This window comes from Eubalaena glacialis, chromosome 6 (assembly GCF_028564815.1).
Source record: "Eubalaena glacialis isolate mEubGla1 chromosome 6, mEubGla1.1.hap2.+ XY, whole genome shotgun sequence".
Lineage (NCBI taxonomy): Eukaryota > Metazoa > Chordata > Mammalia > Artiodactyla > Balaenidae > Eubalaena > Eubalaena glacialis.
The window spans coordinates 66,641,946-66,700,236 of record NC_083721.1 but is presented as its reverse complement, the minus strand read 5'-3'; the positions used below and the strand labels follow the sequence as shown (position 1 = coordinate 66,700,236).

General features: G+C 40.1%; 2 protein-coding genes across 3 annotated transcripts; one reads left to right on the top strand and one right to left on the bottom strand.

Moving 5' to 3' along the window:
* Positions 1 to 998: 998 nt before the first annotated feature.
* POGLUT1 (protein O-glucosyltransferase 1) lies at positions 999 to 24,216 on the bottom strand. The gene is made up of 11 exons (XM_061193130.1): positions 24,016 to 24,216; positions 23,189 to 23,279; positions 21,938 to 22,081; positions 16,584 to 16,719; positions 14,231 to 14,352; positions 9,683 to 9,742; positions 8,151 to 8,250; positions 6,387 to 6,445; positions 5,158 to 5,325; positions 4,366 to 4,422; positions 999 to 3,921 (listed from the first exon to the last, which is right to left on the bottom strand). Exons 1-11 carry the CDS (start codon positions 24,098 to 24,100, stop codon positions 3,765 to 3,767), a joined length of 1,179 nt encoding a protein of 392 aa, XP_061049113.1. The 5' UTR covers positions 24,101 to 24,216; the 3' UTR covers positions 999 to 3,764.
* Positions 24,217 to 25,873: 1,657 nt separating this feature from the next.
* On the top strand, positions 25,874 to 55,681 carry TMEM39A (transmembrane protein 39A). Of its 2 annotated transcripts, none has more exons than XR_009701261.1 (9): positions 25,874 to 26,152; positions 27,287 to 27,473; positions 35,619 to 35,841; positions 40,597 to 40,680; positions 42,725 to 42,879; positions 49,238 to 49,586; positions 50,366 to 50,553; positions 51,500 to 51,680; positions 52,550 to 52,628. XR_009701261.1 is itself a non-coding variant. In XM_061193129.1 (9 exons), exons 2-9 carry the CDS (start codon positions 27,361 to 27,363, stop codon positions 55,502 to 55,504), a joined length of 1,467 nt encoding a protein of 488 aa, XP_061049112.1. In that variant the 5' UTR covers positions 25,874 to 26,152; positions 27,287 to 27,360; the 3' UTR covers positions 55,505 to 55,681. The 2 variants fall into 2 exon arrangements, 1 of the variants encoding a protein (XP_061049112.1); XM_061193129.1 differs by lacking the exon at positions 51,500 to 51,680 and adding an exon at positions 55,271 to 55,681 and having other exon boundaries at positions 52,550 to 52,670.
* Positions 55,682 to 58,291: the final 2,610 nt, after the last annotated feature.

The window sequence follows — 58,291 nt, the reverse complement described above, 5'->3', positions numbered from 1 at the left end:
GAGAACTCCAAGGACCACTTCATTTAACCATCCCTCAAAGTGTAACTCAGTTTTTACCTCCAGTCAGTTTCCATCTGCACCAGATAGAAATTTCTTCTCCCTCTAAACTTCAAATCCATTGTCTTTATGAATAATTGGCCTTATGATTAAGGCCTCATATCACCTTAATCACCTTCTGCCTATGAAGCCTCTCGTATTATTTTTACTTTATCATGTCACCTAGAGAGCTCCTTCATGCTAGGGAGCCTGTTGTAAACATTTTCTTACCTCCCACTGCTTGTGCACAGTAAATGCTCAAGAAGTACCTGATAAATATTAAATGAGTGATTTGTAATTGTACCCCTCTGCTTCACCCACAACATCTTACCTCGGGATTCAGTAGGATTACGTTAAGTGAAGGCATCTTTAGATGCATGAGAAGATGGTTTTTTAATGTATCTGTGTGTGCTCTTGTTCATAGTCAGTGCAGGGGTAAATGGTAGGGAACTATCCTCTTCAGAACGGACCCAAAGGAGCCCATTAAATTTTTTTCTCTTGGGAATTTTGGGCTGAGAGACAGAGCCTGGCAGTCTCTGGAACTGCACACAGCGGCACTCCAGAAACTATCCAAACCCTTGTTGATATTCCTGAAACTGCTCTGCTTTCTACCCTTCCAACTACTCGGAGATGCCCTCATATCCTTCTAAAAAGTTCTTTTGCTTAAACCAGCTAGAGGTGGTTTCTTTTCTTTTCTGTTAGCAAAACCTGATGTAACAGCAGAATAAGGTGGCACATTGACAACATCACACAGATGATACTCCCCAAATAAAGGAAAATCATTACTTGTGTTATCCAAGTATCCCACTTCACTCAAATAAATTCAATTATTTTCTTTCCTTGAAGAGAAGTGTGGCTTCTAGCTCTCTGAGGAAGAAAGGGTAAGTTTGAGACCCAGATAGTATTAACAACAAACAACTTCAAAAGTTATGGAGATAAAAATTATTTTCAAAACCATACATTTTACATGTCATTACACACCATCTTCATACCATCTACACAGAGGTAAACAAATAACTGTAAAATCTGAATAACATTTGCTGTACTTAAATACAAAGATGTTCTTATTAACTCTTCAAAGGGCAGGTGAGAATTTGCATTGATCCAATTCTTACAGTCTTGTCCAGTCCCCCTTGAAGTCAACGGCTGGGCAGTCTATAAATAGGATTTAGTTAAGCCTGCTGTCCCCATCCATCCATCCATCCATCCATCCATCCATCCTTCCAACATTCTTCTGTGCATCGTGCTGTGTGAGACACTGTGCTGGATAATGGAGAAATCAGGGTAAGTAAAACATGATTCCCACCCATGAAGAAGCTCACAGAACAGTAGGAGAAACAGTCAAATAACTACAGTGCAATGTGATACCATATAATACAGGCATGAGTAAAGTATTATGATAGCCTCTAACTGCCTAGAGGAATGAAAACAAGGATTCTGAAAGAAGATGATGCTTGAGCTGAATCTTGAAGCAAAGTAGGAAACACTCCCAGGGAAATGCACCTTCAACTCCTAATCCAAAGGACAGAAAATTTTGCTCCTAGTTTAGTGAGAAGAAAATTAAAACATAATGTCTACCAGGGCCTCCTATTGATAAGGCAAAACCACAGTACAACTCAGAAATCTGGACTGCTTATCGCCAGACTTATAGCACCTAAGGACACAGTCCCCATGAGTTTTTAATACTCAAAAAAAATACAACTTTAAACACCTGCCTTATTCTATGCAATGATCTTACCAGAAGGTCCTCTAAGAAGGTCCGTAGGCTTACGATTTTGTGAAAGGAGTCTAAAAGGCCAAACACGTTTCACAAGTGGAATAAAGTCCCTGATTTTATATAACTGAATCTCACATTTACTAATTTTGAAACCAGTTAATACCAAACAGTTCTTAAAAGGCAAAGGAAAAGAGTTGATTTCTCTGTGGAAAGTTTGGGCCTAAGGGACAAGGATGGTTCTGTGTCATCGGACTATATGGGTTTTTTTGTTTCTTTTTGTTTTATAAATTTATTGATTTTTTTTTGGCTGCATTGGGTCTTCATTGCTGCGCACAGGCTTCCTCTATTGTGGCGAGCGGGGGCTACTCTTCGTTGCGGTGCGCAGGCTTCTCATTGTGGTGGCTTCTCTTGTTGCGGAGCACAGGCTCTAGGTGTGCGGGCTTCAGTAGCTGTGGCACACGGGCTCAGTAGCTGTGGCTCACGGGCTCTAGAGCGCGGGCTCAGCAGTTGTGGCGCACAGGCTTAGTTACTCCGCAGCATGTGGGATCTTCCTGGACCAGGGCTTGAACCCGTGTCCCCTGCATTGGCAGGCGGATTCTTTTTTTTTATTTTATTTATTTATTTATTTATTTATTTTATTTATGGCTGTGTTGGGTCTTCGTTTCTGTGCGAGGGCTTTCTCTAGTTGTGGCAAGCGGGGGCCACTCTTCATCGTGGTGCGTGGGCCACTATCGCGGCCTCTCTTGTTGCGGAGCACAGGCTCCAAACGCGCAGGCTCAGTAATTGTGGCTCACGGGCCCAGCTGCTCCGCAGCATGTGGGATCTTCCCAGACCAGGGCTCGAACCCGTGTCCCCCGCATTGGCAGGCAGATTCTCAACCACTGCGCCACCAGGGAAGCCCCGGCAGGCGGATTCTTAACCACTGTGCCACCAGGGATGGACTATATGGGTTTTAATCTAAAATTTTTTATTCATTTTCAACTATGTTAGGGAGAACAGCCTGAGAGATTAAACTACTATCCAAATGTCTTTTTCAAAAAGGGAAAAGGAAGCACTCCAACATGGATGTGCACTAAAACAAACATCTCCTATATAAGTAAGTGCTAAAGTTGAATGCTCTAAACTCCCAACTTAACACCATTTCACACATGAAGACTCCTTGAGATCCCTGCAAGCATGGACTACTGCCAACTCAAGGAGGAAAAACATTAAGTGCGTGTGAAGAATGAGGAAGAGATGCTGTTTTATGCACAATTCCTCTAAAAAGTAAGGACCATTTCCTAAATTTATTAAGAGGTTATCTCTTTTTTTTGAAAGAGAGCATAAAGAAGGGTGTGACGTTACAAAAAGGGAACTTGAAATCCAATTGCAAAAATTGCTCATGCAATTGGCCCCCTTCTACGTGGCTTCTTAGAAATCTCCTGAGTACCAAAGAGTTTAGGCTTTTACAAAAGAGAGCTCCTACATCATGGCATGGCACACTACTGCTTCCTTAGACCTTTTAGGAAATAATCCCCAAGTATTTTTCACAAACCCTAAAGGGCTTTCTACATTAAAACGTAGTGACAGAAATCAAGTGTAGAATAACTGCAGAGCTGCGGTGATGGGTTGTACTAGTCCCAAATGATTGACTTTCTACTCCAAACAGTGAGACAAAGGGCATCACCCCGTGGGCACAGTCGGTTCCAAAGTGAGGGACATACACATGTGGATGATCTGAGGCACAAGCTGTGATTGGTCCTAAGAAAATGAAAGGCGGAATCGGGTTCAAAACCCACATCTCATGATTTCTGGTCCTTATTCAGCCAAAGCGTTGAGCTGCTTCATATCTATATTAAACACATTTTGGATCTTTCTCGAAAGTTGCTCTTGGTGCAGCATGATAAGGAAAACCAGATATTTGGCTTGGTAATAGTATCCAAGGTATAGGTGTCACACTCACAGTGAGCTTCTCACCACAGGATGTCTGAGATCTGCTGCCATAGAGAGGACTATGGCTCGATGATGACTACTAGAGTTCAGTTTTCAAAATTTTGGGAATAATCTGATCATAGCCTTTCCTTCTTGTTACATTATAGGACAGGAATTTAGAGTATTCAGTCAACAGGTTCTCCCAGTAACAGGTGACGTCATCCATCTGCAAGTGGTTCAGAATAAACTGGCTTCCCCTAGAGACGAGATCAACAAGAATATTTAAAGCACACCATTGAATAATACTAGTAGCTTACATTTGAATGTTTACCTGTGCCAAGCACTTTTCAGAGTGCTTTATATAAATTAACTCTGATCTTCAGAACCAACTCTATAGCCATCATATCCACACACACGCATTTGGAATTAGACATGATTTTTTTTTCTTAAAAACAAATATGTAAACAGCCAATCCTCAGAAACAGTACTTGAATGACTTCAAAGATTTCAGTCTAACTCTACAAAGGATGGGCTTGGGACATATGTGAATGTGTGTTTTCCCCCAAGACAGCTTTGATTCTGATCATCTCTGTATAATGAGGTTGAAATTCAGGTATCACCATGGTAACAGCATTCTTATGACATTAGCTCAGGCAAAATGGGGATGATAAAGTGGAAAAAGAAAAATGAACAGAACTTACCTTTCAGCAATTTCTTGAGCTACATCATCATTTGCTTTTACAAACTGCAACAGCTCCCTAAAATGGAAAGAATTATTAGGCTCTGAAATACAGACCAAGCTCATTAGTACTAAGTCAGAGAGATCATAGATTGAGGTCTATAGTTAATCTCTAGATATGTGGATGGTGAATTATGTCTTTTTTAAAGCAAAGATATCAGGTCCTCACAGGAACAAAATAACAACAACAGCAGCAACAAATATCTCACACATAGGCGAAAGACAATCTGTTGTAGTTCCGGAACATATTTGGAAAAATAGAGAAATGTTCAACGATACACATCAAAAATCAATAGTAAAGAAAAAAATTTCCCTCCTGTTTCTTGCTCTGGCCCCCAGAAGAGGGCACTAAGCTTACATTTCTGGCCCTTCTCCATTCCTCATCCTAGCCCCTCCCATCATGAGAGGAAATTTGCCTCAGTTTCACTGAGGTCAATTTTCATGCTGTATCTGAAAGTCCTTTTGACAATATAACACAACCAAATACCCATATCTCTAGTCTTTGAGAGATTAGAGCTTTTTCACTGCATACTGTCTGAATGTTACATTTTGAATCAGCATTAGAGAACTTTAAAAAATTAAATCCCACTCAGCCTAGTTGGATAATAATGCAATACTATCTTTGAGAACCAAATAAGAAAAAAAAAAGCTTTCAATGGAAAAAGTCATCAGGAGTAAATGTCTTAAATGGCTGGGGACTTAGAGGCAGATTGCGGGAGTCATCGGAAACTCTGCTTGGGGGAGAGCTGCTTACTGAACGTCGGAGAGATCTGTTTTGACTGGGATATAGTGAACCCACGGCTTCAGCTGTGGATAGAAGAATTCCAGCCACTCGTCACCGACATGGAAAACAAGTGAACCACACAGAAAGAGGTGTTTTAACCGGAAACTTGCAGCTACACCCCGAAAATTAAACAGATACCTGGAAAAGAAAGAGCAAAATATACTTGAAACTATATGCCTACTTCCACAAATATGACTTTTTTTCTTACTCCTTCTTCCCCTTCTTTCCTTTTATTACCCCCTCTCCTTTCTTTTTCCATTTTCAGTCTTCAAGGACACATCAGCATGTCCCTGTGAAGTTTCTATAAACTCCTTGTTGTTCCAGGGGTTAGAGGTTGTTCCTGGGAATATCAGGGTGAGGGGGAAAAGAGGGATACTTTCTCCAGGGAGAGACAGATAGGGCCAGCAGCTGGGTGCTGGGTATAGCGGATACAAGGCTCAGATGGAAACAGTACCTCACCCTTTGCTACAAGTTTTTCTAGGCCTAAAGTCTCGAACTCATCATGGCCTCCCAAAGCCTTGTATTTCCCATGGGGTACCCTACCTGGTCAAAGGCGTGCCCTGTTCCCTATTCCCTCTTATGAAATCTGGAGAAGACACCAGGCATACCTAATCAGTCTTCAAAGAAATGCCCCCTGGAAAAAAGCTAACTTAGAAAAGAACACTTTCTTTTCAGCATTTCTCATGCATGTACCCCTGTCTCCAACCAGAGCTGCTTCTACCCTACAGTTCCCACTGTGCAGTATAATCAGCATTCATCTCTCTGAATCCCCCCACTGCCCTCCTCCTGACCTGGTTTTACCGGTGCATATAATCCTTAGTCCTGGCATTTAAATATAATACATTAGTTACATACGCTTTATTCATGTTGGACCGTAAATTGTTTTTAATAACTTAATAAATACTTGATCTAACTTCAGCTCTTGGCTGGGCGGGGTGTGGAGAGAAGGAATCCCATCCCTTTGATTACAAGCACGCAAGCTCTTTGGAAGCAGGGACCACATTTCACGTCTCCACAGTTCCCACAGAACCTAGTTCAGAGCCTTGTGCACAGCAGACTCTGAGAAAATAATAGCTAAGTGAATTAATGTGACTTTCACAAACCCCGGCTGGACCCTAGTATTAAAACTCTCACCCAAAGTGAAGCTATTCCAAAAGCAATAGGGAAACTAGGAGAATCAGGAGTTCTGGAAGTCTTACTTGTATTTGCAGTGATCCACAAGATGGACATCCTTAGCAGCTGGCTTTCCCAAGGTATCCTTTCAGTGAAAAGGAAGTTATTAATACTAGGAGTAGGAGCATTTATTGAAGACCACTGTGCAGTAAGCATTGCTAAACATTTCATCAACATGACCTCATTTAAGTCTTATAATAAACAGACTCAGGAGGCATGATTATCGCACTTTATAGATGAAGCAGCCAAGGCTTTGAGAAGTTGGGAGGCTTGCTCAGGGTCGCATGGCCCTAAGTAGAAGAGCTCGGGTTTCAACCTGGTTCTGTCTGATTTTAGAGTTTAAGCTCCCCTGGAACCATGTGAATCCCCTGAACTCAGAGGTCTGCAGAGGCCTGCAGCACATTTCACTCTATGTAAATCATACTGCACAGGAGGTTACAAATGGTGGCTGGTGGGCTTAGAGGTGTAGCCCACACACAAATTTTGTTGAGCTCACAAAGTACTTAAAAATAAATATTCTAACCACTGCCAACATTTATAGGTGGTAGGATATTTCTTACAAAAACCCAGATTTCCAACTTTTCTTGGGGAAAAAAAAGGAAGATTTGGTAAAGCGAGCTCCTATTCCCCTGGGCAGCAATGACCGGACCTTCAGCACTCTCTTCTGCTCACTACTGCAGCCCCTGGGGGTATCGGAGTTTGAGACCCCCATCTGTATTCCAGCCACCTTAGCAGAGGGTAAACTCGATGAGGGGAACAAGTCTTGTTTGCTTTTGCAGCCTCCCATAGTAGATGCTGGGCTGAATGGCTACATTTTTCATATTTTTATTTTTTAACAAAGTTTCTTATACTGCATTTGCTCCTGTTTGAATTAAGCAGTCACATAATAAATACATGCAGCTTTACTTAGTATTTCTTAGTTTTTACTTAGTTTTTCTGACAAGAAGTTTAAACATTTTTCTCATATCATCCTCATATGGTATATGGAAATTTCAGATGAGGACATTTAGGGCTTAAAGTTCTTTGAATAAGGCAAGAAAGAGTTAAGAGGATAGAGATGGACTTCAAACCAAAGAAGCCAGTCATTGCTTTCACCTTAGAATCACTTGGGGAGTTTTAAACAAATGAAGATGCCTATATGCCATTTCCAGAGATTCTGATTCATTCTATTCATTTTTAAGTTCTCTGGTTGGATTGTATAGTCAGGGTTGAGAACCACTGGTTTAAACCAGGGGTTGGCAAACATACAGCCCACAGGCCAGATCCAGCCCACTGCTTATTTTTGTACACAACCCATAAACTAAGATTATTTTTACCTTGCAAATGGTTAGAAAAAAATCCAAAAGAATATTTTATGACACAGGAAAATTACATGAAATTCAAATTTCAGTGCCATAAATAAAGTTTCGTTGGAACACAGCCATGGTCATTCGTTTACATATTGTCTACGGCTGCTTTCACACTGCAATGGCAGAGCTGAGTAACTACAACCCAGACTCTAGAATCTGCAAAGCCTAAAACATTTACCATCTGGTCCTTTACATAAAAAGTTTGTGACCTCTGTTTAAACCTTCAAAATTGTATAAAATACAAGTCATAATATGGGCCAGAAAAGCAATGTGAGTTTGAAAAAGAATAATTTCCATATATGCTAATTTTAGTCCATGGAACTTTCTCTATATTCATCCCACCACTGAGAGGAAACCTAATCTGAAATTCTACCCAGGTGGCAATGTTCTTTGAGTGAGAATGTTCACTGCTGTAGTTCTAGTCAGATGATTGGTGATTACCTTCATAGATTTCCAGGCCTGGTTTTTGGTGTATTCTGCATCAACAAGTTTTGGACTTTTCCGAGATAGAAGAATGAGAGGATCTCGTTCTGGACTTGTCCTATAAAAGAAACACATGACATAAAACTATGTGTCCTACACCATAATACTGTTCCCAATCTCTGAAAGGTAAGCAGTAATCGGACCCAATGAAAAGACTGTACACACAGATGGACAATTCATTGGTTACTTTAATAGAAGAGGAGGGGGATACTAGATCCTACAGCAACTAGGAGGTCCTGGGCTGTTCTCCACTTTACCCTTCAGGGAAGGGGAGTATTTGGCCCTTCTTTGCTTGCATTCTAGTCTTTAGGATTATGTTGTTCTGGGCACTATAGCCACATCCCAGGGAATTATTTCCCCTTTAGAAGATTCATGTAACCTCTAATCACTGGTACTCATAGCTGTGTGACTAGGTAATCACCACTCACCAAAATAGCTACGTGACCTTTGTGGGGTGTGCTCTGTAAAATCCAGTATAATATTTAAATTAAAAAGAAAACTGAAGGGCTCAAACACCTGAACACTGCATGTAGAAGAAGTCCTAGTTATGGTCCTAGTAGCAGATGGTCTTGACATTTGAGGGGTCATGGACCCCCTGAGAATCTGATGAGAACTGTGGACCCCCTCTCTAGAAAAATGCACATATCCCCATATAATTTCAAGGAATCCCTAAAACCCCTGAAGTCCACACATGGGTCCCAAGTTAAGAATCTGTGATCTGAAGATCTGAGAACCAGAGAGGTTGATAAGGAAGCGTAAGCAGTTGTTGTTGGGCTGAAGTCCACTGCGAGTGAAGAGAGGCTGTGACCTCGGACAAGGATGCTCTGAGAAAACTGCAAAACTCTCTCCCTTCACATTCTCTTTTGTATTCATCTGTCCAACAGATACTCATTCTGCATCTATGTGGCGGGTACTGTTCTTAGCACCGGGGATATGGAGCTGAACAACATGGACAGGGTCCTTCTCCAACCTTTTCTCTTTCCCTCTTCCTCCCTTCCTTCCCTGCTTCCCTCTCCATTTTCACCAGTCTCAGTCTGCGCTTCCACCACTATTTGGCAGCCACATGGTCCGATGAAAAAGGCAGTCAGAAGAGCTGGTGATGGTTCCCGCTCTGCCATTAAGTGGCAGAGTGACTGTGGGCACGATCATAAGCTACTCCTAGGAAACTGTAATCTCTCAGGCAAGAGGACAACTCATTGTTCTGTTCAGCATTATATATAGTCAAAGCCCATCACACTTGTGGCACTTTGTAAATGTCTGTTGAATGACTGGACAGATGAACTTTACTTCTTTGAATTTCAGTTCAACTTAGAGTGATTTGGGCAAATAATTTGAGCTCTTCTCTAGTCTAAAATTCTGTGATTCTATGTTTATTTCTTAGTTATCGTAGCTTTCTCTTTAAACTAGGGTTCCTCACACCATCAAAATTACTTATATTTTGCACATTAACTGGAAGAATATTTTTGTAAAACGTCAGAAAGTATAATCACCTTGATCCTCGGAAATATGCTGTGGAATTTTTCTTTTTCCATGGCCACTGTGCTGCTGACCTAAAAATAGATTTCATTAGTTTCTATGTTTCTTCCTTAACTATATATGGATGTCTTTGAACCATTTCTGAAGATTAGTTGAGATCTTTACATTTTTAAGTCAGTCTGATCCAGGCTACTCAAAAGAAAAAGCTCTAAATAACATTATGTTCCCTTTTGTTATTACTTCATTCCTATGGAGATGCTAGCAAGCAATATCTGCAGATCTACGGTTTGGTAAATAAGTTAACAACATTGAAAGAAAAGTTCCCCAAACTAAGTGACATGTTTAGGGCTATTTAATTCAGTACAATGAGGATTTCTTCCCCACTTTAATTAGAGTCTATTGATAAAATTAACAGGCAAAGACAACTGCAGAAAATATCAGAAATTGAATTAAGGGCAAGGAAACAAATCACTTCCTGACTTCATGTTTTAGATGCACAGGAGTTATCATCAGATTTAGTCTGATTTTGCAAAGCACCTGGTATCCCCAAAACTGTACTTAGTGCTCCATAAAGACAAAGTCCCTGAAACTCAGGTCTCAGTGCCCATTACCACAGCCAGCCTTCCTTGCGGAAACTGCTCGTCCACAGATGCATCATTCTTAACTTACTTTGTAGGAACCCTTCACAGAAGTTTGCGTAGCGTCTTCCTCTGAAAAAGGAGGGGCTTGGACTGAACTGGAGTTAATGAGGGATTGGTGAGCTACTTGCTGTAATGGGGAGACTTAGGACATAAACTTTTCAGGCAGAGATACTTTTCAGATTCAAATAGTGTCCCATTACCCATTTTCTCTCAGGTGAGACCACTGCGCCCTATTTTCCTGGCTTATCTTCTAGTCCTTTCTTGCTGGATCATCTTTACCTGATTCTCCAGTCCAATTATTTCTCTGTCTCATATTCCCTCCCACCAAAATATAAACACTATAGCAATGGGGTTTTTTGTTTTATGATTTTTTCTGTTTTTTTATTTTTAATGAAAAAAATAGTATATACTCATTATATAAAATTCTAATAGTAAAAAAAATTCATCTGGAATCTCCCCACCCACAGATAGCTACTTTTAACAATTTAACGGTTCAGTGAAGAATTTCCTTCCAATCATCTCTCCACATCAGTGGTTCTCAGTTGGGAGCGATTTTGCCCCTCTACCCAAGGGGACATTTGGCCATGTATAAAGATATTTTTGATTGTCACTACTAGGGGATTGCTACTGACGTTAGTGAGCAAAGGCCAGGGATACTGCTAAACAACCTACAATGCACAGGACAGCCCCCTACAACAAAGAATGATCTAGCCCCAAACATCAAGAGTACCAAGACTGAAAAACCGTGCTCTATATAACAGAGATCATACCATGCATGCTGCTAGCTAACATTCTTATTAGGACATATTATAGATAATAATAAGAGCCAACACCTATATAGCACTTACCATGTTCCAGGCAGCGTTCTAAGTGCTATATATATAAACTCATTCTCATGAGCTTACAAGGTGGGTTTCATTAACCTACTTTATAGTTGAGGCCCTTGAGAGGTTAAGCAATTTGTCCAGAGTCACACAGCTAATAAGAGCCAGGGTTTGAACCCAGAGTCCCTACTTTTAAGTCCTATGCTACCTTTACTTTCCATTCATGCACAGTATTCCATTTTATAACCATGTCATAATTCACTTCATTCCTTATTGGTGGGCTTTCAGGTAGTTTTAAACTTTTTTCTTTAAGAAACAACACTGAAGTGAATATCCTTGTACACACATCTTTGCATGCTTGTCTAATTATCTTCTTAGGATAAATTCTTGAAGTAAAATTGCTGGGTCAAAGGATATACACATTTTACATTTTCATATATACTGCCAAACTACCCAACAAAAAATGCATCAATTTATACTGAAATTTTGAGTATAAATTTCCTTGGTCCCTGGGGAAAGCCGTAGACACAGACTTGAACCAAGTATCATCTCTGTTTTCTCTCTCCCTCATTCTTCTTACCCACCTACCCACCCCTCAAATGACCCATGTTAGGACCTTTGTCTCCTGGCAAGCACTAACAGTGCCCACCACAGCTTGGTGCTGCCCCAGCCCTCTTTTATAACCCCACCCCTCCGCTGACCATAGAGTGAATTCTTTAAATCCACAGGGACACTGAATTCTTCCACAGAGTGCAAAGTAAGTCAATGGGGACAAACTCCCAAAAGTTTATAAAAATAGGAAAATGCCAGGCAGACATCAGTGCAGATAAGCAAGCAGATTACTAAAGTTTCAAGGTGAGAAATGAAATCATGGGGCTAGAGATTCTGAATGGAGGGCTCTAAAAAATAAAATTGCAATTCTATAATCATGAATAGATTCAACTGAAGAATAAAAGGGGAAGGTATCAAAAGAAAAACAAATTCACTTAAGATTAGATTTTAAAACATATGCTATCTCCCTAAAAATTGCTATTAGTTTACAAGGGCGGTAACTACACAGTAGAGGAACCTGATATGACACCTTGACCAGGTGACCAAAATTAACATCTCTAATGAGAGGTGGATGCACACAAAATCACTTATGTAAGTATCTGAGCCAGCAATGCATAAACTGAATCTAATCATGAGGAAATAGACAAAACCAACCTGAAGAACATTCTATTAAAAATGTTCAGTGTCATTGTATCAAAAATGTTCAGTGGCCTGTATTCTTCAAAATGTCAGAGTCACGAAAGAGAAAGACAGACTGAAGAGCTACTGCAGATTGATGATTAAAGAGACGTGAGGACTAAATACAACACATGATGCCGGATTGGCTCCTGTACTGGAGGGGGAATGTGCCTTATGGGACATTATTGGGACAACTAAGTATTAAATTAATATTGTTTCCTGTAATTGACAATTGCAATGTGGCTATAAAAGAGAACACTCTTGCTCTTAGGAAATATGCACCAAGTATTAAGGGGTACAGGGTCATAAGGTATGCAACATATTCTCAAATAGTCCAGAAAACAAGAAATTATGCATGTATTACACATGCAGCCTACATGTCCATCAAAGGACACAATAAATTAAATTACTATCCGATGGAATACCATGCAACTGTTTAAAATAATGAGGTCATTTCATATGTACTGACATGGAAAGATTTCTAAGACACCAATAGGCGGGGAAAAAGTTGCCTAGGTTGGACACATTTATAAATTTTCATGAGCATGTAAATGTTTCATATTCAGAAAAAAATTGTTTTTAAAATGATTTTAAAAACAAAGTAGATGTACAGCAGGTGGGAAAAGAGCTACAAAAAGACAGAAGAGTGTGAAAAGGGTATTTGCAAGAACCTGAAAAAACAAAAAAAGATTAGAAAACTAAAGTCAGGAATAACTTGGAGAAAAAAATGTTAAAGACATTTTTATTTTTCCCTCTCTCGAAATTATGTTCAAAATGAAATGCTAAGTAAGAAATGATGGTCTCAATGTCTGGAGAACATAGGAAATATTAACTAGTCAAGTGGAGAGAAAAATGCACTTGGAAACGTAGACTTCAGGCCTAAATTGGTTCCTTGACCAAGTCACTTAACCTCTCTGAGCCTGAATTCCCTCATCCCTGAAATAAAGAGTTGGACAAGAACAATTTCCAGGTCCAGTTCTATGAAGTATGAGACCAAGTTATCTTAAAAAATAACTTCCTAATTATACCTACTGAATAATAAACTTGTTTCTTTACCCAGTGGCTCTAGCTGCCACTGAGGACTGTGGCCTTATATGCTTCTCCAGAGAAGGGACTTTCTCTTCATCTCATTTAAATCTCCAGCCACACTTAGTACAGGTGATAGATATTTGTGAAAATGAAGTTGAATTAAACTATTGCTTTCCCTACATCTGAGAGAATACCTAGAAAGGCTGTGTTTCTAGAAGTTTGCTCATTAGGTACCAATGTTGTTGGAATCATTCATGTAAAATGTAGCTAGGTAAGAAATACCTACAGCTTGATGACCTGGACAATCTAAATTCTGAAATAATGGCAGGATACAGTCAACAGGCCAAGGCAGGTTTCAATCGTGAATTAGAGAGTATTTGGAATAAGTTTGTACTTGAGATACCTATGGGACATTTATGCCCACACCATCCCTGCCTGAAGGACTTAGCTCTTAATTATAAAGTACATTTATGTGCTTCCAAGTAATTTTCTATCCTTCCCCACAGTATGGTCATTCATTTTTTCCTACTTATGAAAGTAACTCACTCTTATTTAGAGAACCTTAACAGTACAGAAAACTTTAAAGAAGAAGAGGCTTCTAGAATCCCTCCCACAGAAGCATTGCTGACACTTTAGGGTAGGTTCTTTTGCTCTTTTTCTATGGATATGTAAATATTTTTTATACACATACAAAGTTGCTTATGCTATAGTTTTTTGTCTTTCATTTTTAGCTTAAAAGTTAGTCCTTTTAAACAAAATTAATTGTTTATTATACTTTACTGTTTACTTCAAGACGACCCACAAAGAGGGATAAATAAAACCTCTCTAAAGGACCTACCTTACCAGGTCTTCTCTGAAGAGGTCCCACCGTCCAAGACCGGTAGGATATATTGGCCAAACAGCGGGTCCTCCTTCCCAAAATGTCCAAGCAGGATACATGATATCATGGTACTCTGATGTCTTCAACAGAAACAGAGAGGTTATTCTAAGTCAGTCTCAGAGCAGAAGAAGAAGCAGCAAACTGCATTCATGCCACGGGATCTGGAAAAGGCCTTGCCCCAGTGTTATATTGTCAAAGATATATTTTCCCTAGTCTGCGAAGTCTAGACTCTAGATGCTAAAAGGCAAAAGTGACCATGAGTTAAAATTCATGGGATGACTGAATCCCAGAATACGAAATCACACTAAAGGTCAACTTTTCCAGTTCTCCAAAGTTCTGTTTTTCTAGAGGACATACACTTGTTGGAGTTTTTAGTTTAAGGAAATAATATACCCAATTCTGAATGATCACATAGCTGTCTCATCTTTTAACTGATATTACACTTGGAGTGTATACTGTCTTACCAGTTCTTAGTTATTTCCTAGATAGGTCTTTTAGGAGCAAGAATCAGGAAATGTAGTGCAATGGTTGAGAGTGTGGGCTCCTGAGAAAGATCATCTGACTCCACCTCTTTCCAACTCTAGGCAAGTTACTTAATCTTTCTATGCTTCAGTTTCCTTACCTTTATAACTGGATAAATAATAATATCAATAATATTATCTATCTAATAGGCTTGTTTTGAATATTAAATGAGTTAGTACATGTAAAAAACTTACAACAGTGTCTGACACAAAGTGAATACTCAATAAGTGTTAGAATTACCTATTACTGTGGCACTGCTGAGCTCACATTGGTTGGTCAATAAATTCTGAGTTATTTTTTGGTTATTTTTCTTTTTTGATCAGGGTCAAAAGTAGTGATGGGCAGAATGGGGGGTAGGGGTGTTATCCCACATCTTTTGAAAAAAGTTTGAAACCATTTGTTCCCTTTACATGGTTACTTCTCTTAAAATTCTGGTCACTGATAAGCCTCTAATTCTACTGTTTCTTCCATTGGAACTACATATGCAATATGCTGTTTGCCTTCTTTCAAATATTTAAAAAATGGTACGTGATTTATCAAGCACCTCAGGCATAACAGCTGCTCAAAAGAAACTGCACATTTATTATAAAGCTGACAGACTAAAATCCCTCCCTTGCAAACTAAGAGTCACTGGTTCAAAAAAAAAAGGGAGGGAATTAAAGATGAAAGGAAAGTTAGTATACTGATGGTCATACTTATTATCCACAGAAAAAACAGATAAGTAATAAACACAAAGTCCTTACTGACTTACATGGGAGCCTCTATCTGTTCTTCTGAGAGGGCTTCATGAGAAATAACGGGACCAAGCACTTTTGAGAAATGAGGCTAAACCATGGGAAATGCAACACAAATGTGGCCTCAGCCCACTTGCAACACAGGAAATAAACAAGTCTAGAGAGAAAGTAAACTGTGATAAAGAAAAAGTGGGGATAAAAAGTTCCTCTGCTTTGGAGACACCAAATCAGAAATGGAGTTATTTTCTCAAAGTTCAGAGGGTTTTCCTAAACCCACTCTTCTCCCATAGAATCTCCCATCCACTCTCTTCTAGCCTGCCCCCATCCCTGCCCCCAAATGCTTTCATATTTAGTCTCAAGGGAATGAAGGCCCATTCCTGCTAATACACCATTTACAAGAACCTGAGCACTAAGATATTCACTGTCCCAAGTTCTCCAAGCCCAGAAGTGTGTCCTAGTACTACTATCTCTCCATAACTAGACCCAAAGATCACCCCTTCACATATCCTTCTTGGGTATTGCAGGCATACCCCCTCACTGCATTGCTTGGGTGCAAACTGTGTGAAGTTATCTAGCACCTTCAGTCTCACTGTTAGCCAGGCTGGGACCCTGGGATACAGTGGCCAGACAGACGATACCTAATACTATGGGTGATACATATATTGTAGAAGCTCAACAAATATTTTTTTTGAATGTAGATTTTCCCTAACTCCAAGCCCATGAGTTTTCTTGGGCCACTCTCTCCCATGCTCTGTAGGATCTCTGAATCCCACCTCCAATGTCCTAGAGGTTCCTCAGGCCTCTCTCATTCCCTACCCTCCATCCCTAGCCCTATAGATACAAGCAACCTTACTCACATCACTTATGGGTCCTCAACCCCATCTGCTCAGTCTTACCATTCAATGACTGTGCAGCTAACAGGGACACAGACCCACTTTTGGACCTCAGGCCTCATCCTCACCATTACCCATCAGACTCTGCCACAGACAGTCATCTCCTGCTTATATGCTAGAGGACCACCCTCCATCCCCTCATATGGCTCTTCCTATACTTACCTTACTGAAGGAGAAGACTGGAATGGCAGGCTCCATCCATTTAGGAACCTGAGGATAATCTCGTACATTGATCACCATCTCCATGTCAGGGAGGCGCCCAATAACTTCCAAAATAAAGTGTTCAACACCACTACACCTGTCAACCAGAAATACCACAACTTCACCAGAGCAGTGCCTGCTCTCGGACAAGGCAGGGTCCCGCTTACACTTTCAAAGCAAGACAAGCCAGTGTTCAGATCATCAGCCTCCTGCAAAGTGTCCTGAGAGCAATGCTCCTGAAGGGACTACTCCACTCTTCCATAGGGTGCCAGTTATTTTTTCCGGCTAAGCTGCTCCAGCTTACAATACTTAATAAAAATTTCCAACTAGATCATCCTAAGTTTGAAGGCAGTGTTATTGCTACTCCTACCATATCCTCTCCTCTTTTCATTCCCAGCATTTCTTTATTTCTCCTACATGGAATCGTTTAATTAGTAAGCAAGATACAAATTTTGATAGGAACTGGAAAAGCTGATTTTCTAATTGTGTCCCTTGGGCTTTGCATCTCACAAAGACATTATTTTTATTTCCACCATAACTAAGTCTCATAGTTTATGAGGAAGGATAGGAAACCTTTCATTACCTTCAACCTGAATACAGAACACTATCAAAATCAGTTTTGCAAGCCAGAAAGAGTGCCATGTATATAATCACAAAGACAGTAATATTGCTTTCAGAATAGACTTCCTGGGAATTCTCAGAGGATTTCTGGAAAAAAAGTGAGTATACACTGACAGCTAACTTTTCTGCCCCATCCTTTGAGGTCCTGACCAGCACTATACTGGGGGGCAACATTCCAAGGCCTGACCAAAATTTTCTGGCAGCATGAAAATGAGTGATTTAAAATATTGATTTATACACAGGGTGATAACTACAAAAAAATATCAATAGTTCATAAACATAAGAAAAGACGGTCAACTGTACTACTGTAAGGAAATGCCCCCAAAGCCAAACTTATAAAAACAGAGAAAGTGCTTAACAGAGGCTGGGGAATGGGGGGAAAGGACAGATGTTGTTTAAGGGTACAAACTTACAATGAGCAGTAAATAAGCCCTAGAGATCTAACACACAGTGTACTGAGTATAGACAACAAAATTGTATTATAATGACCAAACTTGCTAAGAGACTAGAACTTAATCATTCCCACTACTATAAAAGAATAATTATGTAACGTGATAGAGGTGCTAATTATCACAATAGCAATCATATGAAAATAAATGTATCAGATTAACATGTTGTACATCTTAAATTTACACAGTGTTATATGTCAAGTATATTTCAATAAAAAAATTTAGTATCACCATGACAAAAGAAAAAACCTAGTGAAGCTAGATGCCAGTTTTCATCAATCAGATTGTCAAAGATCAAAGAGTCCGGTAATACATAGTGAGAGTGTGAGGTCTATTCTGAGCACATGATACAAGGCTGGTGAAAGTGTAAACAGGCACAACCTTTTTGGAGGACAATTTGCTTCTATTTATCAAGATTTTAAAAACACAATAATTGGACAATTAATTTTACTTTTAGGAGCTTAGCCTGAAGATATATTTACATGAGTGTTCAAAGGTCTAAGTTCAAGGATGTTTACTGCATCATTGTTTACATTAGTCAAAAATTAAAGGGGAGGACCTCCCTGGTGGCGCAGCAGTTAAGAATCCACCTGCCAATGCAGGGAACACCGGTTCGAGCCCTGGTCCGGGAAGATCCCACATGCCATGGAGTAACTAAGCCCGTGCACCATGACTACTGAGCCTGCGCTCTAGAGCTCATGAGCCACAACTACTGAGCCTGCGCACCCCAACTACTGAGCCCAAGCACCACAACTACTGAAGCCCACGTGCTCTAGGGCCCGCATGTCGCAACCACTGAGCCTGTGTGCTGCAACTACCGAAGCCCGCGCACCTAGAGCCTGTGCTCCGCAACAAGAGAAGCCACAGCAGTGAGAAGCTCACGCACCGCAATGAAGGGTAGCCCCCGCTCACTGCAACTAGTGAAAGCCCGTGCACAGCAACGAAGACCCAACACAGCCAAAAAAAAAAAATTAAAGGGGAGCGGTGGGGAAAAATTTAAGTGTCCATTGATAGACGACTCAATAAAGAAATCCATACAATGGGTTTTTATGCAGCTAAGAAAGAGTTCTCCATGTACTCCTATGGAACAATTTCAAAATCTACTGTTACAAGGAAAGGAAAAGAAAGTGGCAGAACAGAAGATATAGCATGTTCTAGTTTGTTGATGAATCTAGATAATTGTATATGCAGAGATTATTTCCGGCAGGATGTAAAAGAAACTGGTAATTGTAGTTGTCCCTTGAGAGGAGGACTCAGGGAATAGTGGTCTGGTGGAGGGGGGTGTAAGGTGGTAGAGAAACTTCCTTTTCATTGTACTTACTTTTGAGTTATCCAAATATTTTACCATGTGCATGTAACACTCCTTTTTTTTCTTTTCTTTTGAACACTTTACTGGAAATACGAGCAAATGCAATAAAGCAAGAAGAATGTTAAAGATATATAATGGGAAGAGAAAATTTTAAACTGACTTTATTTGTAGATCCATGATCATCTATGTAGAAAATTTTAAGTAATCTAGCCAAAACCTATTACAACTAGTAAACGAATTTAGAAATGTAGCATATTTTATATACTAACAATGGCCACCTAGAAAATGAAATTAATAAAGTACTATTTACAATAACATCAAAAACATGTGATTATTTCGACAAGAGACATTCAAGACCTACATACTAAAATCTATGAAACAATGGAGAGAGTAATTAAAGATGTAAGTAAATGGAAAGATACACCCTATTCATATATCCAAAGACCCAATATTAATTTTTTTACTGAAGTATAGTTGATTTACAATGCTGTGCCAATCTCTACTGTGCAGCAGCAAAGTGACTCACTTACACACATATATAAACTCTTTTTTTATATTCATTTCTATTATGGTTCATCACAGGATATTGAATATAGTTCCCTGTGCTATACAGTAGGACCTTGTTGTTTATCCATGTAACACTCCTTTGATACTGAAAAAAATTACTTGTTAAAAAGTTTTTTAAAAAATGTATTACTGCAGTACATTTACATGTAACAGCTGAAACATTTATTTTCTTTCCCATTCAGCTTTTAAAATAGCACTCTCTCACATACTGTACAATTCTATTTATATAAAACTCTAGGAAATAATCTATAATGAAAGAAAGCAGATCAGTGGATGCTTGAGGACGGGGGTGGGAGGAAGGCATGGCGGGGAAAGGGGGAGAGAGGGATTGCAAAGAGGCACAAGGCAACTTTTGGTAGTGACAGATATGTTATTTTGGTTATATATATATATATATATATATATACTTATCAAATTGTACACTTTAAATATGTGCAGTTTATGTCAACCATACTTCACTATAGCTATTATTTAAATAATACCATTATTCTCTACCTTTGAAATGATGTGACTCCAGTGTTTTTGTTTATTTCTGGGTTTGTTTTTTTTTTGCCATGCCACATGGCTGGCGGGATCTCAGTTCCCCAACCAGGAATTGAACCCAGGCCCTGGCAGTGAAAGCCCAGAATCCTAACCACTAGGCCACCAGGGAACTCCCTCCAGTGTTAATTAGATGGTGCTCCAGTTCCTCAGCAAAATCTCTCAGCTCATCCTTGAAATGCTGAGTTTACATTTTCTTTTGCTCAGAACTGAATACTTTAAATGTCATAGATATTTCTCAAACTGGGTGAAGTAAAAGTATCTAGACCTAGAAAGATACTACTTTTGGCCAGATGAGAGTCTGAGATATTACACAACTGTGTCCATTTCATTAAGGACACTGGTTCTGAATATTTCATTTTATTTCTCTTTTGTTTAACTCTATTTTCCTTAGTTGTATATGTATTAATAGTTGGAATAGGGAACTTTCAACACATTAGGACCTTTCATTGTCAGTGAAAGGTCCTTTGCTCTCTTAATATTTCTAAGAGCTCATGATTCTGACCAAAAAGCTCTGGGGTCTGGAATAAGAGCCATGTGCCTTTCAGAAACTTTGAGAGTACTACTTAATTTGATCTGGAGATTGTTCAGCTAACTATTAAACATTGGAAAAGCTTTCAAAGTCCAACAATGTCTATATTCATATTTTCTTTCTCATTTGTAGAAATTACAAATTCCTCTATGCTCATAATTTGTAGTTAAAGTCTCTATTATTATTCCAAGTAATGAAACAAATGTCTATTTAAAATACCTCAGTGATTTTCCCCACTACCACCTTATTTGTCCCTGACACTTGATAACCAAAATTGTGATTACCTCAGAGTGTGGGATATTAAATGATCTTTATTTTGTTGTTGTTGTTATTGTTTTTACATATTTTACATTACAGTGAAAATATACTAATTTATAATAAAGTTGTTACTACGAACAAATATAAATCCTTATGACCAAATGGATGCATGTTTTTTACAATACTGCTCATTTATTTTACTTGTAATGACATAACATCATTTAGAAAAAAGATCTTAGTAAGGGAATATCCTGCCTTCTGGGTTTTGTACTTTGTAATTTTATAAAGAGTAGAGGTTTTGTGTTTTTTTTTTTAAAAGACTCCTGGGAATTCCCTGGTGGTCCAGTGGTTAGGACTCTGTGCTCTCACTGCCGAGGCCCCGGGTTTGATCCCTGGTCAGCCGAGCGGCGCGGCCGGAAAAAAAAAAAGATTCCTAAGAGGAAGGTTTATCACTTGTTGTACATAATGCTACCTAAGACCAACTTCCAGGCTTAGTCTGTGACCCTCCCTGCTCCCTGCCAGCCCTCAGCCCACTGATATGTAACTTCAGTTCTCACACCTAAAGTCCTGGCTAGTGGAGCCTGCGTAATCTGCAGCACCAGTTATTTCTCTTGCTTTTCCACCACCTTCCTTTGAATACTTGGTATCTAGAATAGTAGTTGGCCCCTGACAGACAATCAGTCAACGCTTCTCCTCCTCCTTCAGCCCAGCTCACTCATGCTAGGTCTCATCAGCTTGTGTTCTGCAGCTACTATATCTGGGGAAGGAGAAAGGGCAGAGTCACAGCCAGTACAATCAGTGATGTGCCCCAGCCTTACAAAGACAGAGGAGACAGGCTTTGATATAGGAGATAGGAGAAGAGAGGCTGGCAAGACAAATTCCCAGGCAAGCAGAAGAGTTTGTCACTATTTTGTAGTCCTTCTGAAATGTGAGGAAGGGTTTACCTGTAAGTCCCTTTCATTGGACTCTCTATAAGAGTAGTATCAAGTAAGCCCTTATGCAATAAGATCAGAAGATATATGTACCTCATAGCTCTTACCTTGAGGGGAACATGCAGTCATTTTCTCGGTATAATCTGTTGTTAATGATCTGATAGTGGGTCCCTAGCTTCCGTCTGACTACCTCCGCCATCATCTTCCTGGAGATACCTCCTCGGAAAGGGGTCAGATCCTCTTCTATGACACTGGGAAAGAATGGGAATCATCAAGGAAGGCAGGCCAAGAGAATCATACCATTCCACCTACATCCTATCTGTGGGTCTAGGCTTAGTATTAGAGAACACAGTAAGTTATGGGAAAGAATAGAGGGCAGGAATGAGCAACCTCTTTCCTGGAAGCACCTTAGGTGATCTAAAATACCAACAACAACAAAGCCACAAAAAGGAAAAAGCAAGTCAATATCTCTTCTACCTCCCTCCATCTGGATTGCCCCTCCTTGGCCTGATGCATATTCCTCCTTCACTACTCATGCCACACCCACGTCCTCCCAGTCACCGCAGTCCCACTGACCTCCCCTTCTTTGAATCCCACAGAATGTATGGTTTACGCCTTACAGCCTGACACTGTTTGAGTCCCATGTTCTAGTCTGTTTGGCCCCTACCACCCTGCATACTCTTGCAGTATGTATGACTGACAGGAGCAACCAGAAATTACACTATTTTGAATCCCCTTTCAAGTTCAGTACATAGCAAGTTTTCAGTTAAGTATCACACACATCAGGTGAATTTTTTGAGGAATCACAGAATAACATAATGAGGAGTTAAAGGACCCTGTTATTTAGCTGATGAGGAATCTGAAACCTAGAGAAGTGAAGTGTCTTGGATCTGGGACTAGAACCCAAGGCTGATTTCAAAGTAATCTTTCTACCATAACACACTCCAGCCCTAATTTGCATACATTAAAGATAACCAACAAGAAACTTATGATTCGATTCATTTAAATGTATGTTCATTCCTTCAACAGTATTTATTGAGTACTTACTGAGAGCCAGCACCAGGAATATGACAGTGAATATAAGACATAGGTCTTGACCTCAAGAAGCTTTCAGTCCAGGGGAGAAAGCAGACAAGTACATGTACTAATTCCCACAAGGAGTTAACAGGCACCTGGGCCTCTCCTCTCCCAGGGTATTTTTATCCCCCAGAAATAAGAAAACCACCTCAAGGACCCTGTCTGCTCTCAAAACATGCTTGGCTCTCTGACCACTGCAACCAAGGTCTCTTGGGGATTTTAGGGAATTTCCTCCTGACAAGATCTAAATTCTTAAAGACACATCAAAGAAAAGAACTCACCCATGGTAGCAGCTGCAGTTTTGACTTGAACATGGTTCATAAATCTCCAAAGCCCTGTTAATTTGGTCAATAAATACTTTCCATTTTGAACCTTCAAAAAGTGAAGTAAATGAAGGTTAACAAAATATCCCTGAACACTCTTATTCACTAGCAGCAGGCAGGCAGAACCAACAGAAGGTCAAAACTTTTAGACACCCTCTTCTCCTCCCACTGGTGGAAATGAACCTCCAGGAAGGATTCATTCTACAGTTCTCCTGCACTCAGATCAAGTCTGCCCCTTTACTAGGGCTGCCAGGTATCCAAGAAATGGGAAAAATTCCACGCTTACTGCCTGACACTCAGAAGGTTATGGATAAACTGGTGACACGGATTCTCTACTTGTACTAATCAAACTGAGCCCCACAAAGAGGATCGATTAAAAGCCCCAGGCATTATTAACCTTCCCTTCATCTCTTCTGGCAATGGACTAAGAACACTACACACACACACACGAATTATCCCCCAGTGTGTTAGGGAGGCGCAGGGTAGCCGAGCGTGGGCCATACCCTCTGTGGGTAAACAGGGGCATGGCCCTCCCCTCCCCTCTATCACTCAATTCCGGAGGATGGGTTACTCTCCAGGGTCCTGGGCAGGAGAAGCACCGCCAGACACCTAAACGCACTCTCCGCTCCGAGATGCCCCCGTGCCCCCTGCCCAGCTCTGCCCCGCAGCGACCACAGCACAAGCGTGGCGCCGGCCGCAACGGGGAGCGAGGGGCGCGGGAGAGCGCCTCGGGACCGGGCCAGACCCGAGCCCCAGCGGTGGGCTCGGCCCTGTCCGGAGCCCACCTGACTCCTTCTGGCGGCCCGGCACCGGGGTCAGGAGTAGCAACAGCAGCCACAACCGAAGCTGGGAGCGCAACCACCGCTCCATCGCCAGCCCACCCACTGCCGAGTCCCGGCTGCAGCGCGAGCGGGCGGAAGCTCAGCCCCGCACAAAGATGGCCGTGGAGCCGCACCACGTGGGCGGACGGCCGCCCCGCGCTGAGACTGTCCCGCGCAGCTCTGCCTCCGGATCCTGGTCCCGAGCCCGGCCAGCAGCACAGTGTCCCTGGGAAGGCGGCGCGGGGAAGCTGGGCACCCACCGCGCAGCTAACCACAGTGCGGTGCGGGCAGGCTGCAGCTGACCTGCTCGTTTGTTTAGATCCGAGCTATCCACATATCCACATATATAGCCACCTCTCTACCTCTGTCTCGCGCGCGCTCTCAGGTGAAACCGGATCCCAGGAGAGAATGAATAAATGGCGTCCCCAGGGAAAAATATGTGTAATATTTGTCTCTTACATTCTATAACATCTTGAAAACATCTTATTCTCTGCAGCCAGAAAACTGAAGGCCAGAGAGGATATGTTTTTCGCCCACAGATTGACAGTTACTGGCACAACCTAGGCTAGTAGTTCTTTCCACAACCTCGAACTGCTTCTTACTAAATAGCATAGATTTGTTGAGCACCTGAATGTGTACAGTACTCTTAGACCCCAAAGGGTTGCAAATAGTATATAGCACACATCTCTTTGTAATAGCAGTTTATAACAGTTGGGGTGACTCAGGAAAAAATACAGTGGGCAACATTTTGCTGTTCAGTATAGGTATACAGCTATATATGTTATATAAAGTAAAGTGTAAATGAAACGGCTTATTCGTTCTTGCAGTCTTGTCTTTAAACCCCAAGCTCTCTGTGAAGATTTTCTTGGGATTGACACCACCACCCACGGAGCTTAGTACCGTGTCTTGCATGCTGTCTCTGCACTTTGGGCATACTTTTTTTTTTTTTTTAATAAATTTATTTATTTATTTTTGGTTGCGTTGCGTCTTCGTTGCTGCGCGCGTACTTCCTCTAGTTGCCACGAGCTCGGGCTACTCTTCTTGGGGTGCGCAGGCTTCTCATTGGGGTGGCTTCTCTTGTTGCGGAGCATGGGCTCTAGGTGCACAGACTTCATTAGTTGTGGCACACGGGCTCAGTAGTTGTGGCACACAGGCTTAGCTGCTCCGCAGCATGTGGGATCTTCCCGGACCAGAGATCGAACCCTTGTCTCGTGCATTGGCAGGCGGATTCTTAACCACTGTGCCACCAGGGAAGTCCCCTTGGGCATACTTTTAGTGTTATATTTATTGTAATAAATTTTAATTACTGTGTTTTCCTGGTGTCTTGTTTCTTCTACTAGACTGTGAGCTCTTTGGGGTATTCACTTTTGTAACTCCACCATCTACCTACTCCTTTTCTTAACATAAAATAAGCGCAAGATTTGTTGCTGAAGCACGACTTGGCGGCTCGGTCTCCTTTACCTAGCAGTGACTTGAGCCCAGGTGATGTCTCCCAACCTCCCCCATCTAAAAAGGGGGTTGATAACTTGAACACGGTTGTTACTTGGAGTCCACGAGATAAGAGGAATGAGCCCTAACATGGTTGTCCGCACGTCGTTGGAGCTTGGTGACTGAAGCCCAGGGAGGATATACGTTGGTTAGTGCTAGCGAGGAAGGCGGGACCGCGAGCCCAGCGGAGAAGGCGAGTTCCACTGCGCAGGTGCAAGCAGGAGGTGGTGCGGTGCTCACTCCCTGGCTCTCGTGTAGTTCCGGGGCCCTGTTCGCGGCTGGGGCGGTAGGCCGTCGCGGAGCTGACGTCACCACTGTGCGCTGCCACGTCTGCTCAGCTCCGCGGTAATGGAGGCTGAGGATGAGTGCTGACGGGGCTGGGCTTTGCCTCTAGCTTTAGCTCTGGCTCTGACTCTGGCACTGACTCGGTGTCTGGGTCTGGCAGCGCGAAGCCTGGACACCTTTTCTCGACTCTCCGGGAGGGGACGGCCCGCGGGCAAGCAACTGCTTTGGAGCGCCTCAACCTGGGCAGGGAGTTCTCTTGCCTGGGGTCCAGCCTGTAAAGCCGCCTCCTCCCAGGGATCCCTCCCCACTGGCCTGGCCTCCTCCATGCGTGAGTATTACCGAGCTGCCGCGCTGTCCGATTGTCCCTGGCCTGCTTCGGCCTTCCAGGTTGCGCGGCGGGGGTCGCTTTGTCATCCCCTCTTAGGGACCAGTCTATTGAAGTTTGTGGTCCTCTCGCCGCCCACCTTCCCCCACCCCATCCTCTCGCCCTCTTCCGTCCCAATTTTTTTGCTCCACACTTCTCTATCCCTTTGCTCGTTAATTGAGCAAGGACCAGCTGCCCCTACATCCAACGGTTTGAATGCTTTGTCTCACCTGGCGTTTGTTAATCTGCAGCCGAAAGCTGTTAGGAATAGGGAACAGAGGATATCTGCTGTAACGTTTTGAAAACCAGGGTTTTTCCACGGTGTCATTCTTCAGTTTTTAAGTTGTAGTGTTTAGAAAACAGATTTTTGGTATCCGTATTGGCGGAGCCGTGATTTTGCCATAGATTGATAAAAACAGTTTTTTTCAGTGATGGTCTTTATGTATTACTTGTCTTTTAATCCTGCAGTTTCAGTAATTTCTAAATGATGTTACATCAGTTTTTCTGGAGTGGCCATCCACTTGAGCTCTTTCCAGTATTTTCACTCTAACATATGGAGATACCACTTGAACAGTTTTACTTTTAAAGCGTTAAAAGACCTTCTGATATACTTTCACGCATCTTTGTCCGTCCTGACAACCACCTCTGTAGGACAAGGAACGCTTTTTTTTCTGATGAGGAAACAAACTCAGAGGTTAAATGCCTCAAAGTCAGATAATAAGTGACCCAACTGATCTCAGAATCTAGATTACCTTGATAACAAAACCTAACATTTTGGACAGTGCTGATTCTTCTGCATTTCAAGTGGCTTACTGTGAAATACTACTTTTGAACTGGAAATGTATATATTCAGTGTTTCTTGTAAATTTCTACCTGATTGTAATATCTTTAAAACAGAGCTTAGATTAGAACTTAGGCTTCTGACCCGTTGGAGACTGAGTAGTCCTTTCATTAGAATGAACTAGGTAATAGACATTGGGAGCATTTGTTTGACAATCTGGTTTTACAAGGTCTGCTCACTCAGTTTTTCCGGTTGTTTTGTTATACTGCCTACTTTAAAAATAGTAAACTGATATTTAAATGTCTCTTTTTGTTCAGTGTTGAAACAGGCTGACAACCGTTAACCTGGGTTGCAGCTACAGGTGGCACTGGAAGCAGACTGGTTCCTGGACATGCCCGGTGGAAGGAGGGGCCCTAGTCGGCAGCAGCTAAGCCGTTCAGCTTTACCTTCTTTGCAAACTTTGGTTGGTGGGGGCTGTGGCAATGGAACAGGCCTGAGAAACAGGTAAAGAAGAAATAAGACTTTGTGTAATTTGTAATATCCTATGATCAGTAAGACTAATACAAAAGTCATCATGTTATTCAGATATTTGCTTATCAAGATTGTTTTCTGACACTGAAGTAGAAATCCTGACCCTAAAGATTGAAAACGAAGTATTTCAGAATACTTTGGAGATAGAAAGTTGTGATGCCCACAAAGTGAAAACAGACTGATTCATACTTATGGCTGATAATCCAAATTCTAGTCATCACCTTTTTTTTCAGCTATTAAAAGAAGGGAGAAATGAATTACAGTTCAAGATGAATGTGATGGTTTAACTACCTACTAGGATTCATTTTTGGGGAGGGCAAATTAAAATTGACAGTTAACATGAGATTCTAAAATTGTCATATTCTGTCAAGGGTCTTAAAAATTATTTTGTTCAAAATGAAATGAATAAACTATCAGCCGTAGCCTAAACATCTTAAGATTTGTGTCATGTTGTACGAGAATAAAGAATTTGATTTTCTTAATGGAAATTTATCTCTATTCCTAATTTTCAAAAGTTAGAATGAATTATTTCTAAAATTATCCAGGATAACTCATTTCATCAGGAGGTTCGATCATGTAGCAGTAGAAAGAGACGTCTTTTACTGGATTGTTTGGTCAAGATAATTTTTTTTTTTTCTGCTTCCGCCCTGAATAGAGTTTTCTCTGGCCTGGATTCTAATTTTCACAGCTAGCAATCAGTACTACTCTTATCTTTTCAGGCCCTCCTGATGTTATTTGTGCACTTTCTCTTTCTGGCCTGCCCTTCTTTCTTTCTGACCTTCCACCCCAAGCCCTACTCAGTCTTCAGAATCAGTTCTGATCTTGTCATTTCAGTGGGACTCTCCCTGAAATTCCAGTTTGAAGGGACTTTCCAGGCTCTGATTCTCATTATACTAATTTTCAATCCAAATTTTATATTTACATATGTATACAGAGTACTTATAATTTATTCTAGAGTAATATTTTTACTCTCCTGTTCTTTGGATTTCCTCATTTTAAAAACGGTAATACTTTCTGCTTCATAAATAAATACTTCCTGCTTGGAAATAAATGAAGTAGTAAATTGCAGTAACTTTTAAAAACTTTACTCTGAATTTTTCAAAATTTCTACAAATAACGTGTGTTGTTTTATTTTTTTAAATAAAGAAAAATGAAAAAATGAGACTATGTGAAAATGCTCTTGAGGAAAGGTACTATCCAGCATAGATACTGAGATGAAGGATGTTTCCTATTTGAAGTTCATGCTTTAATTTTACTAATATATACTGACCATCAGTTTAGTGATTCAGTACTTTCAAATTGCAGTAGAAAATCATAGCTGTGCCTAGCTAGGATTCTAGCTAGCTAAAATATTCTAACTCTGCCTCTGTATTAACTCCAGTAGTTCTTTGTTCATTACTTTGACTTTGAGGATTTCCCTAGATTCTTAGATTAGATTAGATTCTCATACCGTCCCATGGAAACCCTCCTCAATGTTTTGGGCTGCTGTAGGAGCACATAGAAGGGAGAAAAAGTCATTCAGATCTAGTAGTCTAGGCTTCAGGTTTCCCAGTCCTCTCTTAATGAGACTAACTTTTTCTCCTGTGTATTTTAAATATTAGGATACCATGTAAAATATCTCTTGGGGGAGGGAATATGAACTGTTCTGCTATTTAAAAAGAGCTGAAAACCACATTGTCAGATGGTTCTGCATGTACTTGAAGTCTGCAGATAGAATACTGGGAAGAACTAGGAACATTTAGAAAATACCTCTGCTCTTAAATGAGTTTAGCTCTGAGCATGTGATCTGTCTTCCTTGTAGCTCTTCTATCCTGGCTTTCCAGGTTCTAGTTATGGTTGCCTTGATCTACCATTCTCCATCAACTTTCCTCTTTTAACATATATTTCTTTAGCAATTAATTGGGTTGGTGGGGAGAAGGACTCATTTTTCAACAGATCAGAATAAAGTGAAAAATAATAGTTGCTCATGTTTTGAAAAGTCACTAAAGCTATTATGAGGGATTATTTTGTGACATTTTTACCTAGAGGGGTTATTTTGGAAGAAGACAGACAGTTCTATATTTGTTTCTTGATGGGAAAGAAGCAGCCTAGAATAGGTTGTTTTACAAGACCTGGGGAAAGGGTATAAAAAGTGTGGATAAAACCAGTGTTAGATAGCCTAGAATATAGTTTTAGGAAGGATGTGTATAAAGAAAGACAATGTCCAGATGCAGAGAACTCATTTCTGGAGTGTCTGTAGAGTATTGAAGAGAGAAATAGACAATTGCTTAAGTGTGATGTAATTTTGGATGTTATACTTGATTCTGCAAGACAGAAATCAGTAGAAGAAGAGAGCATTTGCCCCTGTTTGTTAGGTGTTTGTGACCTGTTTGAAGTTAAACTTGAAAATGTCAAAGAGGTAGTTTGGTGACACAATCAGAATTGAAATCCATCCTGTCCTGCTTTCTACCTGTGGGGAGCAGGGATTTGTTCTTGGGACTCTGTGCTTAGATGATTGCCTTCTAAAGAAGGAGGATATACTGTGAACTGCTGAGTTTTTAGAGAGCTTTTAGTTAAGGGAGAATCTTATTTGAGAAGGACTAAGAGTGATTTTTTTCTTTGTTTTGTTCTTGTATGCTTAGTTAATAATATCACCTGAGCATGTCCAAATGATCACTGCTTTCTCTATCCCTTTTAGTTCTTTTTTATTCCTTTAAATTTTTCTTGCTTTATCCGTTTGCTTACCTAAAATTTGCTGCTTGCTAGCTCCGTAAAAGCCAGTCTTAGGCCTGCTATGTTAACTCTTTCCTGCATTCAAGGACAAAGCAGGGTTCACAATAATTCATAGTGTTTGCACAAATAGTTTAGGCACAGTGAGCCACTCTTATTATTTAGGAAAGCTTTTGTATCAGTGGAGGGGACTGTTTACCAGTCAGAGTTCCCAGATGCCAGCCTTGTATGCAGTCCTTTCTAAGGATTGTTATGCTGAACACCTGCTTTCCTTTTGGGAGTCTGGAATTTTGGTAGTGCTAGGTAAGGAGTATTTACGTGGCTAGTCTCCAGTAAAAAACCTTGCCTGCTCAGTCTCTAATGAACCTCCCTGGTAGACAGCACATCACACATGTTGTCATAACTAGTTGCTGAAGGAGTTAAGTGCATCCTATATGACTCCACTGAGAAAGGACTCTTGGAAGTTTGCACCTGGTTTCCTCTGGACTTTGCCTGGTACCTTTTCCATCTACTAGTTTTGATTTGTATTCTTTTGCTGTTATACGTCGTAGCCGTGAACATGACTATATGCGCTGTCCTGTGAGTCCTCCTAGCGAATCATCAGGCTTAGGCATGGTCTTGGGGACCTGCAGCACAGTTTGAAAGAGAATATTCAGTGATAGCATTGAGAAGAGTTCTTTGAAGAGAATCTTTTCCAACCCTTGTATTATAGATGAAGAAACTGAGGCTCAGGGATATAAAGTTACTTTCTCAAAAACCACAACTGGTTAGTGGGAAATCTGGGACTGGAACTCTCCCACATTGTATCTCAGACATTTGTGTCACTTTGCTCTTCTTGAATCTATTTTATATTCTTTCAGAGGAACAGTACTTTTTTTTTTTTAATTTATTTTATTTTTGTTTGTGTTGGGTCTTCGTCGCTGCACACGGGCTTTCTCTAGTTGCAACGAATGGGGGCTACTCTTCGTTGCGGTGCGCAGGCTTCTCATCGCGGTGGCTTCTCTTGTTGCGGAGCATGGGCTCTAGATGCGTGGGCTTCAGTAGTTGTGGCACGTAGGCTCAGTAGTTGTGGCTTGCAGGCTCTAGAGCGCAGGCTCAGTAGTTGCGGCACACGGGCTCAGTTGCTCCGCGGCATGTGGGATTTTCGCAGACCAGGGATTGAGCCCATGTCTCCTGCATTGGCAAGCGGATTCTTAACCACTTCGCCACCAGGGAAGCCCTAGGAACAATACTTTTAATTTTTCTTAAATGATACCTCCGTAATTAATTTTCTGAGATGTATTGACCGAGTCTATTTATTTTAGCTCTTTTTTTTTTTCTTTTTTTGGTTTTAAGATCTTTGATCATATCTCCTCTCAAACGTTTAACATATAGGAATACTTTCCTCTTTCCAACTGATTCTCTGGATCACTATATTTGATGTTTGTCTCTTTGTCTTTTGGCTTGAAGTATAATAGCCAAGGCTGTATAGGCTATCACAAATAACAGATTTTTTTTTTAAACTGACAAAACAAAAGACTTTATTTGGAAGGGGCACCCGGACAGAGAGCAGCAGGGTAAGGGAACCCAGGAGAACTGCTCTGCCACTTGGCTCGCAGTCTCAGGTTTTATGGTAATGGGGTTAGCTTTCTGGGTTGTCTCTGGCCAGTTATCTTGCTTGTGCCATATTTGGTCTGACTCGGTACTTCCTGGTGACGCACGCATCTCTCAGCCAAGATGGATTCTAGCATGAGGGTTTCTGGGAGGTTGGCGGGACATATTATGGGCTGGCATCTCCTCCCTCCTTTTGGCCCCTCCCGAATTCTCCCAGTTAGTTTTCAGCAGCAGCCCCATGTTCCTTATCGGGATCTCCTGTTACGAGATAACTCATGCAAGTAGTTATTATTGTGTCTGGCCAAGGTGAGTTGTTTTGGTCAGTAGTTCCCTAACATCTTGATTTCTGATTACACGTGGCTTACTGTCTACCAGGGGAGAGAATATTTCAATACTGTATGAAATGATAAGTGTGATAAGGGAACTAGGGACAGAATTTAATGGGCGTACAGAAGAGTGGCGCTTTTACAAATATGGGGGAGGAGGATTGAGGGCATCCTTTTTTTTTTTTTTTAATTTTTATTGGAGGACAGTTGATTTACAATGTTGTGTTAGTTTCTGCTGCACAGCAAAGTGAGTCAGTTATACATACACATATATCCACTCTTTTCCCATATAGGTCATTACAGAGTACTGAGTAGAGTTCCCTGTGTTGTACAGTAGGTCCTTATTAGTTATCTATTTTATATATAGTGTGTATATGTCAATCCCAATCTCCCAATTTATCCCTCCACCTCCTTTCCCCCCGGTAACCATAAGTTTGTTTTCTACATTTGTGACTCTATTTCTGTTTTGTAAATAAGTTCATTTGTACCTTTTTTTAGATTCCACATATAAGCTATATCATATGATATTTGTCTTTCTGAGTCTGACTTACTTCACTTAGTATGACAATCTCTAGGTCCATCCACGTTGCTGCAAATGGCATTATTTCATTCTTTTTTATGGCTGAGTAATATTCCATTGTATATATGTACCACATCTTTTCTATCCATTCATCTGTCAGTGGACGTTTAGGTTGCTTCCACGTCTTGGCTATTGTAAACAGTGCAGCAGTGAACGTTGGGACGCAGGTATCCTTTCGGATTATGGTTTTCGCTGGATATATGCCCAGAAGTGGGATTGCTGGATCATATGGTAGTTCCACAAATATAGATCTTTTGTACTTTGTTTTGAATATTTTTCTTGAAGCCCAGAGTGTTATTAACTTTGTTAACAGCAGAATTAGTCTGCTTTACTTAGGAAAATTCTATAAAAACCTTTAAATCATAACAGATATTTTAAGGGATTTTTTTTTTTTTTAACTTTTGGGTTTTTATTTATTTATTTATTTATTTATTTATTTATGGCTGTGTTGGGTCTTCGTTTCTGTGCGAGGGCTTCCTCTAGTTGCGGCAAGTGGGGGCCACTCTTCATCGCGGTGCGCGGGCCTCTCATTATCGCGGCCTCTCTTGTTGGCGGAGCACAGGCTCCAGACGCGCAGGCTCAGTAATTGTGGCTCACGGGCCTAGTTGCTCCGCGGCATGTGGGATCTTCCCAGACCAGGGCTCGAACCCATGTCCCCTGCATTGGCAGGCAGATTCTCAACCACTGCGCCACCAGGGAAGCCCATAACAGATATTTTAGCATGTACTTTTGACTGAAGAGGAATAAGAAATTTTATTTGTTCTAGAGAATGTTTAGTTTGTTCTAGAGTAGAGTCTCCTCATCAGAATTTTTTGTTTCCATATTTTATGATTAAATGGAGTGAGGGAATAGAATGGCTGCTGGCATTAATTCTCTCCAAGTCCACCAACTCAAACAACTCCAGAGGGCACCTTTCATGTTGTATTCTGTGTGAAAAATACCTCCTGGAGTTGTGCAGTGCTGTGGCCCATCTCCCAGAACAGATCAGAGGATAGTGGTGTATTAATGATTGGTTTATGATTGAGCAAGCAAGGTTTTGAGACCTACTGGTAGATCACAACCTACTCCTTGTTAAGCTTGTTCTCTTGGAGTGTACTCTTGAGAATGAGGGGAAGAAATTTTTATAATTTTTTCTGACCCTCCCCCCATCCCTGTTCTTCCCTACCAGCTCTTCTGAGTTTCTGCCTTGGTATTCTTAACTGTTTAGAATGAGCAGAGTTCATATTCCCATGAGTCACTTAAAGTACTGTAAATGTCACATACTACTGGTAGAATTCTATATTTGAAAATTTTAAAGTAGAATGGTAACACTAATATTGTTCCTTCTCTAGAATCTTCTTTGGAAATAACCAAACCAAGCCTGTTTTCCTTGTTCTGTTAGCAGTAGTAGACCCTTAGATCTCTATTCACAGGCATATAAACAATGGGAAATTTTATTCCTTACCCTCATCTTATCATTTTATTTATTTATTTATTTGGCTGCTCCGGGTCTTAGTTGTGGCACACAGTATATTCGTTGCTGCGTGCGGGATCTTTAGTTGCAGCATGCAGGATCTTTTGGGTGCGTCATGCGGGTTCCAGTTCCCTGACTAGGTATTGAACCTGGGCCCCCTGCATTGGGAGTGTGTAGTCTTTACCACTGGACCACCAGGGAAGTCCCTCATCTTATCATTTTAGCTAGCCCAGCTATTTATGACTTACAAAAGAGCTTAGAAGAAAGAACAAGAAGAAGATAGGGATTAAAATCTCTACATTTTAATTTGTGTTTTAAGAGATCTCCCTCTTTTTCATGACTGTATTGGTCTGCTGTCTCCTCAACCTAAAGATATGTATTTGCAGTGAACTAGGAAAAGTACTGTCTCTGTCCTTAAGATTATGATCTGATAGACAAAAAGATGTATATAAAAAAATTATACAACAGTATGAAAAAAAACTGTGTAACAGTATGAAAAGTGCAATAAAGGCAGAGTTTAGGTATAATGGTGGCACAGAGGAGAGATGAATCAGTTTTGATTGAGTGAGTCAGAGTAAGCTTTTAGACGATATGTTTGATCATTTTAAAAGTCTTGAAGGATTTTGTCTGTAAATGTGTATGTGAAGCTTTAAGGAAGGTGATTTTGGAGGGCATTGCTGGTAAAAAGAATGGTGTATACAGAGGAATAGCATGTTTATTCACAGATAGCAAATAGCATGGGTAGTATATAGGGTGCATGTGGAGGAGTGATAAGAGATGAGAGTAGTCTGTTAAGCAGAGGGCCTCATAGGACAGACTAAACATTTTTGGATATTATGCTATTAGTGGAGAGCCACTAAAGAGTTTTAGGCAAGAGAGTACACTATCAGAGTTTCACTTTAGAAAGATCTTTGAAGGCAGGTTGGAGGATTTGCTCAAAGTAGAGTTGAATTTAGAGGGATTACCTCAGTAGTTCAGGTGAAAAATGGTAACTCCTTGAACTTAGGCAGTGGGTTTAGAGAGGAGAGTGCAGTTTGGAAAAAGATTTATAAAGCGGAGTATATATGATTTAGAGAAGAAAATTCCTAATATGACTCCCAGGTTTCTGATTTGGGCAGCTAGCTGGGTGGGCCGTGGACTAGGGTCAGGATTGTAGGAGGAGAACCACAGAGATGTCCAGTAGACAACTTGATATCATGGATCTAAAATGCAGCAGTGAGCTTTTTGGAGAGAAATTTTAGTTTTCAGCATGTAGGAGATAATGGAAGCCATGACCATGTATTACATTACGGAGAGAGAGTGTACAGAGGGAAAAGAGATGAGCAAAAGGTCCCAGAATAGAGTCTTGAGGAAGGCCAACAGTTAAAGTGTAGGTGAAGAAGGAAGCAGAACCCCTTTGTGCTCTTTGACACTGAAAGGTGTCACCATTTGAATTAACCATAATTTTCTCTTTTCAGGAATGGTAGTGCTATTGGCCTTCCGGTCCCACCTATCACAGCCTTAATCACCCCAGGTCCTGTTCGTCATTGCCAGATTCCTGATTTGCCTGTGGATGGGAGCCTGCTCTTTGAATTTCTCTTTTTCATCTACTTGCTGGTTGCTCTGTTCATTCAGTACATCAACATCTATAAAACAGTGTGGTGGTATCCTTATAATCATCCTGCCTCTTGTACTTCATTGGTAAGTCTTAACAGGCCTTTAAGTTCTTCATGTTACTTAGCCAAGAAACTAGTAGGAAAACTTATGTGTAGAAATTATTTTTCTTAATTTTTCTTGGAATAAAATGTTTTTATATTAAAGCACAGATTACCTTCAGAATATAATGTCATAAGATTGTTAAATATCTGGCTTTGGTCCATAACCAGAAGTAGTAAAAATATAAATGAAAATGCAGAAAACATTTAAGTAATTTATTATAACCATATCACAGAAAGGTTTTGATATTTAGCTTTCTCTACACCATGTTAAATTTGTTGAAAGTTTAAGGTGCAAGTATGATTATATTCCAGGAACTTTACCCTTTTGATGGCTATATGAGGATAATGATAGCTTCTGTAACAAATAAACTGCAAACTGTATAATGCCTCAAACATGTAACAGTCTGAGGCAGTTGTCCTGGTTGGCAAGAGTAGCACACTTCCATTGGCAGGGGACCCAGGCCGATGGAGACTCTGCCATCTTCTAGCATGTGGCCTCCAAGGTGGCTGTGGTCTGTCCCTGTTCTCCAGAAAGGGGAAAGAACGTAGGGAAGCATAAAGGAGAATTTCTTATAGGCCAGGCTCACGTCATTTTCACATGTACCCACTCCTAACTGTAAGGGAGGTTGGACAATATAGTACCTTAGCTGGGTTCATTGTTACCCTGAGTAAAATTGGGTTCTGTTACAAAAATAAAATGAGGTAAGAACTAGCCATCTCTGCTGAAGTACATCAGCAGTTATAACTCTTTCCAGTTATTTAGTGTGTTGTGGTAATCTTGATGCACAGAGGGTTCTCCACAGATGGGTATATAAAATAGCAGTTCAGGATAGTCAGGTGACCTAGTAGGTAAGTGGTCAGCAATGGCAGATTTGGATGGTAATGGAGATATGCTCTAGGAGAAAGAAGATTATTGTCCTGGGTAGATTGTATGTGTCTGACACTTATAAATGATTAGAAAACCTCCCTGGCCTGGTGAACATAGAAAGGAAATGTGGACCAAAATATTCAAGATAGTATGAGAAGGGAATACACATTTTTATTTTAAATCCTTCTTTGGCCATGGTATTGTAAAATGAGGTTGGATTAGATGATCTTTAAGGCTTCTTCCAGCTGTATAGTTTTATAAGTAAATACCTCAGTATCTTAACAGTGACATTGGCAAATACTTGCTAAAATATTTACTATGTTATTTGCAAGTATTATCTCATTTATTCTTTCTAAAAACAGGTAGGTACCACTCTAAGACTCCCATTTTATAAGTGAGAAATATAAGACCTAGAAGTTATGAAACTGGCTTAAAATCACGTGTGACAAAGTGAACACTCAAACTCAGACCTATCTGCTATGCTTTACTTCCTGTATTTATTCTGTGTTTACTCCATGAGTACCGTTGGTTAGTTCTGTTATACTGTTTTCACTTTGACATCCTATGGAAACTTGTCACTTACTGAATTTTAAGGTAATCAGAGAGCTCTTTTCCCAGTTAACCATTTCTGACAGGAGTTCTTGTGAAAGTCCCTTATAAATGTTGCCTTGAAATGGAGGGAGCCAGTGCTGCTATGGCTGCTGACTCCAGAATTATGCTTTCTTTGCCTGACTCGTACCACCAAAAATGGGTGCCTTTTACCCTGCCCCTCTCCCCACTTTACTCAGTTTATGTGATTGGCAGACATTAAATCAAATCTAGTAACTTTAGTTACAGGAAAGTTCGGAAATGTAGTTTTTAGCTTTCCAGTCTCTACAGTAGAAGAAGACACACTTAAAGGAGGTTATCATGTGGACTGGCTAACTTATCTGCCACACATAATCCTTGATCACACAAAGCTTAAAATTTAATTGTGGAGCTAAGAGTAACATATGTAGAATAGCAAATAAGATTTTAGCCCATGAATCTGAGGGCCTGCATCAGTGAGCTGTTAAAGATGAATGGGCTGCTACAGACCTAATTGCTTCCCACCACTGAAGGTATTCAAGCATGGCAGGTGGCAGCTTGACTGGGATGGTTGCCAAGGGACTTATGTCTTAACTAGTGGTTTGTCTCTTTTAAGTTTTCTTCTGTTAGGCATGCCTGACTCAGAAATTTGTCAGATTTATATAGTTTTTCATTTTCAAGATCTTAATAATTATCAAAAAGAAAATGTGGGCACTTGAATATGTAAAGTTTCATTCTAGCTATCAAATAATTAGCTGAGTGAGTCTTAACCCTAAGAAACATAAAAGCTAAAAGTGGTGTAGTAAGTTATTCAGAATATTCAGGAGTGGAGCGCTTTGATTAATCAAATATTCTGGTTTATAAAGAGTTAATCATAAGTAGATTGCTAGTTTTCAATGATTTAGAATATAACAAAATTTGCTTAACAATGAGGTACATTAGGCACTTAAATTTTTCTATATAAAAAATGTCTTAGATGGATTGGTGATACATAAGACCCCGCAGACATTAGCTAGGGGGTGTAGTGTATTTGCTTCCATTATTTTGGAGGAGTAGGATGAGCAGGGAGGAGTCTCAAAACTAAGAGGGGATAAATAATTGTTAGAATCCAAACACTTAAAGAGAGACAGGGAAAAGGAAATGGTCTGAGGAACGGTAAGCCACTCTCTTGATATTCTGACTGCTTTTTAAATATTTATTTATTTATTTATTTATTTATGGCTGTGTTGGGTCTTCGTTTCTGTGCGAGGGCTTTCTCTAGCTGTGGCGAGCGGGGCCACTCCTCATCGCGGTGCGCGGGCCTCTCACTATCGCGGCCTCTCCTGTTGCGGAGCACAGGCTCCAGACGCGCAGGCTCAGCTATTGTGGCCCACGGGCCCAGCCGCTCCGCGGCACGTGGCACCCTCCCAGACCAGGGCTCGAACCCGTGTCCCCTGCACCGGCAGGCAGACTCCCAACCACTGCGCCACCAGGGAAGCCCCCCTGACTGCTTTACCTGTAAAATGTTTCCCAAATCTGGCCACTCCATCGCTACTGACCCTGTTCAATCGATCATGTTTTCTCATCTGAATTGAAAGCAATAGGTTCTTAACTGATCTTTCCCCAATACAATGTATTTTCCACACAGCAATCAGCGTGATAATTTTAAAATACAAATAGAATCATGGCACCCTTTGCCTAAAACACTCTTATGACTTCCCCATAGGAAAAAATATATAAACTCAATCTTTTATTGCTCATTACCTCATTCCAGCCTTCTTGCTGATTTTCAGACATACCAGGCCTATATTTCCCTGCCTTAGAGCCTGTGTGATTACTTTTTCCTCTGCCTGGAGCTCTCTGCCCCCAGATCTTGTCATGGCTGGTACTTTTTTGTCATTCAGCTGTCAGCCCAAGTGCCACTTTCTCAGAGATATCCTCCCTAAGCACCAATTTAAATTGGTTCTGCACTTCCCTTCCCAGTCATTATTGTTTTATTTCTTACCAGCAGCATAACCATTTGAAATGCTTTTGCTTGTTAGTTTGTTTATTGTCATTGCTCTCCCCCCTTAAGCAACTTTATTAAAGATGTGGGTTTAACTGCTGTAACAGGGTGTCTAAAACAGAACGGATGCTTATTTCCCTAGTGTATAAAAAGTAGGTAGGTGATAAAAGGCCAGTGTGGCAACTCTTCATATCTGTTGCTCTGCTACCCCCAATGTGCTTCTTTCAGACACCATGGTCCAAAGGCTCCAACTCCTGTCATCACATGCAGCTGGCAGGAAGGAGGAAAGGAGAAAGAGACAGCTCTTTCCTTTAAGGGCATGGCTTGGAAGCCACACACATGACTTTCCCTCATATCCCTTAGCCGCAAGTAGTTATTGCAAGGGAGGCTGAGAAATGAACCTTTGGTCAGCTAGGAGTCAGTGTCCAGTTAAATTTTGTGATGGCAGAAGAAACAACTAGTAATCTCTGCCATCCCCTTTCTCTCTCACACTGCAGTAAAAAGTAAGGTCCAGGAGAGCAGGAATCTTCTCTATCATTCTTCAGCATTGTATCCTCAGTATCTAGAAGACTACGTGGCACGCTGTGGGTGTCTAGTTCATATTTATTGAATGAGTTGAGAAATTCTGGAAGGAGGACTGTGGAAACTTACAGACCTTTTGACCATCAAAATGAAAATACATCCCAACTTTTTTTGTTGCTAATGACTTTTCATTTTGTTTATTATCACAGTTATATATATACAGACTTAGAACTAGAAGGAACCATACACAGCATCTAGGTAATGCTATCATTTCATAGGAAGAAGAGATCAAATATAAGACATGTTTTTAAATCAAGTTAAGGGGAAAGACTGAATGTATTGATGTATCAGTGAGTAAGGAGTTTAGATTAGTAGATGCCCAATTAGATTAATATAAGCTTTCATAAAGAGAGACCAACAACAGTAACTCTTGAAGCCTGGGAATTTAAATTTGACACTCATTATAAATATGGCATTTTAGATAATTATTCTTGCCATAATTCTGCAGGTTATCACTTGTTAACCCAAAACTGTAATCTTTTCCTTCTAATACAGTAAACTTGCAAAAAAAGAGAAAGTTACATTCCAGATAGTTTAAAATAGTGTTTGAAAAGTTAAAGCAATTTGTCGTGAAAGAAGTAGAAGGTAGGTAGTCTCTTCAAGGTCCCTCAAATTCCTGTGGTCTGTAAGTGTAAGATGATATAGGACAATCTTTTGAGGGGGCAAACCTCTTCATGTAGTAGTTCCAACTGGATACACATATTTCTTTCTGATACAGTTATTTGCTTCTCTTATAGAATTTTCATCTCATTGATTACCACCTGGCAGCATTCATCACAGTGATGCTTGCGAGGAGGCTTGTATGGGCCCTCATCTCAGAGGTAACAGCTCATTCACTGTATTCTATCACTTGTAGCTAGAGCTAGTTAGAGGTTGAAAATGTGAAATGTCCAAGTATAATTTGAATGCAGTTATAAAGTAATTTCTTTACTCTTACATGAATTGTGCTAGTTCTTTTTAAAAGGTTTTCTTACAGTATATTTAAAATTCAAGTGTGATATACTAATTCAACTGTTAGAAATCTCATTTGTCCAATAGGAGCTTAGTTCTAGCTTCTGAGTTCTCCAGTACAATCTTTCTAATTTTGATAGTTGCAGTAAAAATAGGATGGATTTTAGGTAACTATTGTTAAGAAGAGTTGTATGTATGTAAATAAAGAGTTGCATCTAAAACATTGTTTCAAGTAACATTCACTTGAAATTATTTATTTACCATTTGTGGAGTTGCTAGCAAGAGACATTTGTTTGAGTTTACTAAAACTTAGAATTTTAAAATGACAGCATCCACACTTGCATAGGACTAATCTTGACCCTCCCTAGGTTAGGATCTCCTGTTACTTACTCTCCAACAGCAGCATACTCTTTTCCTCGTCGCACTCATCCCAGCGTCACCAGGGCAGCAGAGCTTGAATGTATTCATCATTTTTGCCTTATTCCAAACCCCAAGCTCTTAACCACTGTGCTACCTATATGTGACAGATACTACACAAGGTCCTGGGGATACAGTGGCAACCAAGACAAATAAGACCTCTTTTTGAGGTTCTTATGATGTCTTTATGAGGCTGCCCAACCAAGAAAGACAAATATTAAACTTAAATGTATTACTAATCCTAAACATTTGAGAATGGAGGCAATGGAGTAATTCCAGTGGCTTAAATGCCTTCCCTTGACTTTGGCACATGAGGTACATTGGCATGAGGTATGTATCAGGGGAATGATATGCAACTATTTGTCCTGCTGGGCTGAGAACAGCTTGAGCCTACTCTACAGTTTAAGGCCCAGGCCGTAGTATTAATTCAACTGCTTCTTTGCATTTATAAGTAATTACACAAATAGTATATATTGTGTATATATTATATATGCTATGTAGTATGTTGGGTGAACTAAGAAATGGATATATAGGAGGGACCTGAAAAACTCCCTCTGCTTTCCCATGTGCTGTTGACTCCAGAAAATTGTTTTTCTGAGTTCTGACACTGCTGTTTTAGAGGTTATAAGAATCTGTCATTTTCCCCTGCATTTCATTCATTCCTTCCTAGTTCAGTTTGAAAGAAAATGACATTGCAGAGCTTCATGTTTAGACAAGTATGTTTTCTTACTATATTTAATCAGTTTTAAAGATCTGGGATTAAAGAAGAATATTTGAACAGCTGTGATGTAAAGAACTAGAAGTAATGATCATGCATTATTTTCATATTTGCAAAAGTCAAAAAAGAAACATTTATTTATATAGGGATTTGTCAAAGAAGATCTGATTATTTTTTGAAGTTTCAGTAATTTATTAAACATTAATTCAGCAAACAGATTGGGGGGAGGATTCAAGGAAAAACAGAAACACTGTTGCTGCTGTTGAGGCCATTGCAGTCTAGTCTGGAGTCAGATAAATTAGTGGCTCACTATCTTTATGTATATAAAAATCACTCGGTGGTTTGTTAAAATACAGGTTCCTTGACTTGTAATTTTTGTTCCCTATATCTGGTGATGAAAGTCAGTAGGAATTTGCATGTTCAGTAAGCAGCCCCAGTAATTCTGATGAGTGTGGTTCATGGAACATACTTTGAGAAGCCCCAGTGTAAATAAATTAGACGATATCATAAGAACTTAAAGGAGGTCTTTGTGAGGGACTATGGGAATTCAAGGAGGAAACAGCTAACTGTCCCTGGAGAGATCGAATCTTCAAGAATGAGGAAGATAAGGTGGGATGGGCAGTTTTTCTTCTTTTCTTCGTTCCTTCCTTCCTTTTTTAATTTTTTTTTTCCCCCCACAGTTTACCTTCCACTAAATCTACTAAGTCCTTACTTGAGTCACATTGCTTTTGAATAAAGTCACTTATAAGCTTTTCTTTTTGGTGCTTCCAAACTTACAGGCCACTAAGGCGGGTGCAGCATCAATGATTCACTACATGGTTCTCATATCAGCTCGCTTGGTGCTACTTACTTTGTGTGGATGGGTACTTTGTTGGACCCTGGTCAATCTCTTCCGAAGCCATTCAGTCCTCAATCTCCTTTTCCTTGGCTACCCGTGAGTACTCCAGTTTTACTATTTTATTAGTAAGTCTTAAGAAATTATTTGGGTCATGCAAATGATGGTATAAAAGGGAGGGAAATGAAATTCTTCAATATAAAGCAGGAGTTCAGAAAATTGGAAAAATCAGTGGTTAGAGTGATCATATAATTTATTTTCTAAACTGGGATACAGCTGGGACAATAGACATAAACTAAGATTATCCCCAAGAGGTATGGCTCTCCTACCAATGAAGAATGTTTTCATTAGCTCTGTCCACCAAATAAAATTCATATACAATAAAACTCATAAATCTTGTGTACATATGCTGAGTTTCGATAAATGCAAATATCTGTGTAACTCAAAACCTCATCCCAGTATGGAACGTCACCATTACTCCAGAAGTTCTTTCATGTCCCTTTCCAGTCAAACCCAACCCCCCTGCCTCCCAGAGGCAACAGTGTTTTGATTTTTTTTTCCACCATAGATTAGTTTGCCAATTCTAGAATTTCATATAAATGGGATTGTACAGTATGTACACTTTCAAGCTGTCTTTGACTCAGCATGTTGTTTTTGAGATTTGTCTGTGTGGTTGCATGTATCAGTAATATTTCATTGTATGAATATACCACAGTTTGTTTATTCTCCTATTGTTGGACACCTGGGTTGTTTCCAGTTTTTGACTACTATTAAAAAGAAACTGTTATGTACATTCTTATACAAGTCTTTTTTTGCAAAGATACCTTTTCATTCTCTTGGGAGAAATATGTAGGAGTGGCACTGCTAGGGCACAAGGTAGGAGTATGTTTAGTTTTATAAGAATCTACCAGACTTTTTCCCAAAGAAATGATACCACTTTATTCTTTCAGCAATTCTATAAGAGTCTGGTTGCTACACATTTTTGCCAGCATTTGATGTTTTCCATTTTTAAAATTTTAGCCGTTCTGATGGTTGTATAGTGGTATATTATTGTACAAATTAGCTTATTGAACTATTTTGCATAGTTTTAACTTGTTTACATTTGGCTAAAACCTTCTTTGTTAGATGTTAACAGAGAGCTATCATTTATTAAGCTCTTATTAAGTGTTAAGTGTCGGGCTCGGTGGTGCTTATAAACATCACCTCATGAAATCATCACAATGACCCAGGAGGTAGTATATTTAGTCTGCTATAACAGATCCAAAATGCTTATGGCTTTAAAAAGTTAGAAGCTCATTCCTGTCTCCTGTACAGTGTGTATTTAAGTTATCTCGGATAGTTGTGATAGCTCCATGGTGTCAGAACTCAAGCTTCTGCTATCTTTTTGCTCCACCCTCCCTAGCAGGATAGATTGTAAGGGAGGCTGGAAAATTAAGTCTTTAGCAGGGCAGCTGTATCTCAACTAAAAATTCTGTTGCTATGATCCCCATACTGGGCATTAGTCACCTCACTGTGGTCAGGGTAGGTAGACCTTTGTGCTCTCCTATCCCCTGGAGTGAAGCATGAATAGGCTGAGCACTTAGGTGTTGTCATTCTCTTCCATCAACTGGCTAAGACGGGACCTAACCACCTTTGACCATGGAGATCCAGGGTGGCTTCTGCTGGTGGCTCACAGAGGTTTACACCTTCTTTGGTGGCATTGTCTCATGTCATGCTCGGGATGGATTTTTCTAGCTCCAGGTCACCCTTTTTGGAAACTATCTGCCTCAGTTTGCTCTGCTCTATGCCATAATAAAGACTATTATTTAAGCCCGCTTTCATCTTGGTGTTTGTTCACTGTTGGACTGATGTTGAGAGCCATATTGGACTGTCTGGATGAAGAGGAACAGGTTTTGTGAGTGTTGCAAACTTTGTATACCTCAGTGGGGATAGTATCATGGCAGAGAATAGTGTTCACTCCAGTTGTGGTCTAATTTGCATTGTTGTCCAAGGCCTCCCAGGGTAGACTGCAGGGCTCTGTGGGACTAATGTTGAGTCCTGGATGTCAGAATTTTTGGTGGGTTCAGAGGTCACCCTGAGATGAGGACAGTTGTGAGAACCACCAGTGATTTTGGAGCTGCATGAGAGTGGAAGTCGTGTAGTCCAGGCATGTGATTTTTAGGACCCAGGCAGAGTTCCTGGATAACTCAAGTGGAAACACCTTTCATTGCTCACCAGTCTTCATTGCTACTGCAACAGAATCCCTCCCATGTACAAGGAGAGGTGATGGAGTTAACCTGTGGTTGGCAGAGTTCTACTGAAAAGGAGATTCAGAAAAGAGATTCAGATTTTTATGTGAAGCCAATTTCTATTAAAACTTAATTGAGGGCTTCCCTGGTGGCGCAGTGGTTGAGAATCTGCCTGCCAATGCAGGGGACACGGGTTCGAGCCCTGGTCTGGGAAGATCCCACATGCCGCGGAGCAACTAAGCCCGTGAGCCACAACTACTGAGCCTGCGCGTCTGGAGCCTGTGCTCCGCAACGGGAGAGGCCACGACAGTGTGAGGCCCGCGCACTGCGATGAAGAGTGGCCCCCACTCGCCGCAACTGGAGAAAGCCCTCGCACAGAAACAAAGACCCAACACAGCCAAAAATAAATAAAATAAATTAAAAAAAAAAAACTTAATTGAGCTGTATAGTTGGTATGCATTGAAATGAACATACCTAAAATGTACAACTTGGTAGGTTTTAATACTTGTAAAGCCACGGATCCATCATCATAATAACAAACATACAACACCAATATCTACCTTCTGACGTGTCTCCCAGGACTCGCAGGCAACTGCAGTTGATTTACTTTTTTTCCCACTCAATTAGTGTTTTCTAGACTGTTAATATCATTGGCATCTTAATGTTTACTTTTGTATTTGTCTTTTTCTTTCATGATGCATAATTATTTTGAGAATCATCTAAGTTGCAGGTGTGAGTAGTTCATTTTCTTCCTGAAAAATAACCGAAGGGGTTTTGTGGTTTGTTTCCAGTTTGGCCACCACAGATAAACTAACTGTGAACATGTGCATAAAAGTCTTCATATGAATATATGGCTTCATATTCTAAAATGAATAACCGTACCCTTATGCATTCCCGTCAACAGTATGGAAGCATTCCAGTTCCCCTGTAGTCCTCACCAGTATTTGATTGGTATGGTCAGTAGTTAAAATATTGCCTGTTTTAAAGTGTGTAGAGGTATCTCACTATAGTCTGATTGCATTTCCCTAATGATTCATAATGTTGAACATTTTTATTGTGTTCATTTGTCAGGTGTATGTCTTCTTTGATAAAATGCCTGTTCTTTTAAAATTTATTTATTTATTTTATTTTTGGCTGTGTTGGGTCTTCGTTTCTGTGCGAGGGCTTTCTCCAGTTGCGGCAAGCGGGGGCCACTCTTCATCGCGGTGCGCGGGCCTCTCACTATCGCGGCCTCTCTTGTTGCGGAGCACAGGCTCCAGACGCGCAGGCTCAGTAGTTATGGCCTAGTTGCTCCGCGGCATGTGGGATCTTCCCAGACCAGGGCTCGAACCCGTGTCCCCTGCATTGGCAGGCAGATTCTCAACCACTGCACCACCAGGGAAGCCCATGTTCTTTTATTTATAACTGAGAAGACAAAAGAAATGTGTTGGAACTTCACTTTTCTTCAGTGACTTTGCTGGGTGGAATAAATGTTTCTGCTATTCACACACACAAAAAATTCTGTTGCTATGGAAGAAACAGGAGAACAGTAGCTATTGGCAGACAATTAGCAATCTTTGCCATAGATAAAGACAGATTAAGTGGTTAAAAAATTTTCCCATGGTTAGACAATTAATGAGAAAGACTCAAGTCTTTTTGATTCAGAGCCCTTGTCTTAACCATTACTCTAAATTCAGTAGTTTTCAAAATGTGGTTCCCAGAACAGCAGCATCAGTATCACCTGGAAATTTGTTAGAAATAGAAATTCTCAGAATCTACCCCAAACTGAAGCAGAAACTCTAGAAAGTATGGCTCAGGATTTGTCTTTTAACAAGCCTGCTAGATGATTCTGATGCTAGCTCAAGTTTGAGAATCATTGCTCTATACTGTTTATGGTGCTGCAGTGTAAGCATGAACTTATATGGGTAGCGACAGTATAAAATAAAGACATACTCAGAGATTGTGTGGCCAAGGATGGCAGGAAGAGTCTTTCTATTGGTTGTACTCTGTTTCTAATTAAATTCCTTAAACAATTACTTAAGACACCCATCAACTCAGTTCATACAGAGTGAATTTTCTTTGTTATAAACATTATTTTTCATGATTCAGTTTTCTTATAAGGTGTATATTTTACATCAATTGTTTCTGTATTTCTAGATTAATATTTCAGCTGTTTGAGTTGGAAACAAATGATTTAGTTATTCTATTTATCAACAATAGCTGGTTGAATCATTTAGAAGGTTAACCCTATCTAACTTGAAAGGCTTATGATGGATATATTGAGGAATATTTTGGCCAGACTGAAGAGGATTACCATCATCAAATGGCTAGCAAACATTTTCATTTTTTTAGATATGTAAATAAGCTTTCTTATTCTTGGAGGCTCTCCACACCCCTATAAAACAATGAAATAAGCATGTAATTTAAACAAATTTTATGTCTAAATATTTACTAACCCTCTTTAAAATTCATGAATCATTTTCTTTACCTTACAAAGCTCTCCATGCTCTAAGCCTTTGATGTTACCCTGTATCAGTTATCTGTTGACATATGATGCTGTAATGAACATCCACAGAGCCATGGTAGCATACCACACTATGTATTTACTGTGTATGTGTTGGGATCAGCTGGAAGTCAGGAGACTCTCCTGATCTTACCTGGGTTCAGTCACATATGCGGGATTGACCGGCTGTCAGTTTAGGCAACTAGGACAGCTAAGCTCTGCTCCATGAGTCTCTGCTCCATGCTCTCTCTCTCATGCTCTGGCAGGCTAGCCTGGACATGGTCACATGAAATTGACAGAGTGGCAAGCTCATTTCAAGCTTATGATCCTAGCATGATACTTCTGCATTTACCCCCTCCCATCCTACAACTCCAGGGCACATTCACAGTGGATCCCAGAGCTGCTGCTAACCATCCTCTTAACTTAGCAAGAAGCTCATCCTTTCTCCCTCTATAGAGAACTATGAACAAGTGACGTTTGTTAATTTTTTTAAAATAAAATTTATAACTAAATAAGATGTCTTTTTATTTGCTATTTTTAATATCTAAATTTATGTCAATGAAATGACCATTTTATTTATTGGGTTGGCCAAAAAGTTCATTCTGGTTTTTCGCAAGATGGCACGGAAAAATGCGAACGAACTTTCTGGCCAACCCAATACAATACGTACCTATACATACCTATGTTACAATGTGGAAGTTACTTAATGAGGACTTGGGGAAGTGTTTAAAATTTTTTTAAGGAACCAAAGTTGGAGCAACTATAAGAAGTTATGAAAAGTCTCACAAATTTTCAGTCCTTTAGCCAAGTAATTTTACCTGTAAAAATTTACTTATTGTACTTTTAGAATTGTTTTCATTAATCCTTCAAGTGTTTATTTAGTGCCTAGTATGTTTCAGCCACTATTCTAAGCATCAAGGATATAGCAGTGAACTAATAAGCAGACTAAAATCTCTGGTTCTTGGAGCTTACATTGTAGTGAGGGGAGGATAGACCAAAGGGAAAAAACCCAAAATAAAAAACATGTAAAATATATGGAGTGGTAAGATCAGTGGAGAAAAATAACCGGGCAAGAGGAACTAGGAGTGCCTGTGGAAGTATGGTGGGTGATGTGGTGGGGGGGGTGCGCTGGGGAGCCCCCTCACTAAGAAGAGGAAACTTGAAGGGCAAGCCATTCAAAAAATACCAGATGTACGCAAAAATCTGTGTGGGAAGTTACTTATCCCAATGGTATTTATGGTAGTGGAAAGTAAGAAACAGCCTGAGTTTCTAACAAGAGAGAAATAGGTAAGTTATGGTATAGCTACACGCGAATACTATAGTACCTTTTAGAATTGTTGCAGAAAAATATTTAACGACGTGAGAAAAAGCTCAATATATACATGCTACATAATCACATACCCAAAGTTAAAACAGCAGTATACAAAACAGTTTATACTGTATGAGGCTAAACATATAAAAGAAAAAATATAAAGTCTGTGCACCCAACTGTAAAAATTATAAAAATGATTATTTCCGGGTAATTTCTATTGTCGTGATTTTTTGTAGTTTCCTATTCTACAGTGAATATATATTGCCTTTGTGGGAAGAAATTAAAGAGCTTCCCAGATAATGAATTTACCGTCAGCAAAGTCCCCATTATACTACGTTCACTCTGATGAATCATGACTATTTTACTAACACAGTTATATGATCTGATCTTAGGTGGCTTCTGTGGTCTCATTTTCATACTCCCTTTTTTCTACAGGTTTGGTGTTTATGTTCCTCTCTGCTGTTTCCACCAAGATAGTAGAGCTCATCTTCTTCTTGCAGACTATAACTACATGGTTCAGCACCAGGCGGTAGAGGAAGGTGCCTCGACTGTGGGTGGCTTGGCCAAGTCCAAAGACTTCCTCTCCTTATTGCTGGAGTCTCTAAAAGAACAGTTTAATAATGCCACACCCATCCCCAGCCACAGCTGCCCCCTGTCTCCAGACCTCATTCGCAATGAAGTAGAATGTCTGAAAGCAGATTTCAACCACAGAATCAAGGAAGTTCTCTTCAACTCTCTCTTCAGTGCCTACTATGTTGCATTTCTCCCCCTGTGTTTTGTGAAGGTAAGTGGTTACTTGCTTTTATGTGCTTCCTGGATTTGTGTGTGAATGACATAAACTGGGTATTTCTTATTTAATCCCCCTTTTCTCTGTCTCCCCTTTGGCAGCCTGGATGGTGGAGTTCGGCTGCATCTGGAGTGCACCAATACCTGGTTGGTGGATAGATATTTCCATATCTGTGATGCACCCGTGGTGGTCCCCTCTTTTTTTCTTTTCTTTTCTTTCTTCTTTTTTTTTTTAAGATTTTTTTTTTCCCCCCAGTTTCTGGGGAGAATAAACTTGTACTTAGAATCCATATGTGGTAGCTTAAGAGGACTGAGGTTTCAGTAAAATTCAGCCTACCGTGGTTGATCTTAACATGGTTATCAGGAGTTTCCTTGAATTTAATCTAACCTTTAAACTTTACTTTAGTAGAAAAGAAAAATGGTCTGGATGTCACTTGGGCCCAAAATCTTTTGGGTCATTTTAGTGCCCTTCCTTCACCCATTGAGAAGCATATCTGCAGCTGGAGTGGTCATTCACAGAGAGCATTCACTTCTAGAAAGGAAGCACTTAAAGTATAATTTCCTCTCCCTCCCAACCCTAACTCATACAGCCAGAAAGTCAGGTTGAAGGATTTTGGAGGACTCTGCTCTTGAACTTTCTGCGCAGACAGGAGGACAACAAATGCATGTGTGACTCAGAGTGGCATTTGTCTGCAGGGCGTATATGTACACGCACCCATCCCTGCCTTCTTGCTCACCAGTACATGGATCATTTCTCTCTCTTCTGATCTCTTCCAGAGTACCCAGTACTATGACATGCGCTGGTCATGTGAGCACCTCATTATGGTGTGGATCAATGCTTTTGTCATGCTCACCACACAACTGCTGCCATCCAAATACTGTGATTTGCTACATAAATCAGCTGCTCACCTGGGCAAGTGGCAGAAGCTTGAACATGGGTCCTACAGCAATGCTCCACAGCACATGTAAGTAGGTTAGAGGATAAAACCATTTAACACCTTTTTACATGCTGCTGATCATGTTTATTTGCTTTGTATGTCATTCTTGTTCTTGGCTTTGAACACTTAATTTTTAGTTTTTGTCTACGTGGGTGCTTATCATCCCTCTAAACTGAACGCAGGGGACATTAACTCATTTCCACCACCATCCCCAGTCCCTCCTTAAATGCCTCCTACCTTTCAACTACCCAGTCACTCTAGAACGTGTAATTTATTTCCCAAGCTATAATCTTGGAGTTTTCTTTCAGTCCTAACCCTTTGCCCAAATTCAAAGAGTCATGACATATTTTTAATTTTCTTTAGACAACTGTGAGATTCATCTTCTCATCTTCATTGCCACAGCTGAATAGCTGCAAGCTAATTGTCTTATACTTAGGCAGCTGGAATTTGCTTCTCTCATCTTTTCTTTCTAATAAATGTAAATTTGTTCTAGTAGTGATTTTCCTAGCCCGCATTTTAATTTATTTATTTATTTTTGCTTTTTGGGTTTTTTGTTTGTTTTGTTGTTGTTGTTTTAGCCTGCATCTTTGTGTTTTTCTTTTCTTCCTAAACTCACTAATGAATGTTGCCCCGCTTTTCCTAAATTTAAGTGAAAACTGTCCCTAAGTGAGTTCTTTCTGAGTATTCCTCTCATTGTCTCATTGTGTCCCCCTATTAGTCATTTCTCTGCATGGTCCCTGTGGTCCAGAATGACTGACGTTAGAACCCTTTTATTCACTTGCTTCTGAGCCTTTCATCATGCCTCTCTCTCAGACCTGGACCATCTTCATCTTCCTTTTATAATTTGAACATTTCACAAATTTCGTCACCTAGAAATTCTTTCCTAATTAAGTGGGACAGATTGAGGTGACATTCCCTTCCCCCTCCCCCTCAGAGTGCTCCCTTCAATTATTTGCCTTGATGTCTGATACAGATTAGCACAGGCCTTCAAGCCCAGGAACTGAAAGAGATTGGGCCAGGCTGAAAAGAAACCCGACTGTGGGCAAAGGACAAATTTCAATAAAAATTGAAAATACAATCCACAGTACTAGTACTGTACATCTTCAGGCTCCTGATGGCACATGGCCATGAGGTGTATCATCACTTTAATGCTGGTAAGTGTGAGCAAGGCCGATGGAACATTTTCTGAACTGGGAAAGCTTCAGGGTGCTAGAATTTTTTTTTTCTTTAACATATTTAAAATGCTGTCCCAGTTCTTACCCTAGGAAACTAACCTTTCCAAAATCAGGAAGAGATGAATTAACTTAGATTTTTTAAAAAAAAGCTTAACCTGAAGATCCCCATCCCCACCCCAACTCCATTACGTTGGTGCTGGAAAGAATGAAGCTTCTTCCATAACTTCTTTTTCCTAGAGAAACCTCTATAAAAAAAACCCAAGGAAGTGGTAAAAAGAAAAGTCTGTGTGTCGGTACCTTGTGTGTCTCTGTGTTCTTCTGTATAGCTTCTCACATATATGAAGCATTTGAAGTGTGTGATAAATGAATAGATTTTCTGTAGCTTTTTGGGATGTAATTCTGCAGTAAATGTCATGCTAGTTTGTTAATGTGTGAATTTCTCCACTACTCTTATTACCATCCACTCTCTCTTCTTGTTTGTTCCCTCTAGTATTTCCACCAATAGACTCTGCTCACTTGGGATTGAGGTGACAGTCCACCTGCTTACACTGGATTTTCTGGCTCATAGATGCCTTTCTTACACATTTATTTCTGCTTGTTCTCCTAAGCCTCTTAAGTCCTTCGACACTGAGTTAACTTTGCAGTTTCTCTCTACTATATAGCAATGAAGTTATAATAAATCCTTTTTGACTGCTTCCAGTTTGACCATGGAATTACTGTATTTTCAGAATTCAGGCAGACGAAGCCTTGAATACTTAATCCTTCCCATAGAAATATAGCTGGCCTTGCCAGACACTGTCTTATCTGTAATTGCCAATAGGCTAACATTGCATTTCTTTCTCCCTTAGTTGGTCAGAAAATACAATATGGCCTCAAGGGGTGCTGGTGCGACACAGCAGGTGCTTATATAGAGCCATGGGGCCTTACAACGTGGCGGTGCCTTCAGACGTATCCCATGCCCGCTTTTATGCAAGTACCGCTTATTTCTTTTCAAACATAAGCTTAGGAGTAAGTGTTAGGAGGTTACTCTGTGTGTAAGCATCTAGCACAGTGTGTAGCACATACTAGGAAATTAAGACAGGGTAATTATTTTACTACTATAATGGCCTCTGTCCTTTGGAAATATCTTCTGAAAGGCAGATTGAAGGTGAAATACCTATATCTCAACTTTAATAGCTTGACTGGTTTCTCTAGTTACATTGGAATTTGTTGAGTCTAGTATTACTTGAAACAAGTACACAATTATTTAAGACTTCCATTTTTTCATCTTACAACTTTTATTTGTAATAGTTTGGTTTAGTGGTGTCCTTATTATAATATATCTGTGTATCCTTAAGCAATATTTAATATAGTAATAATGTGATGGTTTTATTTTTTGGTATTTGTCATATATATCATCTCCTTAAAATACTTTGACTTCCCCTTTGAAACTCAGGCAAATGCCATGATCTGTGGCCTTTTACCTTCTCTTGGATTAAAAGGAAAAAAGGCTTAAAAGTTTAAAAGGAAAAAGCAGTAGACACCCACTAAATCCAGCTTCTGTTCCATTTGAATTTACACCTTGGGTTATGTTCTATTTGATCTTTCACTTTTCCAGAAATTCTGGCTCTAGGAGGCAAATGTATTTACTTATAAGAGAAAGGCCAGCTGATTAATGGGAGTGGGGAAAAGAAGGTACATGCAGGGAACTGTTTTTAGTAAAAATGTACATAGTGCAGTGCATTGCCTTTGAATGGAGATCATATTCTGAAAAAGAATTGGAGATTTTATTTATTTATTTATTTTTTAGATACTTGAATCCCTTTCTCCCTCCCATCCCTCCCTCCATCCCTCCCAGTTCCTTATGAGGGTACTTGGATTTTCTGGTTCTTCGGGTGTTTGCAACTAAGAGCCTTTTAATTAAATACTGGAAACTTGCATCAGGGCAGGATGCTTATAAATAACATGGTAGGGGAGGGTGGGGCAAGGTGAAAGGCCTTTGAATGAGGGAAATACCATAATCTCCTAGACTCCTGTGGGATTGCCTTAAGATGAAGGAGTGGACTTAGGTTACAACTACATAAGCATTTGGTTTCTACACAGAATATTTAAATTCAGCCAGCTGAGTTCCACAGGCCATTAAGGACATCTGTTGGCTCTTGCAGTCCCCTGGAAACCTACAGTAACTAGATAGTTTATTAAAATTTTCTGCTTGAAATATAACTATTTTCCTTGCTAGTGTTGGACAGCTGAAGAATCAGGTGGAATCCATAGAAGAAAGATTAAGGAAATTAACTTATTACTGATTTTGCGTGACCAAAGTAAATCAGTGCTTCTCAAAGTGGTGGTTGGGTCACTTAGAGTCAGAATCTCTGAAGGATCCTAGGAATTTGCAGCATTTGCATATTTGGAAATGATTCTTAGGCACACTGTTTAAGAACACTCACTTAAAATGTGCCTATTACCTGTAGCTCTGGCTGTCCTCACATTTTTACTCATTCAGTTTATAGCTTACCTGCACATTTAATTGTAATTGTTATAATTGCCACAGAATCTGAAATTGCCTAATTTTTTTTTTTTTAGAATGTTAAACTGAGCCAATTTTATACAAGATATTACTGGAGATCATGTAATAAAACCCAGGTTAAACATGTTCTTCCTTCCGCAGAAGGATCCTGAGAACCCAGTTACCTTTCAGAGCTGTCATGATGATTTGGTTTTATTCTCAGATTCAAGTCCTGAGGTCTAAATTATTCTTTTAGATCTGACATACTACCATTACCACAGTTTGCAATCTTTGACCTCTATCTTCCTATTCATAATACATTTTTATTAGTCAACCAGGATTTAGCCTCTTAGACTGAAGATTTGGTGGGAATGAAAACAGGTCTGTTTTTAGCCAAACTCTAATTCTGACTAATTTTTCCTTCCTTCCTCATTGTTCTGTCTTTGTTCACCCTACTTTTCAATATCCAGAAAAACTGAACAAAATAAAAGAGACCGCATGGTGGGTAACAGTTTAAGAAAAAAATTAAGAAATTATTGATATTTCAACTTATATTACCACTGCCCCCTGCAGACTTGTCTAGTGTAGGTGTTTATATCTTAGACCAGCCCACAAACTAACAATGATTTTTGTATTTTTAAGCAGTTACATTTTAAGTGGTTATGAGTTACCTATATATAATATCCTCAATTTTTGTCTCTTGACTTGGGAGTCTAAAATATTTCCCATTTGGTCCTTTATCCAGCCCCTGTCTTAGATAAATAAATATACTTTTGGTTATCTCAAATAAAATATATACCTAAGATAAAATCTAGGAAAAATTTTTGAGGCAGAGTTCTTTTGGATATAATCCCTTTTCATGTCTCAGGGGCGTTGAAATAAAATGTATTTCATTATTCCTTGAGCAAAAAAGAAAGGGTTTGGGTCTCTATAGCAAGAAATAGCCTGATTGATATTCAATAAGCAGATCTGCTTGTTAGTGCACATAGGAGCCTGTAAATATGAAATGATTTTAGAAGAAAAATGTGAGAATAACTGCAGTCTTTTCTATGAAATAACATTTTGCTTTTTAACTTCCTTACAGTTCCTGTTTCATCGTCCATTAAGGCTGTTAAATCTGCTTATCCTTATTGAGGGCAGTGTTGTCTTCTACCAGCTCTATTCCTTGCTGCGGTCGGAGAAGTGGAACCATACACTTTCCATGGCTCTCATCCTCTTCTGCAACTACTATGTTTTATTTAAGCTCCTCCGGGACAGAATAGTATTAGGCAGGGCATACTCCTATCCACTCAATAATTATGAACTCAAGGCAAACTAAGCTGCCTCTCAACAATGAGGGAGAACTCAGATAAAAATATTTTCATACGTTCTATTTTTTTCTTGCGATTTTTATAAATATTTAAGATATTTTATATTTTGTATACTATTATGTTTTGAAAGGTGGGAAGGGCAAGGGACATTAAATGTATCCATAAACAAGATGATGTGATCTTTCATGTGTTAGTATATTTGAATAATATACAGAGGAGAGGTGTGCCTCTCCAGTAAAGAGATTGATTTGTTTGTATGGCTCTGGAATAACTCATTCACTTATGAACACATCTCATATATCACTTGACACAGTACCTTTTGTGTGTCTGCTTTCCTTCCAGTCTTTCTCATTATCTTTAGTCCTTAGCTGGCCTTATTGCTACAGAAAGAGAGAGATCAGTGGAGTTGCCTGACAGCACTCATTGTCTTTTTTTTTTTTTTTTGACTGGCAGATAGTATTGGAATGCATGGGGCAAAAGTGGGTTTTCGTCCTGGTGGGGTTCTCTTTGCTGCTGCCTACTGGGAGGAAGCATTTCTAAGGTAGGAACTCAGCGTTCTATCTGCCGTATGACATTTAAATATACTTTTGTGTAAGCTCTTACCCTGAAACAGGATATTGTTCTCATTTTCCCTGTTCTTTCACTTCTTTTACTTGTAAAGATTTTCCTTTTATTGTTAGCTGTTTTGAAAGAATACTTTTTAGGACAGAACAGAGTGCCCAAACTTATGAAGGAGCTGGTGTGTGATTAGATCAGTGGGAGAAGATGAGCACAGATCCCCTGGGCTGGGGTCTGGGCAGGTTGAAGACACCAAGTAACTGGAGGAATGGATGCAGTCTAGCAGCAACCCTCCTACAGTGGCATGTTTAGAGTTACAAGCAGAAGTGAAATATGAGAATTTACTTTTTTGTCCTCAGGTAGTTTGATCTGTGTGTGTTTTTAATTTCGTACTCCAGAACCTTCAAGTCTGTTTCAGTCCATTTTCTTGAGAGGTGATATACTTAGTCAGTTCATGTCACTAGTCATCTAAATTTCTGAGGCCTTGTCTTGAGAGCCTGAAATATATTCTCATGTGTTTTCTGTGCTCACTTTGGCTTTTTTACACTGAAACACAATATGGCTTATGAAGTAAAAAAAAAAAAATCACGTAATTCATAAACTGGCTCTGAAAACAGTTCTTGCAGAAGAGTTCCCAACAGGTTTTCAGCAAAGGCAGCATTGTGAGGAGTAGGTGTGTGTACAGCTACCCAAGGTGACTGCTATGTGTAACCATTGTTTCCTTAAATATTTTGATGGATACACTTTTTTTTTTTTAAGTTACATTATTTGGCAGTCAATCCGAGTGTATTCAGTCATTCAACAAATACGTGTTGACCACCAGGCACTACTTTATGCACTGGGGATATAGCAGTGAGTGAGAAAAGCAAAGGCCCTACCTCACAGAGCTTACCATGTGGGGGGCGGGGGGGTGCAAAATATGCTGTAAACAAACATATATAATTTAATGTCTCCTGATAGTAGCAATAGGTGTGGTAAAGCAAAAATTAAAAACAGAGCAAGGAAATAGAAAGTGCTAGGAATGGCATTGCTAGAAGGCATCTTTTTTTTTTTTAAATAAATTTATTTATTTATTTATTTATTTTTGGCTGCACTGGGTCTTCGTTGCTGCGCCCGGGTTTTCTCTAGTTGTGGCGAGCGGGGGCTACTCTTCGCTGCGGTGCGTGAGCTTCTCACTGCGGTGGCTTCTCTTGTTGCGGAGCACGGGCTCTAGGCGCACGGGCTTCAGTAGTTGTGGCTCACGGGCTTCAGTAGTTGTGGCTCATGGGCTTAGTTGCTCCGCGGCATGTGGGATCTTCCCAGACCAGGGCTCAAACCCGTGTCCCCTGCATTGGCAGGAGGATTCTTAACCACTGTGCCACCAGGGAAGTCCCTAGAAGGCATCTTCGAGGAGATGATTTTTGAGCAAAGATCAGATGAAGCAAGACTGAGGAGAATTCCATGTTACAGTAACAGCAAAGTGAGTGCCCTCAGGTGGGAATAATTTTGGTATATTGGAAAAATAACAAGATAACCAGTGTGTTGGTTGTTTCTGTAAAGTGGTTCAGCCTAAATATGGTGGTTCTTGAGTGGGGGAAGGTGGGAAAGCTGCCATCTCAATATTCTTTCCTTAGGGTCTTGAAGATATGCTTCTTTTGACTAATACTTTGGTGAGATTACTTGACAGCTAAGAGCAAAATGGGTGGCCTGGGCATAAAGATGTCTCATCACGATGGCCCCAGATTGGTTCTGTCATTGAAAAGTAGCCCAGATAACTGGGCTAATAATAGACTAGTCTGTTATTAGAGATAATAGACTAGTCTTGAAAGCTGACATGATTCCCCCTTCTGGTTTGACCTGTCTTGGCCATATTCTAAAGAAGTAGCACAGGAGGACCAGATGCCAACCTGGCCAAACAAATGAGTGAATATAATAAATAAAAATTAATTTTGACTAAAGGAATTGCAAAATGCCCCCCTTCTCCTTCCAGATATGACAGCATCAGGGAGATAAAACCCTTCATTTCATCATGCTTCTACCCATTTTAGCTGACATTTGTAGGTGCCACATTCAGATGGGGGAGAGAAGAATTACTAGTTACCTGTGTATCCTATTACTTAGGGATCATGTGATATAAAGGACACCATCTTTGTTTAGTGATAGGGGGGAGACGAATGCCCGTTAAAGAATGGCCTTTTTTTGTAATTGTTAAATATTGGGAAATGGTGTGTGGAAAAAATGGTATAGCAAAAGATCAG

What these genes read in the sequence shown, in the direction of transcription:
- TMEM39A (XM_061193129.1), top strand. Translation starts at nt 27,361, where the DNA reads ATGCCCGGTGGAAGGAGGGGCCCTAGTCGGCAGCAGCTAAGCCGTTCA. An exon ending in TCCCCCTGTGTTTTGTGAAG is followed by an intron (nt 49,587 to 50,365) that starts GTAAGTGGTTAC and finishes GATCTCTTCCAG; the next exon opens with AGTACCCAGTACTATGACAT. An exon ending in AGCAATGCTCCACAGCACAT is followed by an intron (nt 50,554 to 52,549) that starts GTAAGTAGGTTA and finishes TTTCTCCCTTAG; the next exon opens with TTGGTCAGAAAATACAATAT.
- POGLUT1 (XM_061193130.1), bottom strand. Translation starts at nt 24,100, where the DNA reads ATGGAGCGGTGGTTGCGCTCCCAGCTTCGGTTGTGGCTGCTGTTGCTA. An exon ending in GACTGCATGTTCCCCTCAAG is followed by an intron (nt 16,720 to 21,937) that starts GTAAGAGCTATG and finishes TCTGGTTGACAG; the next exon opens with GTGTAGTGGTGTTGAACACT. An exon ending in GCTCAAGAAATTGCTGAAAG is followed by an intron (nt 3,922 to 4,365) that starts GTAAGTTCTGTT and finishes TCTCGTCTCTAG; the next exon opens with GGGAAGCCAGTTTATTCTGA.